This window comes from Hyperoodon ampullatus, assembly GCF_949752795.1.
Source record: "Hyperoodon ampullatus genome assembly, chromosome: 3".
Classification (NCBI taxonomy): Eukaryota; Metazoa; Chordata; class Mammalia; order Artiodactyla; family Ziphiidae; genus Hyperoodon; species Hyperoodon ampullatus.
The window spans coordinates 2,071,564-2,143,652 of record NC_136916.1 but is presented as its reverse complement, the minus strand read 5'-3'; the positions used below and the strand labels follow the sequence as shown (position 1 = coordinate 2,143,652).

The 72,089-nt window shown below is 41.6% G+C and overlaps 2 protein-coding genes across 2 annotated transcripts in view; one reads left to right on the top strand and one right to left on the bottom strand.

Moving 5' to 3' along the window:
* Positions 1 to 11,933: 11,933 nt before the first annotated feature.
* Positions 11,934 to 44,351, bottom strand: MTPAP (mitochondrial poly(A) polymerase; the record flags this gene model as incomplete). The annotated part of the gene is made up of 9 exons (XM_079699270.1): positions 11,934 to 12,788; positions 14,714 to 14,787; positions 14,868 to 14,960; positions 26,539 to 26,765; positions 29,991 to 30,202; positions 36,235 to 36,459; positions 37,756 to 37,989; positions 38,514 to 38,686; positions 44,198 to 44,351. 9 exons carry the CDS (start codon positions 44,349 to 44,351, stop codon positions 12,441 to 12,443), a joined length of 1,740 nt encoding a protein of 579 aa, XP_079555396.1. The 3' UTR covers positions 11,934 to 12,440.
* A 27,699-nt stretch (positions 44,352 to 72,050) lies between these two features.
* MAP3K8 (mitogen-activated protein kinase kinase kinase 8) overlaps positions 72,051 to 72,089 on the top strand; it is a gene marked incomplete at its 3' end in the record, with an annotated part of 19,289 nt that continues 19,250 nt past the window's right edge. Inside the window, exon 1 of the mRNA XM_079699395.1 lies at positions 72,051 to 72,089. This exon is cut by the window's right edge and continues 318 nt beyond it. Within this exon, the coding sequence (XP_079555521.1) occupies positions 72,069 to 72,089 (21 nt within the window). The 5' untranslated portion in view covers positions 72,051 to 72,068.

Below are 72,089 nucleotides of genomic sequence, written 5' to 3'. Positions count from 1 at the left end.
AGCTTGTAGCACTTCAACCTCCGCTCTCTAATGAGTTCAAGAAAGTTGTGAACTTGAGGTTTGCTCAAGTTTCTTCTTCTTGTGGTTGTAATGGTGAGAGTGATGATCATTCCAGCTCACTGCATCCTCAGTGGAAGCTGGTCCTAGATTAAGCATGTTTAGCCTTAGTAAATACTAACTAGATTCCCAAAATGGCTACAGTATATCATTTTACATCCAAACCAACAAAGTATGAGAATTTTAGTTGCTCTACCTCCTTGTAAACACATGGTAATATCAATCATTTTTAGGCAGCATCTGATAACCTCTTTCTGATTTCTGTCTCTATAAATTTGCCTATTTTAGCTACCTCATATACGTGGAACCATACAATATTTGATTTTTTGTGTCTGGTCTATATCACTTAGCATGTTTTTTAAGACTCATCCACATTGTAGCATGGATCAGAATTTCCTTCCTTTTTAAGGCTGAATAATACTTCATTTTATTTATAAACCATATCTGGCTTATTCATTTAGCTATTCACCTGGATCATTTCCACCTTTGTACTATTGTGAATAATGCTTCTATGAACATTGGTATACAAGTATCTGTTTGAGTCTCTGCTTTCAATTCTTTTGTGTATTTCCCAAAGAATGGAATTGCTGATCATATGGTGTGATCATTCTATGTTTACTTTTTGAGGGACCACTAAATGTTTTCCACAGTGTTGATCCTTTTTACATTCCCACCAACACTGTATCAGGGTTCCCATTTCTCCACATTTTTGCCAATGTGTGTTATTTTCCATTGTTTTAAGATAATAGCCATCTTAATGAGGATTTGATGTGGGTATCTTACTGTGGTTTTGATTTGCATTTCCCTAATGACTAATGATGTTGAGCATCTTTTTAGGTACCTACTGGCCACTTGTATAGCTTCTTTGGAGGAATGTCTATTCAAATCTTTTGCCTATTATATTAACTGGGTTGTCTTTTTGTTGTTGAGCTGTAGGAGTTCTTTACACATTCTACATATTAATTCTTTATGGGATATATGGTTGGCAAATATTTTCTCCCGTTTTGTGAGTTGCCTTTTTACTCTACTGATACTGTCCTATGATGCATAAAAGTTTTTTTAAATTTTTATAAAGTCCAATTTATCTATTGTTTCTTTTTTTGCCTATTCTTTTGGTGTTTTCCCTGAGATCATTAGTAAATCTAGAGTTATGAAGTTTTCACCTATGTTTTCTTCTCAGATTTATAATTGTGGTCTTACATTTAGGTCTTTATTCATTTTGAGTTAATGTTTATTGTTAAGGGTTCAACTTCATTCTTTTGCATGAAAAGACTGTCCTTTTATTGTTGACTAGTCTTGGCACTCTTGTCAAAAATAGACAATATTTATGTAAGGATTTATTTTCAGATTCTTTATTTTATTCCATTGCTGTATATGTCTGTCTTTATGCCACTGTTTTGAGTACTGTAGCTTTGTAATAAGTTTTTGAAATCAGAAGGTGTGAATTCCCCAGTTTTATTCTTCTTTTTAAAGATGTTTTGTCTACTCCGGGTCACTTGAGATTTCCTATGATATTGAAGACCTAACCCTCAGGGTGACAATATTTGGAGATAGGGTCTTTAGGCAGGTAACTAAGGTTAAATGATGGCATAAGGGTGGGACCCTAATCTGAAAGGATTGTTTTGGTTTTTTGTTTGCTTGTTTTTTTGGCCATGCTGCACAGCTTGCAGAATCTTAGTTTCCTGACCAGAGATTGAACCTGGGCCCCCTGCAGTGGAACTGCCGAGTCCTAACCATTGGACTGCCAGGGAATTCCCAGTACTGTTGTTCTTAAAAGAAGAGGAAGAAACACCAGCGATCCCTCTCTTCACAATGTGAGGACCCAGTGAGAAAGCAGCCTTCTACAAGCTAGGAAGTGAACTCTCACCAGAGACCAGCCCTGGTGGCAACTTGATCTTGGACTTCAGAACTGTGAGAAAATAGACTTCTGTTGTCTAAGCCACTTGGTATGTGGTATTTTGTTATGGCAGCCCTCGCACACCACTACCCAACTAGTGTGTGTAAATGGAGGGGGGGAATCAATACTGGAAGTGAGAACAGTTAGAAGTGACAGCAGCTTGAGCTAGGGCGTTTATAGTGGAGATGGTGGAAAGCAGACACAGCTGGGCTATGCTCTGGAGAGTAGCCCACAGGACATGCCAATGGACTGGAACCTGAGGATGTGGGAAACAAAGGTATCAAATTCCAGATATATAGGGAGGTAAATAAATCAGGCCAACTTTCCATTTTTAGTTTGGACTTTAAGAAGAACCATTTAGCTAAAAATGAGAAATAAGCTTGAAGATGAATCAGAAGATATTTTCAGACAGAAAGAACAGTGAAGATGTATAGGTACTAATTATCATTTTATACTATGGTGCAATGTATGTTTTTTCCACATAACAGCCTCCTGCAATCTGAGCAAATGGAGGCAACAGCATCTGAAAGAGACATAAGCCACTTCCCCCAACTCATCTACATTTCTTCCACACAGTAACGAATGGCTCCTTCCCTCAGTGGAGGAAGAATGTACATTATGACAAAGGTCTATATTGCTCCCAAATCATTTAGGCACATATGAGAATAAATATCTTTTTTTTTTTTTTTTTTTTTTGCGGTATGCGGGCCTCTTACTGTTGTGGCCTCTCCTGTTGCGGAGCACAGGCTCCGGACGCACAGGCTCAGCGGCCATGGCTCACGGGCCCAGCCGCTCCGCGGCATGTGGGATCTTCCCAGACCGGGGCACGAACCCGTGTCCCCTGCATCGGCAGGCAGACTCTCAACCACTGCGCCACCAGGGAAGCCCTCTTAGGGCTTTTAAGTACAGATAAGAAAATCAGACAATCATAACAAATGCCATTAAATTGATAGGCTAAAACTAGTATTTCAAAATTTTCCTAAATATGTGACCGGGTATGCTTTTGATGGTCTTGGATAACAAATACTCCGCATTTTCCAGTGCAATGAACTTTTTATTTTTAAAGCAAAACAGATTTCATTGCACAGAATTTAAAACATACTGTAGCTTATGTAACTAAATTTAATGGCCTAAAATATTTTCTCCTAAATCACGCTGCACATATTTTATTAATCTATGAATAAAATTTATTCCAGGATGGTACTGTACATATTTAATCATAGTCAAATCTTTCTTCATCTAGAAGATCAAATATAGCTAATATTGCTTAGAAAACGGAAACTACAGAGGGCTTTAGAATTAAGAAACATTTTAAACCACATTTAAATTCAAATACTACTTAACACAATTTTCACCCTGAAGCGTCGAGAAGGTTGAAGTACTGCCTTTGTTCAGAGCAACCAAGATAAAAACACCAAATAATTTCAGTTTTCAAAATGATTTTATTAAATATTTAGAGACTTGAATTAAGGTTTCTGGCAATATGGCAATGCTAGGATACATGTAGCAAATTATAAGTTGAAAACTAATTCAAAATTATGATAGCTATTTTTAATTGTTACCTCTCTGTTACCTAAACAAATATAGGCTGATAATATAGCTGAAAAACTACAAATATGAAATAGTTAAATATTAGAAAAATAACTTATAGAAAAAAAAACACGAGTTATTTCACTGATGTAAAAATGCACTAAAATCCTGCATTCATAAATAAGATACTCTAACAACATATGCCTAAAATTCAAAAGGGAACTCTATTATAAATCATAAAATTTCCAAGGAGCTTTTTGGCCTAAAATGCTTTCATTCTTGGTCTCAGCCCAGATAAATATTTTGGAAAACTGGAAGAAAAATTGTATTTCACAGTTGTTTGAGGTGTCTGAACATGGTTGGAAAAAGAAGATATTTTTCCCATTCTTATTTGGGCGCTTTGCCACTCATTCACACATGGCATAAATTTAAACTTTCAATTGGCATGGACAAAATCCTCTATGAGGAAATCACAATCCAGAAATAAAAGCTAGAAATTTCTGATTTCTGAAGCCGAGCACAGAACACCACCTGCAGAACCTTGTTTCCTCAAGGGTGAACTAGGCTTTCACTCCAGCCAGGTGTCCGCACTGCTAGGTAAAGCCCAACTCAAGGCTTCTCGGCAACTGAGACATCATGTGAAAGCCCCTTAGAAGGAAGTAAACTAAATGAACAGTATACATCATTCCTATAAAATTAAAAAAATATATATATATATATACACACACACATATGGGATCAGAAGCTGGAATCAAAAAGAACTCAGTGGCTTCCAGTAATGGCAGTCTAGGCAGTACATACCAACTCTCTCTCTCTCTCTCTCTCTCTCTCTCTCTCTCTCTCAGCTATCTTTGCAGCTGGGCAAGACAAAAAGCAGTTGCTTGAAAGCATCCAAACGCTATCAAGGCAGTGAAAACCTACAGGACTGCAGAGACGCAGACCTACACTAGGTGAGCCTAGCACGTGGGACTGCTTTCCCCACAGGGACGCCTGCGGATGAGGCAATCGGAGCTGAGCAGGGCTTTCAGAAGGATCGCAGGGAAAGGGAGCTCAGGACCTAACGAGAAGAAGGGGCCCCGCTGAGCCCTCCTGGCTTTGGGCGAGGCTAGAATCTGGAACTGACTCCAATTTCAAAATCTCAAGCCCCTTCTGGACCACAGTGATCCAGGATCATAAGTGCTCCCACCCATCTTCCAGAAGCAAAAATAAATCCATTCTGAAGGGAAATCAACATCACCCTCCCTCAAGTAATCTATTTTCCACATACAATGTCAACACACAAAACACCACCAGTCAGGCATCCTAGAGTGAAGTCAGCATCACAAAACACAGAAGCAGACCAGATAATCAATCAACTTATCAGACAGACTTTATAAGAAAATCAAAGATGAGACTCAGAATTCTGTCAGAAAATTAGAAAAAATAATTTCAAATACCAGATAGAAATCCTAGAACTGAAAAAAAAAACCTTACCAAAATTGAGTGAATGGGTTTAAAAAATTAGACACCTCTAAAGAAAAAAATTGATAAGCTGTAATATAGATTAGAAATACCCAAAATGAAGAGACAAAGAGAAAAAACCAGGAAAGAACATGATTGAAAGTTTTCTAAAACTGATAAATATTTTTATGTCATTAATGTTGAACAACTCCACAGCACAGAATCATATGCACCAACAAAATCAGCACCATCCATGTTGTGGGAAACTCCCTAAGACAGATAACCCCATATCTTCAATAAATCGCAAAAGAAAAAAAGAGATGAAGTGTAAACCTAAGAATTCAAGAGACTTCAGAAACAGGTCAACCAGTCACAACTTGGGGACCGTAACTGGATCATGATTCAAACAAACAGTCTTGGGAAAAAACAACTGTGACATCCATAAGACAATTGGAAACTTGAACTCTAAGTAGATATGAAGATACTAGAGAATTATTGTTTTGTTTGTTCTTCTTAGGTTTAATAATAATTTGTGATTATGTTAGAAAAAAGCTCTTATCTTTTGGCAGTAACTGACATATTTACAGATAAAATGATAGAATGACCGAAATATGCTTAAAATAATACAGATTGGGTAAGTAAATGGGTTATATATTAAAGCAAATTTGCCATGAGTTAATTATTGAAACAGGTGATGGATTTATGCAAGTTCATTATACATTTCAGTTTACTTTTGCCTGGGTTCAAAATTCTCCATAATAATAATGCTTTATATAATTATCTGTAAGCTTGACCATCTTTATTGTTTACTTGTCCATTTTAATTGCTTCTATAATATAGCTTTGTTCTGCCTATTACTTATACATTTGTGGAGCTCATTATTAGAAAAATTGGCCCTTTTTCCATTAGTATCAGAATTTTGTTTATGGCTGTTTTGTGGCATAGCTTTCCATTTTAAAGTAGTCAAATTTATCAATATATTCTTTTATAAATGCATGTCATACTTGAAAAGGCACCCTTCCCTATCCCAAGTTCATAATATTCACCCAGGATTTCTTTAGTACTTTATGATTTCACTTTCTCCCCCTCCACATTTAAATTCCAACCCACCTGGAATTTATTTGGTATTAGAGTGAGACTAGGATCAAACTATTTTTTTCCCAATAGCTACCAGTTGTCCCAACACTATTTACTGAATAATCCATCTTTCTATTGATTTGAAATGTTGCCCTTTATCATATCACTGTAAATTCCCTTATATATCTTGAGTATATTTCTGTTACTGTTCCATTGCTTTGTCTATCTCAAACCAGTAGTATTGTTTTAATTACCGTGCCTTATATTTTAATGTTATTTGTTGAATTTAAAAAAATTTTTTCTCCTATTTTTGTATGTTTATTCTTCCTCATACACTTCCAATGACTTTCAAGTTTTCTTTAAAAAATTCTTATAGAATTTTAATTGACTGCATCATCATTAATTGATACGTAGGCAAAACTGTTGCCCTTACACTAAGCCTTTCTATCCAAGAACAAAAATCATTTTTCTGGCAATTCAAACCTTCCGTCTCTTGGTATGTCTCAATTTAGAGGGTCTGGTACATAGCAATCATGGGTAAATGTTTACTGAATGAATGACTCTGTTGTACCAGTATTTGGGGGATTAAGTGTCATTAGTAGAGAAGTTTGAAAACTTTCAGAAGTCAGTGGAGTTTATAAACAGAAGACATTTTTATGTTACAGAAAAAATCCAGTGCTTTTTACTAATTAGAACCTTCAACTGGTATCTGTTTTGTACACCTGATATTTAGAATGACCTTAAAGCTCTGTACAGTTCCAAGGTATCTTTAGAATTGCAATAAATAAACACATATAATTTAATATTAATTTACCATAAAAGGTACTTTGACTCCTATTCCTTTGAAAATTGATGGTTTACATGGGTACACAGAAGAGGGAAAACAGTGGGTTGGGAAACTAGCTAATACATTATTGTATTAAATTAGAAGAGAGGTAGTGACATAAACTAAGCCAATGGCAACAGAAATAGAGAGATTAATTAAACAAGGTGAAAAAAAAAGGAGTCTAAAAGGATCCCAGAGTCTGAACTATGGTGGCAGAGAATTATGATACCAAAAACAGAAATGAGCCAATTATGAGGTCAGCCAGTTCTGAGGAAGAAAATAATTTTAATTTAAAACAGGTTGAGGGACTTTCCAGGTGGTCCAGTGGTTAAGAATCCGCCTTCCAATGCAGGGGACGTGGGTTCGATCCCTGGTTGGGGAACTAAGATCCCACATGCTGTGGAGCAACTAAGCCTGCGCACTCTGGAGCCTGCACATCTCAACTACTGAGCCCGTGCACCACAACTAGAGAGAATCCTGCAACGAACAGCCCGCGTGCTGCAGTGAAGACCCAGCGCAGCCAAAATAAATAAATAAATAAATAAATAAAAATAAATAAATAAAACAGGTTGAATTGGAAGTAAAGCACAAAGTCCAGTGCACAATGATGAAGTTCTAGCGGTGGGACTAAAATAATCATTTGACAGTCCTATGTCCAGAGATGAGGATGAAGCTCTGGAAATCAGTGTTATATGAAAAATGTGTTCATTTGAACACATCTTACCACTTAACAACAGATAAGTGAAGTGCCACTGCTCACTGTTATTCTAGTCATCACTTTTTTAAAAAAGAAATCAAAATATAAAAATATTTTGATCAAATAAAAAAATATATGAAAAATGCTGTAATCCTCTTTTCTAAAAACTCAATTATATAAAGCTGAAGAAGACCACTCAGTCCTGGTAACTAAGCTTTACAACCAGTGATGCCATGAATCAAGCAGGGAAATGCCAAAGATACTTACTTTAGGTTTGATTAGAGAACTGGGGGAAAAGGGGACATTATCACATAAATCATAAACAAACAGTCCTTCTAAAATCACCAAAATTAATTGCTAAAGAAGAAAAACAAGGTGAAGCGTGTGCTAGTTTTATACTGACAGGCATATCTATAGAATTATAATAAACATCTCACATGAAGTAAAAAAAAAAAAAAAAAATCAGGCTTTGAGTTTCAAATTCCACTGCAAGACATCAGCCAGCTTCATAATCCACCTTTTACTCAGTTTTTGAGACAAAGATATGTTAATGTTATTTCACACCACTCTCCGAGCCCATGTGAAGTTTAGCAAAGATTAATTAAAACTCTAATCATTAGGCTCCATTAATCTAAGCCAAGTACCAGTAACTCTGTAATAGGAAGCTTCAAAATGTATGACTTCCACTGTACCTGACACGTTAATGAATTTTGGTGACACAGAATATAACACAAACCTAATTTGTAATCTTTCATTAACTTGCTCCATTTTATTTGACGGCATCCATTATAGCAAGTTTTCAATGTGTCATACTTCAAAATAAACCCAGAAAATATCATTTATAATTTATATTTTTCATTAAGTTGGACTTGCTCTATTCCAAATTAGGTATTTTATCATACTATGTATTCTACACAGTGTAACATTTACTGTTTCAAATCCCATCTTTCCAATACTCTCTTTAAAACATCTCAGCGCCCCATCCTAAAAGATCAGAAACTTTGCCGTGACAAAAAAAAAAAAAGTTTAAATGTATTCATCTGTAAGTAGACAGAAAAAGTGAATCTAGTTTAATCTAGTTTTGAGTCCACTGAGCACTTAAAGCTGGGTGGATACACATATACACAGATAACATAAGGGATCACATTTGAAATATAAATAGTGTATTTTTAAAATAGTTTGTGGTGATTTATATATCCTGTATCATAGATATTTCTGATTAAAGATTCCATCTAAAATAGACATTTTCTGGGAGTTGCTCCATGGGAATTCCAGAGGAACATTGTAATGTTTATATTCGTTGGAGTATGTATCCACAAGAAATTGAACTCAGCATGGAAACTAAAATAAGCCTTTCAAGTATTTAAAATAAATTTTCCAACATCATCCCAAGGTGAAAAGTGACTTCTGATCATGTTTCATTCCTTTCCAAGTATATACTGCAAAGAATTTCTCATTAGGAAGGCTTTACATAAAATTACATACCATGACCTGATGATATTTCCTGATGATGGCTTTAAGCCACTTAAACTTTGCCTTCTTGTTAAATACTCTTGTGAGGTATATGAGAGTCAGCTTCTGGACCTGTGTGGAAAATTTAACAGCCAAATTTTATCTAACTCAACGATGGAACCTAAGGTACTCAAATTTGCTAAGAAAAAAGGAGCAGCGCTTGATAACTACTTGGTATCAACAGATCAATCATCTAAAGTACTGCTTTAATTTTTATTACTCTCGTACACAAAAACCTTCAATGCTTTACCGCTGAAAATATACTCAACCTCCTTAACTCGCTGTCCTTCACCATCACGCTCAACCTCGACTCTCTGTTGAGTATCACAGCAAAAACCCCACCCTAGCCGGTCAGACGGCCCGCACTCCGAACACCCTTCATCTTCCTGACTCCCATTTACACTGCCTTCTGCTCCCAGAACGATAATCCCTATGGCCCCTCCTTTGGTCTACAGGGATTACAGTTCCTTCAAGGCCTACCCTATCCTATTTGATGAACATCAGCCTCTTCTGACTATCTCCGGTAGAAACGGTTTCTTCCTTGCTACAGCGTTTTGAATGTTCCCCTCCCACAACGGTTCCTGAAGGGGCTGAACCGAGATACTAGGACAGCTACTCACCAACTGAATACCAAACTCTGGAGAATGGACAAGAGAGCTGCTACCCGGACGTGCTGCGACTGCTTGGTGGCTCTTTCTGCTGGTTTTCCTGCAGATGCTCTCTGTGCAGGTTTACATTATACATGTAAATGTGGCGTTTGCCTACTATGGCAGCAGCAGGCTGTAAGGAATTGAATAGAGCTGTATGTCTAAGGCCAAGTGATTTCTAGGAACATGAAGTGACTTGAAACAGTCTAATTCTGGTCTCACCCTAGAGCAAAACAAAGAGCTAAGTAGTGAATGATAGCAGGAAGAAAGTCCAGCAGCAACTCTTTTTATCCTCTTCTTCTCTACGATGACTGAAGGTTTGTGAATGAGACAGATTATACGTTGTTTTCCTAGAATGTCTGGACAATTCTCTGATTTCCTAAAAACGGATAATAATTCCAGGAATTAGACTAGTGGGCTATAAAATCAGGAATGATGTATACTGAAATCAATCTGATCCAGGTAGGCTCACATCAAAATTACTTTCACACAGAGAATAAAACTCATTGTTCATGAGAGTTAGTGGATGAAAGCCTCATAATAGCTAAAAAAGAAAAACCTTGAAAAATTTTCCTTACCTTCACTGCTGCAATTAGTTTTAACTAAAAAATGGCAATGACAAATAACTGCTGATTATCCCCTAAGATGTAATAAAAACTCTCTTTTAAAAATTTGCTAAGTGATACAATGAACTTATGAACAAACATAATAAATGTGTTTGTAGTCATATGCAGTTTACTGGAATGAAAACTTCATGTTAAAAGATTAGTGTAGGGACTTCCCTGGTGGCACAGTGGTTAAGAATCCGCCTGCCAATGCAGGTGACATGGGTTCGTGCCCCGGTCCGGGAAGATCCCACATGCCGCGGAGTGGTTAGGCCCATGAGCCATGGCCGCTGAGCCTGCACGTCCGGAGCCTGTGCTCCGCAACGGGAGAGGCCACAACAGTGAGAGGCCCGCGTACCGCAAAAAAAAAAAAAAAAAAGATTAGTGTAGGGACTTCCCTGGTGGCACAGTGGTTAAGAATCCGCCTGCCAATGCAGGTGACACAGGTTCAATCCCTGGTCCAGGAAGATCCCACGTGCCGCGGAGCAACTAAGCCCATGCCCTTCAACTACTGAGCCTGCGCTTTAGAGCCTGTGCTCCGCAACAAGAGAAGCCACCGCAATGAGAAGCCCACACACTGCAACGAAGAGTAGCCTCCGCCTGCCGCAAAAAGATCAGTGTAGATTAAAACACATCCCATAATTAAATCTCATTCTGAAAAGTAAAACAGACCTGGAGTGTCAAAGTTATTCTATAAATTACAAAAAAGAAAAGAAGTGCTAACACATATACATACTTTATGTGCTTAAATGACCATTTTAGACTTAACACCAATCAAAAAATGAAAATGTCCAATCAAATATCTGTGAACAGAAAAAAAAATCATTTCATTTAGAAACTTAAATATTTATGCTTTTTAAACCTCTTTTTAACTCTCAATACAGATTTCCGGCCCAACAGAATTAACCTCATCAAAAAACAAATGAAAAACGGCTTTTAATTTAAGGACACCGCCTGTATAGAAGAACACTGATGCCTGTTTGTTGGTTTCAGATGTGAAATCAAATAGCACGGCACATGGGCACAGAACTTACTTGTTTCATGACAATTCTATTAACGAGTTTCCCATAATGCCCCAAGCAGAGCTCATTATCATTTCTGACCTAAAATTTAGATGGGAAACTATTTTGAAAACCAGTACAAATGCTACATCTGTATTCTGAGTAGCAACAATAATAATTATATACCACAAACATTACAAACATGTGCTAGGTGCCAGGCCCATGACCTTGCACTTTCCTATGGGCCTCACCTAACCTTCACAGCCATCTGGTGAAGGAAGCACTATTATCATCCCCATTTAACAGAAGAGAAAACTGGGGCCCAAAGCAGCTGAGTAATTCACCGTGAAGTCAGCTGGCTCAAGTGTGTATTTTCCAACACTATATTTGCTGCATAAACTAAAAGTTACTCTACAGAGAATGTAATGGAAATAATATTTCAATACATACCTATTCCCCACAGGGAGAAAGGAATTCTTAAAAGAGAAGTGAAGGAATATTGGCAATACCACATACTAGTAGAAAAAGGATTTTATTTTTGAAAACAGAAAAATTAACTAAGTAATATATTTAAATACAGTGTACTAGTATTTTCATATATTTGGCTTAGAATACCTAGAATGTAGTAACTGAAGTGTCTGCATTCATCTGTTTTAAAAACATGAACATTTTTGGAAATCAGTACCAATCTGTTTTTATTTATATGTGAATAAGAATACTTTGAAGAATACAAAAATAAAGAGTACTATCAAATTCTGCAGCTTTATTGTATTCAGTGCCTACGTATGTACATACCTAGAAGTCCTTCTAAATGATTTACACCCAGAGACTGATGCAGATTTCAACAATGGTTTGATTGTAAAACTGATTTTTCCCACTTGCTTTGTATATTTTATCTGAAGTATATTCCAATCTTCTTTCACCTGTTCCCATGGCTGGCGTTTTAATACAGTGCCACTGGCTTTCAGACTGAAAACATCGCAGAATGTCAGACCAGTTTAAGGGGCCCAATGAGAAGATCATGAAAAGAGAGACATCGGATGAAAGTGTGATCTGCCAGAATTTCACACCATTCTTCCAGGTAGTCCAGTGATCACCTTATAGGATAAAACCAGTTCTGAAAGCAAAGGAGCAGCCATTATGCCTGAGTACTAACTGCTCTTTACCCCATTAGTGGCTGTGGAATTTTCTGTACTGCTACTTTTTATGGATTCCAACAAGTTTTTAATTCTTTCACTTGCAGGCTTCTTTTTCTTCTTGGCAAGAGACATACTATTTGCTACAGAAGGTAGCAGCAGGGCTGCCAGCCCCCAGGGCTGATTATTTGATGGCGAAAGGCGATCTTTATCTTCCTGATGTAAAATCCAGGCACTTTCTCTAGCCAGATCTATAAATTTTTGCAGCTGACTTTGACTTACATTTTTGCTAATGTTGAGAGAAGTTTCAAAAGGATTCTGAATGTGCAGTGGAGAAGATTCAGGTTTGTTTTGTTCCCTTCCCTACAGATAATTACAAGGAAGAAAAAGATGTATAAATATATGAAGGGCTCAGATATAAAAACTGTTTGGTTTAATAAAATGTCAAAAATGCATAAAATACCAGCATTAACTTTACAGAGTAAAGAATTTCTTCCCCAAGGGGAGTGGGTATATATGCATGTTATGAGTTAGTGTATATGTGTGTGTGTACTTCTGACTGATTTTTTCCACTGTAGTTTTATGAATATTCTTTAGAGAAAAATAAATTAGGTTTATGAGCTACGGATGATGTTGTCACTGCTCCGATGAGAGGTATCTGGGCTGAGTCAACCAATAAAAGTATTTTTAAAATAACATAACATTTACCTAACAGAATAGAGCTGGGAAAGAAAAAAATATGAAAAAGAAAAATGGCAGAAAATAAGATACAGTTATGTTTGAAACTTGCTAAAAACATACTTATTACAGTGGGAATAGAAGCACACAAAATCAGAAGCCTTAAATTAAATATAGTAATTAATGTTGCACAAGTATGAAATGAGAAAGGAAGAGAAGGAACAAAGGATTATTCATTTAAAAACACTAGACGTAGGGCCTCCCTGGTGGCGCAGTGGTTGAGAGTCCGCCTGCTGATGCAGGGGATACGGGTTCGTGCCCCGGTCTGGGAGGATCCCATATGCCACGGAGCGGCTGGGCCCGTGAGCCATGGCTGCTGAGCCTGTGCATCCGGAGCCTGTGCTCCGCAACGGGAGAGGCCACAACAGTGAGAGGCCCGCGTACCACAAAAAAAAAAAAAAAAAAAAAAAAAAAAACTAGACGTTTCCCATCTACATTCCTAAAGATCCAACTTAAATAAGGCTCTGCCAGGTAAGATACAGAAATAAAAAGAAAAGCTAGAGCTACGAGTCACACAAACATCAGTGATCCACTAGCCTATATAATCTTTTCCTCTTCCAAATAATACCACATATATGACTCAGACACTGCAAAACCAGCAGTCAGGTCTCCAATGCGAGCAGCCCCTGTTAATCCCCTAACTCCTCTCAAGCCACTGCCCAGCAGGGTCCTGCCTGACCATCGCCTCTGAACCTTAAGGGGTAAGGGTACAGAGGGGTGAAGAACTGCCTATGCTCCGTGCCCTTTTCCTTCTAGACTACAGTCCAGAGCTCTGTGCCTCTACCCTCTCCCAACCCCACACTTTCTTTCTTTTTTATTTGTTAAAAACAAGATCTCCATGAGCAGGATAAGGGTTAGGGAAGAATGAAAAAAGGAGAGGTGAAGAAACAAAAACAGAATATCTGAGTATGTGTTTTACGAAGCCAGTCTTCTAAGGGCTGTAACCAGATACCCACATGCTGAGCAGAACAGACCCGGAGCGCCATCTCAAGTATTTCCCACGTGCAAACAAGTTTTGCTCAGGGTTTACTCTGATAGATTCTCTTTAGGGAAAATGTCTGTCATTCCAGCTACTCAGATGAACCCAAATCATTATTCACTTGCCTAAGTAATTTAAACCCTAAGGGCTCAAATGGAGGGAATCATTCAAATCTACCTTTGGGACTAGGTATTCTGTTTCTTTCATAGAAACCCAAATCCAGTTTAAAGAGAACTATATGTAAAATCATGCTTTCTAAAAAACGTTCAGAATATATTCCACATTCTGAAGGACACACACACACTATTAGTAGTAAGTGACACAAAGTTACTTGGCAAAGTGACAAAGGCAGATGTTGAAAAGAGCTGGTCTCTGCTCCTCCAGACACTAGATGACTGATCTTAGCCAAGTCATGTAGCTCCACGCGGGCACCAGTTTTCTTATTACTGTCTATCACCATAGAGGTGACATGCAATGACATTTGTGACAGTGCTTTGAAAACTAAACTCGTTAAATATTAGTGCAGTAGAAGACCATGTGCCTAATAACCAAACATTGAAACAGTATTTACCTGTCGAATATTAATGGAATTTTTATTGAATGCGAAATTTCCAAAATATTCAAAAAATTCTTTCAGTAGTAATTCTGTAAGAAAATAAAACAAGGAAAATAATAAGAAAGTCTGTTTCAGTCCAAAAAGGAACAAAGAAAAAGAAAACACCTACCTAGTGTTTCTGCGTTTCCTGAAGGTTTAATTCTATTGAAGTTGCGAACAAATGTACAGTTGTGGCCTTCTATTATACACTTATCTTCTGCATCTTAAATAAACAGAAATGAAAAATATTTAAATTCTATTTCAAAGATATTCCCTACTTCAGAAATCTATAATCACATAAATCAAAGTTATAGATAAATGTGTCCTATTATTAGTCACTGTTTTTTATATATAGTATAGACGGTTAGGAGGATTAAAACTCGATTAAAGAAGATTTGAGAGCAATTTTACTTCGGTAAAATTAACTTCACATGTACTTTAGCAAACTAGAATTGTCTATCAACACTCGATGATTCCTAATATATCTTTTGAGGTCATCAGTTTTCTAGCTGAAAATGTAGACAGTTCCCATATTTCACCAACTTAAATCCTGGCACTATCTTTGATCAATAATATTTAATTTAGATTTCTAATTTCATTCTTATCACCCTTTTGTGCGTTTACTTTCAACAATTCATCCACGATACATACAAATTGAATGTTCTAAGAATTTTGAAAACCTTCCAGTAATTTCTAAGATGCAGGCCTCCAGAGTGACTGGGATTCAGTACCACACATTTAACAGCACAGTGGACTTAAACATTCACCTTTCCTAACAGTATTTACATCTTCAGAGGTAATCATTTCCCTAGTTATCAATAAATGTATAGCTACCACGAAATCCTGCAACCATTTTAACCTACCTTCTACTGTACGACATGCAGGCAAACTCTCATTCTGAAAAGTCTAATCAATGGACACCTAAAAACGGCTTTCGCCTTCCCTAACTCCAAGCTGGCGCTCCAGCCTTTCTGTTCCGTGCTCCATCGGCACTTGCTCGACTGCGCTACGACTGCATGCATGCTGTCTGCTCCCTTACCCCAGTCTGGGGCTACAGAGGCCACTGTCCAATCAAGGCAGTGATGACCTTCCCCCCCATCCAGTCCACAACATCAGAGTCCAGTGTACAGCGGGCACATAACCAAGAATCTGAATGATCGCTGATATTTGACTTTGAGTGCTTATCTATAACAGCCAGAAAGAAATTTAGAGAAAGATAAACAAGATTCCTTCAAACTTCTGTCTCCCCTTTTTTATGATTTTGGTTATTTTTTGGTTAAGACCTGAGTTACTGACTTAAGTATTCAAAAAGCATTCCAGATTCTACCATTAATTCTAGATTCTAAAATTAATTGCTATTAATTTTAGTGGCAAATTTTATGTACTCTACTATACAACTGAAGAACTTATATACAGTTCCACTTAGATCTACTTTTTATGGGACCTGGGCATATGTTTTATTATTTCAAATTATCAACAGTTTATATTTTTTGTGACACAGGCCAGTCACATATATTGATGCTCTTTTAGCTGCTATGTCCTTTTTTTCCCCCAGAAATATAATTCTAATAGAAAAATGAGATCCACATTAAAGTATTTCTACATTAAAGTATTTCTAGGAATGTGCAGTGATGAAAAACAGACTGTGTCTATGACTGCTGGTCTTCACTAAAAGAGTTTTTAACGAAGTAGTAAAACTTAAAGGACAAAAATTATCCTCTGATTTAAGATAGGGCCATTTTTGTTTTTTTCAAAATCCCCAAGGCATTCAAACCTAAGAAACAACTCAGCTGTTAAAGTCTTCCCCTTTTTTCTCTCGCCCCTGTTTTTCTGCTATTAAACTATCACCCAAACAACAGCTACACAGTCCAATATAACAGCCACTAGACACATGCGGCCATTAAAATAAAAAATTCAGTTCCTCAGTCACACTAACCATATTTCAAGTGCCTGATGGCCACAGATAACAAGTGGCTGCCCTAATGTACAACATGATCACAGAAAGTTCTACTGGACAGTGCTGCCATACAGAAAAGATTCCCAACCTACTCAGACATAAGATACGCTATTACTCTTCATTAATTCCCGTGGCAATGACTTTCTTCTTAAATGTACTGTATGAAAAACTGGCAAAAATTCTTAACTAAATACAAACTTTCTCAGCTGTGGAAAAAATAGCCATGTAAGCACCTTAATTAACTCATAATAGAGTCCTTCCCCTTAAGTGAACTTAAAAACTATATGAAAAAAATTAAGGTTATATATTTACTAAATTTGATTTTCTTGCTTCCTTTGGAAAATCTTTAGATTCTCAATGATTGGTACAGCAATTACTGTTTTTCAACATGATACATATGACAAATGAAATTCACTGAATAACATTCTCACAGACATATCCAGATTGATAAACGTACCCACATTTTTCAGGGAACTAATATTGAACTACCATAACTCATAATCTGCCAGAGAGATCACAACTGGCAAGAGTTGGTATATATTGATAGATTACTAGGGGCTGCAGTAGAGATCATCATATCTATGGGGCTATATAATTATTTAGGTTAATCTTTCTGTTCGAAAGAGCCAAAATCAACAGTGCACCAGCCACATGCATTTCTAACAAACCACCTGAAGTGGACAGGCATCTAAATAAGGGACATAACAACAGGCATCAAGTTTATATGAAAGCTGATTAATTTTTCTTTGGTAACAAATCCTTTATAATGTCCTACTTTTATAAGAAGAGTTTACTGGAATTAAACTTGAATAGCTACAATTATATAACTAACTACATTCAGCTTCGATTATAACTATTAACAACGCCAAGCCTTCTGGTACGCCACGCGTCAGTAGTAACTGAGTGAGAGAAGCCAACGGGTGACAGGTGCCTCTGCCTCACTCACTTGTGAGGCTAACTCTGTAACATTTGGGGGTGGGGTGGGGCTAACTCTTTAACATTTGGGGGTGGGGCGGGGCTAACTCTTTAACATTTGGGGGTGGGGCGGGGGTAACTCTGTAACATTTGGGGGTGGGGCTAACTCTAACATTTGGGGTGGGGTGGGGCTAACTCTAACATTTGGGGTGGGGCGGGGGTAACTCTGTAACATTTGGGGTGGGGCGGGGGTAACTCTTTAACATTTGGGGTGGGGCGGGGCTAACTCTTTAACATTTGGGGTGGGGCGGGGCTAACTGTAACATTTGGGGTGGGGTGGGGCTAACTCTTTAACATTTGGGGTGGGGCGGGGCTAACTCTGTAACATTTGGGGTGGGGCGGGGCTAACTCTGTAACATTTGGGGTGGGGTGGGGCTAACTGTAACATTTGGGGGTGGGGCGGGGCTAACTCTTTAACATTTGGGGTGGGGCGGGGCTAACTCTTTAACATTTGGGGTGGGGCGGGGCTAACTCTGTAACATTTGGGGGCGGGGCTAACTCTGTAACATTTGGGGGTGGGGCGGGGCTAACTCTGTAACATTTGGGGTGGGGCGGGGCTAACTCTGTAACATTTGGGGTGGGGTGGGGCTAACTCTAACATTTGGGGGTGGGGCGGGGCTAACTCTGTAACATTTGGGGTGGGGCGGGGCTAACTCTGTAACATTTGGGGTGGGGCGGGGCTAACTCTGTAACATTTGGGGTGGGGCGGGGCTAACTGTAACATTTGGGGTGGGGCGGGGCTAACTCTGTAACATTTGGGGGTGGGGCGGGGCTAACTGTAACATTTGGGGGTGGGGCGGGGCTAACTCTGTAACATTTGGGGTGGGGTGGGGCTAACTCTTTAACATTTGGGGTGGGGCGGGGCTAACTCTGTAACATTTGGGGTGGGGTGGGGCTAACTCTTTAACATTTGGGGTGGGGCGGGGCTAACTCTGTAACATTTGGGGTGGGGCGGGGCTAACTCTGTAACATTTGGGGTGGGGTGGGGCTAACTGTAACATTTGGGGGTGGGGTGGGGCTAACTCTTTAACATTTGGGGTGGGGCGGGGCTAACTCTGTAACATTTGGGGTGGGGTGGGGCTAACTCTGTAACATTTGGGGTGGGGTGGGGCTAACTCTTTAACATTTGGGGTGGGGCGGGGCTAACTCTGTAACATTTGGGGTGGGGCGGGGGTAACTGTAACATTTGGGGTGGGGCGGGGCTAACTCTTTAACATTTGGGGTGGGGCGGGGCTAACTCTGTAACATTTGGGGTGGGGCGGGGCTAACTCTTTAACATTTGGGGTGGGGCGGGGGTAACTCTGTAACATTTGGGGTGGGGCGGGGCTAACTCTGTAACATTTGGGGTGGGGCGGGGCTAACTCTTTAACGTTTGGGGTGGGGCGGGGGTAACTCTGTAACATTTGGGGGTGGGGCGGGGCTAACTCTTTAACATTTGGGGGCGGGGCTAACTCTGTAACATTTGGGGTGGGGCGGGGGTAACTCTGTAACATTTGGGGGTGGGGCGGGGCTAACTCTTTAACATTTGGGGGTGGGGCGGGGCTAACTCTAACATTTGGGGGTGGGGCGGGGCTAACTCTTTAACATTTGGGGTGGGGCGGGGCTAACTCTGTAACATTTGGGGGTGGGGCGGGGGTAACTCTGTAACATTTGGGGGTGGGGCGGGGGTAACTCTGTAACATTTGGGGGTGGGGCGGGGCTAACTCTTTAACGTTTGGGGTGGGGCGGGGGTAACTCTGTAACATTTGGGGGTGGGGCGGGGCTAACTCTTTAACATTTGGGGGCGGGGCTAACTCTGTAACATTTGGGGTGGGGCGGGGGTAACTCTGTAACATTTGGGGGTGGGGCGGGGCTAACTCTTTAACATTTGGGGGTGGGGCGGGGCTAACTCTAACATTTGGGGGTGGGGCGGGGCTAACTCTTTAACATTTGGGGTGGGGCGGGGCTAACTCTGTAACATTTGGGGGTGGGGCGGGGGTAACTCTGTAACATTTGGGGGTGGGGCGGGGGTAACTCTGTAACATTTGGGGGTGGGGCGGGGGTAACTCTGTAACATTTGGGGGTGGGGCGGGGGTAACTCTGTAACATTTGGGGTGGGGCGGGGCTAACTCTGTAACATTTGGGGTGGGGCGGGGCTAACTCTGTAACATTTGGGGGTGGGGCGGGGGTAACTCTGTAACATTTGGGGGTGGGGCGGGGCTAACTCTTTAACATTTGGGGTGGGGCGGGGCTAACTCTGTAACATTTGGGGGTGGGACGGGCATAACTCTAATATTTGGGGGTGGGGGGGGTAACACACTCGGGCAGTTGCCGTTTTGCTTCCTTCTAGTCCACCCAGCCAGAGTGATTTTTGAAAATGCACATCCAAGGGATTGCCTCTCAAGTACTTGGATCCAACTGTGTGAAGACTCTGATGTCATGGTTGTATCCCCCCTTGAGAGCAGCTTTAACACCTCGTAGCTCACCCGACTCCAGAATAATTCATACTTAGACGCTGTTCCTCACACATGTGCATCTGTCACGCAGACTACTTACTGTTAATCACCGTGCTCATCTACAGACGAGGCCCCCCCATCCCGCAGCGGGCTCCGGTGACACTCAGCCCCCTGGGCGGCAGCCTACATGCTGGCTCAGAGCACGCGCTCTGGGGTAAAGATGGCAAAATAAACTCGGGCGTCTACCTTTACCCTCTCCCAAAGCACCACTGAAACGACAGTAAAATGACATAAAATCTTAAAGGTGGAGAAAAGAAGAGCCAAGAGCAACCAAAATTTTTAAGATGAAGAACAGATCGACAAGCAGCAATGACTCAGGCAATCTGGAAACACTGGGTCCTAAACCAGCAGTAAAGAAAGCCAAGAAGAAACCAGATGTCCAGGCAGAGCTCCCAATGGCTCAGCAGCTGAAGCACCAGGTCCAGCCTAGACGCCTGACGATGACAGAAGCACTGAGACCCTCCCCCGACCCCAGGTCTCTTCCTGATGGAAAATGTCGCATTTACCCTGGAGACAGCAGAAGAAAGAACCTCTAGACTGGGAGATGCAAGACACAGCTGAGGGTGGGAAAATTGTTCTAAATGCAATAAATGGCATAATAAATGCCAAAGTTTCAGCATGCCAGTAGCCAGGCCTTTTTTGCCAGAAGAAAAGATCGAAAGAGTCCTTTCTGGGGAGCCTGAAGCCCCAAAGGAATGACCTGGAGATGGGGACTCTAAAGCCCCAGCGAACAGCCCGGCCGGGCCCTATATTGTGTGTCACAGCCAACAAGCTCCACTTGGGCTCAGAGACTCAGATTAGCTTTTTAGTTTCTAATTCAAACATGAGCAGAAATTCAAAGATTACCAGACACCTGAGGAAGGCCTCTAACATGAGACTAAATAAAATAAAATGAAAAACTATTTTTAAAAAACAGAGGCTAGGTAAAGAAGAATTAATTAACAGAATATTTGATGCTTCTATTTTGAGAAAAGATTTACTGAGATAACTCGTGGCAAGTTTGAGATTCAATTAATGTTAAGTACATGAAAAACTAAGCAAACAAAAATAAATAAGGACTATTAAAAACTATTAACTCCAAAAAATGTAAAAAGTTGGGCAGGAAAGGAAATTAATTTTAGTTTACTCCATGGATCAGATACGAACAGTGCTTCCATAGTCACAGTAGTGTCAAGGGTGCACAGCAAGATCACGCTAGAGCTCCAGTCACAATACGGGGACAGAAAGCGCGCGCGTGCGTGTGTGTGTGTGTGTGTGTGTGTGTGTGTGTGTGTGTGTGAGGCCCCACGGGAGGAGGAGCTACTCCTCCTCCTCTTCCATAAAGGGACGTCACAGACGGTGCTGAGCGCTGAAAAAAAAAGGAAAATCAAGAAACAGCAATCCAGGATTTTATTTTGGAAATATGGTTTAAAATATTAAACAGATCAGGTAAAAGAGTTAAAAGTGGCTGCCTACAGTGAGCGACTAAAGGAGTAGAAGGCACAGGCCCAGAGCGCAAGTTACAGTCACAAAGTCTGCAATAACCATGCACAGCTGTAACTCTGAGAGAACTGAACTTTAAAAGCCACAGTCCTTTTCATCAGACACTATCAAGGGAGTGACGGGAACCAGTGTGCACATATTTGAGATACACAGATAAGCATATACATACAGAACACATGACCAAGGACCCACATGCAGAATATGTAAAGAATTCCAGTGAATGAATTAGAAAATGACAGATAATCCAACAGAAAAATAAGCGAAAGACTTACAGAAACTTCACAAGAGATACCCAAATGGCTAATACATATATGAAAAGGTGCTCAATGTTATTAGTCACCGGGGAAAAGAAAATCAAAACAAACCGTGATGCCACGACACGTGCAATTAGAAGAACTACCGTAAAAAAAAGATAATCCCAGGTGTTGGCAAAGACCAACAGCATTTACAACTTGTATATTGGGCCTGCGGGGGTTCACACTTTGGAAAACTGTTTGGCAGTGTCTCTACCAAAGCTCAATATACCTGAAGCCTGAGACTCAGAAACTCTATTCCTCAGATACACTGGACAGAAATGAGTACCTGTGTTCAGTTCTCACCAAAAGAAATGTGCCAGAACAGTCACACTAGCACTACAGTTCCAGACTACAAATTACCCAAATGTCCACCAAAAACAGAATTTAAAAAAACTTTTGGAATATTCATATAACAGAATACTACATAGCAATGGAAATGAATGGTCCACAAATGCACTAATAAGATGAATGAATCTCCTAAACACAATGTTGAGGGGAAAAGCCAGACACAGAAGAATACGTACTCTGTGACAGCTTTTACATAAGAGACACGAACAGGTAAGATTCATCTACGCCGCCAGAAGAGACTGGGCTGGGGGAAGGTGTACAGTGACCAGAAAGGAGCGCAGCTGGTACTTCTAGGTGCTTTATCCAATCTGGGTGGCGGTTACAGAGGTGTGCTCAGTTTGCGAAAATCTATACACACACATACACACACACACACACACACACACACATATATATATATGCACTTTGATGTGTATAATATTTCAGTTGAAAAACAAAAGTATAAGCTCTGAAAAGTGCTTGCATTTGAATTCTGGCTCTAGCATGTTCTAACTATGTGAACTTAGGAAACTGAGATGATGCATAAAATTTTTTAGCCAAGTGCCTGGCACTCAGTAAATTGTTACTGGGTCACAGAAAGCTAGCAAATAAAGCTCTCTTCTGGGGCTTCCCTGGTGGCACAGTGGTTGAGAGTCCGCCTGCCGATGCAGGGGACACAGGTTCATACCCTGGTCTGGGAAGATCCCACATGCCGCGGAGTGGCTGGGCCCGTGAGCCACGGCTGCTGAGCCTGCGCGTCCGGAGCCTGTGCTCCGCAACGGGAGAGGCCACAATAGTGAGAGGCCCGCGTACCAGCCATCCATCCACCCATCAATCAATCAATCAATCAATCAATAAAATCTCTCTTCTGTGCTGGGGTCTCCGCATCAAATTTGCTGAAAACACTACCCAGTCGTTTCTTCCTCAAACCTTTAATTCGTCACAGGAAAGAAAAGCAGGAATCCTAAACAAATGAACTCTAATCAAACAACTGATTATAAGAGTAAGATGCTATATTAAAAGCATTAAACACAGAAGTAAATATAACAAAGGTAGCAAAGGCAAAAAAAGGGCAGAAAACGCAAGAAAATAAGACACATGGGGGAAAGTAGTAGCGACTAAGAAAAGATAAAGAAACAAAAATTCAAGAATAACCAAAATACGCAAGTTGCCATCATGCTCAGTACAAAACAACCTTTAACTTTAAAATGTTCATCCAACCATTTCAATCTATTTACTGAACTTCTCTAAGCCAGGAGCAGAAAATGCAGAGACGAATCAGACAGCCTGTCCTAGAAAAGCTTGGCCAAGGCAGGCAGGTAAAAGAACGACAACAATCTACCCGCTGTTACCATCCAGGTGCGCTCCAGGTGCTTGGGAGCCGACAAGGCACTGCCTCCTGGGAGGGAGGGGGGGAGAGAGAAGCCAGGAAAGAGCTAACAAGCGAATCTTTGGACCGGGCATGTCCTCTCTGCCTTGATGATGAGGAGGTCCTCCAGGCAAGAAGAGAAGGCAGGAGGAAAAGGCCGCCTCAGGCGAAGGCACAGAGATGTGCAGAAGTACAGAAGGGCTGCAGCTCCCGATCTGCACACAAGAGGGAAGGTACAAGAAGAGGAGGAAAACGAAGACCACGAAGGACCCGAAACATAAGGATAAGAAGTTTGGACTTCAACTTCTGGATTTCAAACAGCGGTTGACAAAGTCCTAGAAGTGCTAACAGGCGTTCCAGAAATTGACGCTGCCTTCTACTAACAAACAAACAAGCAGACAGGCAAGCAGGCAGGCAAGCAGGCAGGCAATCGAGTAAACGGGGTCTTACTGTCTTCTTTGTGAAACAACACAAATGACAGGCTCTACCTGAATATCAAATGAGAGGTGCAGTTTAGAAGAAAAGGACTGTAACAGGACACAAGTCCCTCAGCTGCATAATTATGGAGTGCCCAAGATGGCTTTGATTATTTCACGATTTAACATTGTTTTTATTCTTAGCCATATACTGTTGAATGTACATCAGTATGGGACCACTGGTTAAAATCAGAAAGTATAAAAAACATGGATTCTGAAAAATACTTAAATGAGTAGGAAAAAAATATTTTGACAAATTCTCCTCAAAATCATCTTCACCACATCCTTCATATGCATTCATCCATAAAAAATTCTTTTACAAGTTCAAGATTTCACTAGAACTTTAAAAACCAAAGATAAAAAAGTACCAACAATTATATCAAATTCGCTTTACATTTATTGGCAATTCACACCTATAATGTGCTATGTGGAAAGAAGCAACTGAAATGGCCCCAAAATTTCTCTGACCATGTTTAAAAACTAACATGAAGAATTTTCAACAACTAATTTGGTATTTTTAAGTAGAAAATGAAGGAATTCCCAAGCTAGTTTTGTCCGTTTTGATGCCGTAAGATGTGCATAAATTTAAATTTGGTTTAAAATAGATTTGGAATAAAAACTCAACATGTCATTTTTAATTCGTTCACAAATCATATTCTTTTCCTGAAACAATTAGTGGAAATTAAAAAAAAGATACTAGGAAATTACTGAAGGATTTGAAGAGAGAGAATACTACAAGTAGACATGAATTTCCAAAAATCACTGTTAAGAATGGAGCAGTGGGAAGGAGAGAAGCAGTATAAACCTCCCGGGGCAGGGGTGCGAGGGGCCTGAGCGTGGCAGGGTGGCAGCACTTGTTAGACTGGAAGAGAACAATCACGATGTTAGCAGCAGTCAGCCCCCAACATAAACCTGCCTCAATTCCTCCTTTTTTTCAGCTTCTACTCTTTCTTATCTTAGCTTCTGAACTCCAAAATTCCATATTTCCCCAAAATGGTTTCTAGGAGAGCAGTCATAAGCATCAGGGCACACAGCACGGATTGAACAGGAAGTGCTATTTCCCGGTTGCTTAGTGGTGAGATCTACCCATGTTTTCTGTTTGTTTCTTACCTCTTTACTAGATTGAGTTACCTGAGAACATCGTCTGTGCCAAAAATCTCACCTGACACATAGTAAGTGACCAACAGATCTTTAGTGAATGAATGACACCAAACGATAAGATGAGCACCGGCACGGACGATGCCCTTTATTCCAACCTCAAAGATGAGACACAGGCTCACAACTCCACCTCCCTGAAAACTTGCTACTTTCCATTAACCTGCCACATGGAGCTTTTTTTAAAGCTTACTTTCAAGCTGTACCATCACTTACAGTGTACACAGGAAAGAAGAGATTACTTCTAATTTGAATAATAAGGAAAAGTGGCATGGAAGAGAACTTAAAAGAATTTAGAGAAGAAAAGGCACATTCTAGGAAGAAAAACACACAGCATAAATGAAAGAGCTAAGAGGAAATGTTATGAAATGTTACGTTATGTTCCCTTCATGGAAGGGAACACATGAAGAGAAATGGTAGGAGAAGAGGTTGGAAAAATTGGATATGGCTACAGGTGAAAATCTTAAACACCAAGCTAAGTCAGCTGCTTGAGGTTTATTCTATAGGGAATAAAATTCCTTTAAGGTGATTTTAAACAGGGACGATGCAGGGATGTCCTTTAAAATAATTATTTGGCAGCAATATATAGGAGGGGAAGAAGATGGGAGTGCATATACACTTTGAGTAAATCCCTGAATTATCTTCCTTTTAGAATTTAGGACTGTAATACTTTAGTATCTTATCCAGCAGTCTATCAAAATTTCAATTTATTTAAAATATAAATTAAATAGTATACTAATTTTAAAACCATTTACCTATGATTCCTTATAAGCTTTAACCAAAAAAAAAAAAGTTAGGATCTCTCTAAAGCAATTATGATCCAATAAAGATGCTAAAACAAAAAAACCAAAACAACATCATGAAACAGTTTTTAGCATCTCTAAGAGAAATCTGGAAATAGCTTCAGACTTGGAAAGCCATCTCTGAAGCTGGGATCCTATCAGAAGCTGCATCTGGGATATATTTTTTTCCAAGGTCATTCCAAGCTTGGTAAACCAAGGGAGAGGTTCCAACTGGCTCAGGAGGCTGTAAACAACATTGCCAACTGACACAAGACAGAACTCTCAAAAAATTCTAAAGGCCTCAGCTTCACAAATCATCTGCTCTCATGACCCCTGGTGGACATTAAGAAAATTAAAAGCTCTTAAATTTTAGAATCATAAGGCTTTGAAAATACATGACCACCAAACACACACACATGGTTTTGATAACACATGGTAATTCTATCCATTCAAACGTCAGAGAGAAAATAGATGCTTCTAGTCTCACCTGCAAGGGTTTTTAGGTAGTCTAGTGTTGGAAGAATAGGGGGTGATCTCCTCTGGAGAAAAAAGATGACCATCACAGTAAGGGAGAAATTTGTAATCCAAGCACCAGGAATACTACTCGTTAACGAATGTGCTCGAGCCCAGCATCGGATACTGAACACCAAGGCTCTCACTCGGGAGTCCAGGGCACCATATATATAAAGGAGTTCAGAACTCTTCAAGGCAATCCTTCAAAAGAGAAAAATAACAGGAATTTTCAAACCCCCAAATTATGATCCTAGAGTAGAATAAAACACATACCTGGGGACATATCTAAATATCTTACTCTATCTGAACATATTCAGAATAACAAGAGCAGATCATCAAAAGCATTATGTATTTGCAATATAAAATTTAACATGAATGGTTATACTTTCATTACCCTTAAAACATTCTTTTAACTGCTGACAACCACGATGCAGTTCTAAAAGCTTTAAATTTTTAAATCAAAGTTCCTAAACATGACCTAATAAGTGAAATACTATCTAAGCACCCTTTATTAACTATCAGTAAAGACACCAGCACATCTGTAAATAAGACACTTCACACTTCAGTTGCACACCTGGATTATCTAGTCCTTTTTTTTTTTTGAGCTATCAGTTCATGTGTTTATTTGTTGCACCCATTGCTTTTCCAGTGTTTTTAGGGGGCATTTAAGAACCCCTATAGTAAATTGTCCAGGTATGAGTCTAGAAATTTAGATCAGAGAAGATATAGACAAAATGAACAAAGTCAGCACCAGAACGTATTCGGGCTGTAGGCATTCCAGCCCGATGGTTCTGCAGATTAATTAAAATTTGAGCTGCAAGTTTATTTCTGATCTTCCTATCAGAAGTAGCTAGAAACGAAATGCGGTCATTTGTAGGATTTACACAGGCCACAAGGAGAAACATGATAATTCTTCCAGGGTAAAGATTTCCTGATAACTGAATTTCAAAAACAATTTGATCTCATTGTAGATTATAGGTGAAACAACCTTATACTTTATCATCGACATCAGGACGCTTTAGAATGGGAAATGGGGGTTATCTAGTCCTTTGACAGACAAGGAAAACATTCTACTTATTGTATCAAGCAAGTATAAATGTCTTAAAATCCAGCCAAAATCACTTAAGTTTAATATTTATAAAAACCACAATCCATGAAGATAAAACGTCTATTAAGAAATCCATCTTCAGAGCCTGTTTTCAGTAAGTTTTCTAGTCATAATGTTACAGTGCAAAGAATTATAAAAATTATTTTAAAATTTATCGCCTACTGATCAAGACATGTTTTTTAATTACTCAAAGAGCTGAGAGAGGGCACAGCATCATTTCACAGTATCAACTCCAAACTGTCTACTAAGTACCACCATGGATGGCATTTACTTCCTGAGTTTAAGGAAAAGAGGAGAAATGTCAAATTAGAAATTCATGGTGATTAAATGTCTTATCCATGTAAATGAAGGTAAATTAAGCTGAAAAATAAATATCAAATAGTGCAAGGTATCTGATATAATAAAACAATGAGAGTATAAAAACCTGAAGCATATTAAAACAAAATTTTTAAAACTATACCAACAAGACCATGAAAATAACACTATTACAAAGATAAATGTCCTTTTAGAGACACAGATGTAGAGAACAAACATATGGACACCAAGGGGGGAAAACCGTGGGGGGGTGGGGATGGTGGTGGGATGAATTGTGCGACTGGGATTGACATGTATACACTGATGTGTATAAAATTGATGACTAATAAGAACCTGCTGTATAAACAAACAAACAAACAAAAAACAACTAATACTAAACTTTCTATGGGTTATTTGTATGGAAATATGTTAATATAAATGTTTCAGACATTACATGAAATTTCTAACAATCTTATATGTTCTGGTATAATGTTATGTCATAATTCTAGTTATTACTTTAAAATGTATATCTCAGAAATAACTAAATTTCCTTGTCAATTGCATTATTATGAACTTTCATCAAATCTTTAACTGTGGTCATTTTTAAGTCTTTTGTCATTTACGGACAGTTCTGGGTGTACTCTGATGCTTTTGCAAATATGTTCCCATAAAAGGGTTTCATCTTTAAGGAATTCATGGAAAAGACTCTGACAAGTACAGGTTTCTGATAACTGACTATACTGCTGAACTGAATGAATAAGCATTTTCAGAACTCTAATGGAAAACTGATGAATTCATAAAAGTGCTAACAAAAGATCAAGATAAAAAAAATTAATTACATGGGACTGAGTGAACTGATGAGGATGATTATAATTTTTGTGACTTTCTGTTTGAATAAAAAAAAAACAATCCCACAAGGACTCAAAGGCAAAAAATATACCAATCAATTTTCACTGCAAAGTAAAGGAGCTGTTACAGTGGAGGATTACTGGACTGAATGTCAATATTATGACACAGTATGAGTGTGTTTCGTGTGTGGTAATTGCAATCATTGTTGCTTTTGTTGGGGTCATCCATTTACAATGCTTGGTGTCAGTCTATGTATCTCTTGTAAAAATAAAATACAGTGTGTATGTGTGAAAAAAAATTTCAATAGTTTAAAAACTATTCTGATTGTGTGGATTTATATAAAGGTGTTTCTCGCTAAAAAAAAAAAAAAATTAATGATGTAATCTTTCACCTCTAAAAAAAGGTCATTTTATTCTATTTACATACTATAAAGAAAATATAGTAATGATAGAAATACAGTATATATTTTTATTATTCAAAAGTACTTAGCACTGACTTGTTAGTGAACACTTGAGTTTAATCAAAACTGCTCTAGATTGGATTTTCTGAATCTATTTTTGTAGTTCTGATTATGTATCTAGCAGATAGTACAGTGAAACCAAACGCATGCAATGAGCATACTAGAGTATAAAGAAACAAACTCCTCAGCTGAGACGTCTTCCCTACTGAGAACCAAAGAAAAGTCGTCAGAGTATAAAAGAACTTGTCATTCTCATCCCATGTGTTTTAAAGCAAACAGGTTGATAATAAAATGAAAACATGCTGAAGAAAAACTACGCAGTCTCATTAGGCTGCTCAGACCACCGTCTGACTTAAGCAAATGCTACCTTTGTTTGGACACACAGTCGACTGCATCTGGAAGCAGCTGAGAGCACAAACCCAAGGTACTGCTTTATTTTCCAAGTGCGCTAGAAGGCTATATACTTCGGAATTTCTGAGTTGTTATCAGGCTACGTAAGTACGAACAATGAAACACAAGTCTTCTCAGAAGATGTTAGTTAGGCATGTTAACATTTTAATAATTGAAAACTCTACTTTTCAATTCAAGTGTTCAAATTTAAAAAAATATATTATTAAAGCATATAAAAGAGTCGAAAGCCATTGTTTCTGTACAAGAAAAACTATGCTAATACCTTATAACATTCACATTTAAGGTAATAAATAAGAGACCATACCTATTGTTAGTAGTCAAATCACACTGAAATCCAGAGGCCTGGTGTGAGAACCTGACAAGGGGACACCGAGCATTTAGTATTTTCTGTACTCCCACACAGCCCGGGCCAAAGTGGTCAAGGCATTCTCCTATCACAGACAGGATCTTCTGTGTTGCAATTCTTTCTGAAGGGACATTTTTCACTTGAAATTCCATCAGAAAATTTCCTGAGGCCTGAATAATAAAAACATTTGTAAATAGGAGCTTTTCATAAAAAAGGAATTTCTTAAAAAAACTTTTCTAAAAGGATGCTCTAAGTCATTTCTGGCCAAAACACACACACACACACACACACACACACACACACACACCAACAAAAGCCAAAACAAACAAACAAAATCAATAACCACACAAACACATACACAAAAAATTCTTCATGCAATCACAGCCAAAAGCAGACCAAAAATCTTCAGCTGTCAAAATAGACAACCTACAGACTAGGAGAAAATATTTGCAAACGATGTGACCGACAAGGGCTTAATTTCCAATATATACAAACAGCTCATACAACTCAATAACAAAAAAGCAAACAACCCAATCAAAAAATGGGCAGAAGACCTAAATAGACGTTTCTCCAAAGACATACAGATGGCCAAGAAGCACATGAAAAGATGCTCAACATCCCTAATCATTAGAGAAATGCAAATCAAAACTACAATGAGGTATCACCTCACCCCCATCAGAATGGCCATCATTAAAAAGTCGACAAATAATAAATGCTGGAGAGGGTGTGTAGAAAAGGGAACCATCCTACTCTGTTGGTGGGAATGGAAACTGATACAGCCACTATGGAGAACAGTATGGAGGTTCCTTAAAAAACTAAAAATAGAACTACTATACAACCCAGCAATCCCACTACTGGGCATATACCCTGAGAAAACCATAATTCAAAAAGAGTCATGTACCACAATGTTCACTGCAGCACTATTTACAATAGCCAGGACATGGAAGCAACCTAAGTGTCCATCGACAGATGAATGGATAAAGACAATGTGACACACCCACACACACACACAATGGAATACTACTCAGCCATTAAAAAGAACAAAATAATGCTATCTGCAGCAACACGGATGGACCCAGAGATTATCATACTAAGTGAAGTCAGAAAGAGAAAGACAAATAGGTGAAACCTCTTGTGTGTGGAATCTAAAATATGATACAAATGAACTTATTTATAAAACAGAAACAGACTCAGAAGACATAGAAGACCAACTTATGGTTACCCAAGGGGGTGGGGGAGGGATAAATTAGGAGTTTACGATTAGCAGATACAAACTATTGTTACTATATATAAAATAAACAACAAGGTCCTACTGTATAGCACAGGGAACTGTATTAAATATCCTGTGACAAACCATAATGGAAAAGAATATGAAAAAGAATATATGTATGTATAACTGAATCACTTTGCTGGACACCAGAAATCAATACAACATTGTAAACCAACTATACTTCAATGAAAATACTTTCAAAAAATCTTCAGTTTTCTTTTGCTTCTCTATAGAGTATAAAATACTAACCTGCAAAATCATTGGCTTTTTATAATTAACTTACATACCACAGTATATATCATAAAGTAATACTATAGTAGAACCATAGATTCTATAAATTCTGTGAACATACATGTGCCCTTTCCAAGTTAGCCTTTCCATTTTAATAAGATCTGTAAACCCACAGTAGTTATAACAGGAAATATATGCACGAGGACAGTAGATCAATAGAAGGAAACAGTACAAGCAGACCTAACTACATAAATTTAATAGTTAATAAAATGAACTCTGCAAATTACTGCGGGAAAATTGCTATTGAAACAATGAGCCAAGTGGCCATTAAAACAGTAAACTAGACTCGAGTCCAAAACCAAAGTGAATTCAACACAGACCAAAGACTTAAACATAAAAGGTTTTCATCTATAAAGTACCAGAACACAATGGGTGAAAGTTTCTACAGTCTTAGAGTGAAGGATTCTCTAAGCATGACACAAAATTCCAGAACACACAAAAGGATACGGATGAATAAAAATTAAAACCATCTTCAGGCCAAGCATATATTCATTACTAGATAAAAGACAAATGAAGACAATAATACATGTCATATAAAGGGCTAACTTCCCTAATTTATGAAGGGTTTGTACAAATGGAAGGGAGGAAAGCCCACCCAATTCTAAAAATGGCCAAAAACACTTGAATAAGAAACTAACATAAGAAATAAAAATGAGTAAGAAACATAGAAAGAGATGTTCTTGTTGTCCAGAAACTAAGAGGAAATTAAAACAGCAATGAGATTTTTCATTTATCAGTCTGGCAAAGACAAAAAGGGTGACAGGACCAGCGCTGGTGGGTGCGGGGAAACACATACATCCCGTCAGCGGGAGTGTACACCGGGACATACTTTTGGGACAACTTTAGTATTGAAAGAGCAAAATTTTAAATACATATCAATAAGATTTTGATTAGCTATTAAAATCCTAGGAAATAACCCCAAAGGAATGCTCATACAGATGAGCTGACTTGGAAAGCTGTTCCCTCATTGCAGCGTTATTTGTGTGGCAGATACTTTTTAAGAGCTCTGTCTAGGGCTTCCCTGGTGGCGCAGTGGTTGAGAGTCCGCCTGCTGATGCAGGGGACACGGGTTCGTGCCCTGGTCTGGGAAGATCCCACATGCCGCGGAGCGGCTGGGCCCGTGAGCCATGGCCGCTGGGCCTGCACGTCCGGAGCCTGTGTTCTGCAACGGGAGAGGCCACAACAGTGAGAGGCCCGCATAATGAAAAAAAAAAAAAAAAAAAAAAGAGCTCTGTCTAGCTTAATAAAGCCTCCTAGCCCTCTTTGAGAACTCAGTCCCCCTGAAAGGATCAAGGCCCTGACAACACATGTGGACCTGGCAGGGCGGCTGATGTGAGCACTGTAGGGGCACACCCTCATCCAGCCAGCCGTCTCCACCAGGAACTGAGGCTGAGGCTCTGAGGCAACCACGTGGTTGAAATATAACTCAGAAGCTTTGGGGCAGGCACAGTCTACACCACGAGGATGAAAATGTAAAGAAAATCGAAGCAGGTGGGGAGAGGGCAGTGAAGGGAAGGAAGATATTAAGTAAAGCAAATACGTGGAGAAGAAACAGAACCCTTCGTGGACTCTTGATTGGTTATACTTCCTAGTGCTGTCCTTTCCTAAGACTCACCCACATTCCTGACCCTGGGTTCTGGGATGCTCCCTCTACTTCTTTTGTTTGCTTGTTTAAGCTGCTTTGGGTTGGTTTCTGTTATGCACAACCTAAGAATATTACCTAATGTAGTTGGCAATAAAGTGGGGAAAAAAAGACACCATCCCCTAACTGTCTAACAAATAAAGCACTGGTTAAGTAAATCATGGTACATTCGTTCAACAGAACATTCTGCATCCATTGAAAAGGATGCAGTAGACTGAACTGCTGAGACACTATTAAGTGGGGGAAAAAAATCACGTTAAAATCTGTATAGGTTATATTATAACCTCTTCCTAACTGCCCTCAACTCAGGCTGAAGAATACAACAAGCCCAGAGAACCACAAACCAAGGGGGAGTGCTGGGACACACAGAGCACCAAGAGGTAAGAGGGAGAGGCTCACACCTGCAGACAGTGGTCAGGAAGCTGCTTTATGGAGGGTGAGTTCAAAAGTGCTCCTGGTTTTTTAAAATCTATTCTTATTTATTTAAAAATAAAAAAGAAATAAAAGTGCTCCTGTTTTTCATGTTTCATTTTTAAATGTTTCTATTAGCAAAGCTATTATAATCTTAAACAAGCATATATTTCAGAGTATATGTTTATAACAACACTGCATAAGTTAAACCTACATACGAAATAATGTTAAATTGTTTAGTGAGACTGGAGCACTGTCTTTTAAAATATCTTTTCCTAACAGCTCTCTATTTCAGAAATCTAAGATCCAACTAAGTTTCCAACTCCTTCCTCTGCTTCCAACAGAAAAAAATGTATTTCTTACTGTCTAGCAATCCTCTCAAACACTCCATGAGCTGGCATTATAGCACTATCCCAATTTTATGGCTAGGAAAATCGAGGCAGAGAGAAGGTAAATAACTTTCCCAGGGTCACACAGCTGGTAAGTAAAAGAACTACTATTCTGCACTCCCGAGCCCAAGCTTTCACCATTACAACACATTATAATGCACTTTAATTATTCGGCAAGGTCTTTTATTTAATATAAAAATAGCCTAACATAATTTAAGTGTCCCTGCCAGGAATTTAATACAATTTCAAGTACATGTTAGTCTTAATCAGACTGATCCGTTTCACTTTCATGTGTTTCGTATTTCTTGGCCAGTTTCAACTACGTAATTACATGCTGAGCAGATAAAGTATGGCGGGCACTGTGTGGGATGACAAAATGAACAGACACGGATCCTGCCCTGCCCACGCTTAGGATACAGTGAGAGACACAGATCAACCACGAACTAAATGTTAACACAGAAGGGATCTGGAGACAGAAATATGAGTTACACTACAAAAAAGGAGTGATTAATTTTGACTGGAGCAGAGGGAAAAATCAAGTATGGTTTAAGAAGGTGGAGTCAGAACGAGGCCTTGAAACCCGTGTAGGGATGGTAGTCAGGAGTGGAAGGGCAGCGCACTCCTCAGGGAAGACACAGAACTACGGTTCAGTCGCCATTCATATCCTAAAAGTGCCCCACAACTGGTAATTAAATGATGTGATTGGAAAACCGGGTGTGTGAAGATAGAGAAAGACAAACGATTACTAAAATGAATTATGAGACAGATCATTTCAATTCTGTGTTAAAACGAAGAACTGTTCTAAGCTTGTGGATGATCCAATCTGTGTTTTAAGATAACTCCAGCAGAGACTGAGGGCTGGAATACCAAGGCATGACACGAGAAGCACGTGGAAAGCAGGATGTTGCTACAATCATCTAAGTGAGAATTTATAAGGGACCGTGTCACTATAGCTTTGAGTATGTAAATGAAGAGGTAGACCTGAAAGATTAGCTTAGATATCTTCGCTTAGACGACAGCAAATGTCAGGAAAGCTAAAATGCCACTGATTACTATGTGACACATAACTAAGAACTTTTATAAAAACTTATAAAGAATATTTACAAGGAGATGAAGATAAAGTTTTGTTTTCAAGATGTTAAGTTTGAAGTTTCAACTGGACATCTACACAGAGATGATTACTAGTTTGAAATACATAAGAAAGAACAGTCCTAAAAACCTGAGGTTTTACAAAAACACAGAAGCCTTTTCAAATCAAAGTTGTAATGAAATTAAAGCACCTCATATTGTTTGGGATGATGACAGACACACTGATTAAGTTTACTCTGTCAGACATGCATGTTAATAAGAACATAAATGGGATATACAATTTCTAAACTGTAACAGGAAAGACAGGAAGGGAGGAAAGGGCAGAATAAAGAAAGAATCCAACAGGAGGAGGAAAGGAAAGGAATGAAAAGCAAAGAAAAAGCATGGAAAATAGGAAATAAAAAATAAGACAGTAGAAATAAATCCAAAAATTACCAGTAATAATAAATAAAAAGACTCACAGGTTGGAGTAAAAGCATAAAATTCAGTGATCTGCTATTTATACTCAAAATGTAACAACATATGTGAAGGCTGGAAATACTGATGTAGGAAGAGAAGGTATGTGAGACAAGTAACAAGCAGCCATCTTAGCAAACAAAAAAGAATTTAAAGAAAAGGCATTTAGAAATGATGGACAAAATTTAATGATAAATGAACAACCCAATAAAAAGGTATAATAATCATATACCTATATGTAGCTAACATAGTCTTTGAATAAAACAAAAATCAAAAGAATTCTGAGAAATGAAGAGAAACAAAAATAATGAGATGTAAAAAGCATTTCACTAACTAGATCCTGCAGATGAAAAAATTAGTTAATACACACATAATCTGAATAACACAGTAAGTAACCTTGGCCTACCCCAAAAAATTCTCAACCCTCAAAAAGAACAACCATTTTATTACATGTTTAAGATATTCACAAAAGAATGATAACATATTAGACCAATACAAAGAAAGACTTTACAATTCCAAAGAATCAGTATCAAATAGACCCTATTCCTTAACCATATTGTTTCTTAAGCTTAGAAATCAAGTTGTAATTTTATTAAATCCAAAGATTTCCTTTATTTTTTCTGACAACTTTGTGATTTAAAGAAATGTAATTACCTTGTGAGTACTAAATTTTTCAATTTCATCTAGATCCAAAAACATGTCCAAATCGCATCCTAATTTTCCAAAACTGTTCACTGAAGAGCCAAAGGGTCTAACAGTGCAGTCCGGAAAATACGCAGCTGCTACATCTTCAATAAGAGAGCAGGTGAGATATCGGAGCTTGGTGTTCTCCTCTGTTAGCTGGAATTCCCTCAAGAGAGTGTTGAGCTGATCATCTACCTAGCTGGCCAAAACAAAAACAAGAGAATATAGAAAATGTTAAGGTCATGTAAAATAATTGTCATTTTACTTCTAGAAATTTGATGGCTTAGGAGACCTACCTTAAAAATATGCAATCTTTTTACATGTAGCCTTAAAAGTGGATTTTACAAATGCCCTTTAAAAAGCACTAAGGAATGAGGACACCGGCAAAAAAAAAAAAAAAAGCTGGCTGGAATTAAAACTAATATTTTTCTTAGGCCCTGAGTATAAAGTATTGTTTTAGAAAATGAAAACAGTAAAATGCCCCAGTAGAGGAGGTCAAAGCAACCACAAAGCTGGACATTTAAATGAAGTTGGGGGGAGAGAAGAACCAATGTTAAAGGCAAGTAACACCAGAAATAAGCAAGCTTTCGAGAAATGAAGGCCCAAGGTCCCCCAGTTCCTCAGAATACCAGTCCTGTTCGTTCCCTAGAAGGCTGGTGATAAAACGATCACACTGTGAAGGGGCATGCTGGGGCTGAATATTTAAAATAAAATCCACAGCTTTGGGCTTCCCTGGTGGCGCAGTGGTTGGGAGTCCGCCTGCCGGTGCAGGGGACGCGGGTTCGTGCCCCGGTCTGGGAGGATCCCGCGTGCCGCGGAGCGGCTGGGCCCGTGGGCCGTGGCCGCTGGGCCTGCGCGCCCGGAGCCTGTGCTCCGCAACGGGAGAGGCCACAACAGTGAGAGGCCCGCGTACTGCAAAAAAAAAACAAAAAAAACAAAAAAAACCACAGCCTTAAATGACCATTTGAAAATAAAATTGAAAATAACCAAACTAAACACTTAACTCAAGAAAAATAAATAACAGAAAGTAGAGGAAATACAAAAAGGTTAGAAGTAAAGTTTTAAAAATTAGAAAATCAACCCCCAAAATAGTATTTTGATAACTAAAACCATGAACATATTCTTGGAAAGGACTAGCTAAACCTTTGACAAGTCTGAGTAAGAAAAACCAAAACTACTATAAACATTACTAGAGCAGAAAAAAAGAGATAAAACCAGAAATAAGATATTTTAAAATTTATAAAAGAATGCCATGTACAATTATATGTCATGCTGACAAGAGAAAGAAAGCCAGAATAATCCGAAGGCCCCAAACTTTGGAAGAATGTGGTTCCTTCTGAGGATTACAAATGGGATATGGTGGCAGGGAGTAGGGAAGGATTACTTTTACTTTTCACTCAGTATGAATATTTAATAATAAAAACTTACAATATACAAAACAAGTCAAACACACACACATATCAAGTCGGGGAAGTATACCTATAAACTTACACTTTCTGCACAACAAAGTAATTCAAAAAGCTTCTTGCTTGAAGGAGAAGACTGATTCCTACATTGAACACTTGACTGTTCAGAAGTCTGGCTTAATGGAGTTTTCAACTTTAAATTGAAGTAACGTGATCTGAATGGAATTGCAGCCTCTTTGCCCAGGCTTGGAGTACGAGTTACATTCTGCAGTGAAGCTACACTTTCCTTCTGACTAAATTCTACAACAGCGTAAAGACCCTATACCAAAAACATAAGAACAGAACACATTTCAAAACACTATTTTTAACATAGTATTTTAGTTCATATTTTGAAGCAATTATTGTAACAGGCAAAATACTAATTTTTAAAATTTACAATGACACACTTCTAACACGAGCAATGGTTTTAACCATTGTAAGTAGATTAAGAAAAGGAACATTATAAAGTGATATTAGTTAAGAGAAGCTGAAAATAATGCTGAAATAGAAAATTAAAAGGCAAAACAAAGATCTCCCACTGGCTTCTACACCTAAGATAATGGAACGATTTGAAGTATTCAAATTATGAAATGATTCAGGTATAATTATGCTTATAATTCTGTGATACTCCTATAAGGATTTCTATTTTCATATCAAAAAAAAACTCATTGAAGAAATTTAGACAAAGATAGATGTAGGATATCAAAAAAGAATCTAACTTTACCATATTGCAGAGGCAACAGAGCAAAAAATAACTTAAAAAAAAGTATTAATGTTAAGTTAGATTGTTTTTCAAATACTTACAAAGCTCTCATAGAAAAAGTGGTTGTTAACAGATCCATGTTGGGATAAGTACTTGAGAAACTTCTTCTCGCTGATTTTATTTGGGCAGTGGATTAACACAGTCCGCTGGGCCTGTTCTCGTCTCTCTTTTTGCACCTCAGAGAATGTCTTTTTTGGAGTCCTGTCTTCAGAGCCTATGAATGAGACAAAGACATTCCCAACACACACACGTAAAATTCAAAGCATCTCTCGGTATGGTATATAAAGATTTTACACCTGACCACAACCAACTTTATCCTCAGTTCGTCTGCTTTCCTCTCCTTTATAAGGATGGAGCTATACTATTTCCAGTCTTCCTATTACCATTCTCTTGTGATTACCATTAAATTGTCCATTCTGTTTTGACTGACTATACTCAATGCATAGCGCTAAAAAGGGAGAACTCCACAAAATTTTAAAAGTAAAGCCACTTCCACAAATACACACATACAAAGTGTGTATAAGCTATAATATTCCAAAGCCTAAAAAAAATGATTACAAGCCTGAGCGCAACGAGACAATGAGTTTAGAAGTTTAATGTATTAAAGTAAGTTATTAGTTTTTGGGACTTCCCTGGTGGTCCAGTGGGTAAGACTCTGCGCTCGCGATGCAGGGGGTCCGGGGTTCGATTCTTCACTGGGGAACTAGATCCCACATGCCGCAGCTAAGAAGTCTGCATGCTGCAACTAAAAGATTCCACACACCGCAATGAAGATCCACACACTGTAACTAAGACCCGGCACAGCCAAAATTAATTAATTAATTAATATTTAAAAAATAAAATAAGTTATTAGTTTTTCTCTGTAAAGGGTCTTGATCTGGCTCAAACAATTAACAATGAGTTACCAACTATCACTGGTACACATTCCCTGTGTGCTCTGCATCACAGGGAAATCTGAGAGCCCGAACCGTAGTTGCTGCCCATAAAGAGCTCATGATACTTTTTACTAAAGAAACACACGGGTTTTTTTTCCCCATTAAAAACCACCCAGGGGTTAGGGAGTTTACAATCACAGGAAATGAAGGCAAGAGCTGTGATAGGCAAGAAGTAAATAATCCACTGATCACAAAGATCAACAAGTGAACTAAACACAAGGAAAAAGAAAATCATTCAAGTTCTAATTCCAAAGAGATTAAATGTAACCGATGCACAGAAATCAGCAAAAGCTTTCAGCCTCATCTTCTTTCAAAAGGTCACAAAACTAATGGATAAAGGAAATACTGCACACACTGAACCTTCATTTCAGCAAACCCCAAGACATCCTCACGGACAAGACAGAGGAAGGCAGGCAGTAAGGGCCGGTGGGACCCTCCGGCCTGCGGGGCCGCCCCCGCTAGAGGCAGGCCTCACTCAGCAGCACTCTTGGCCCCGCCTTACTCCACGTTTCTAACAACTGATCAAAGGTACTGCGCGTCTTCCCTCCACTCACTGTAGAGATGCTAAACATGCATCTCTTAAATACGCGTCCTCTTCTCTACTCCGGATGCCAATTCTTCAACATCATCTCTCATTTCAGCCTGGAACACAGCAGCCTGATGGCTAAACTGGTCTCATTCGCTCCAGTCTTGTCCTTCTCAAGCCACTCTCCACACTGCTGCCAAAGGCATCTTTCTAAGGTAATCGTTTTTAGAAAGTCTTCTTCTCTGACTTCCCTGCCGCATCCGTGAGGAGGTCTGAGCCCCACAGCCCGGCTATAAAGCTGCCGGCACCTCGGCCCCCTCCTCAGCCGCGTCAACCTCAGCCCCACCTCCTCCACGCTGCTCGCGCGCGGCGCTCTTCACACGGCACCGCCACACACACTCTGAACTCTTCACGTCTTCCCCTCTCTGGCTGGAACGCCCACCTTCTCATTTTCTGCCCTGCAAACTCCCATTCATCCTCCAAACCGTGCTCAGCTCTGGGAAGAGCTGACTCTCCTCGGCAGAACTGCTTCCACCTCGGCACTACCTCACTTCAACACCTATGGAAGAAGGTCACTCACGGTGCTGTGCTTCCTTAACAGCGTGGAAGGATATCTGTCTTCCATGCTGAGGGCAGGGACTACTCTTACTCACTTTGACCTCAGTCTACTGACAGCCCTTCCAACTGGTCCTTCTTTCTTTATGGTCCAGGCTTTTCTCACCCACTTTTCCAGCTGTCATCACCACCTCTATCTTCTTGTCTCTGATGTTTACTGAGTCTACACTGATGTCTAATTGCTTACTGTAAAAGTAAAGTCAAGATGTAAAATTTCATAGAGTAAAAGTATAAATCCTCCCCTAGTTCTCTCCAATACCCACTTATCAGGTCTGATATTTACCTTTCCAGACATTTTCAAGGCATATATAAACATATACATTTGTATCTCTCCGGAGATAAACATTTTTCACACAATTACTGAAAATGTACTATACATTCTCTTCTGTAATAGGCTTTTAAAATTTTAATACATTGTTGATATCTTTTTGTCAGTAGATATATATTTACCTCATTTTTAAAATAACTGCATAAACATTCTTAGGTGTTTACGATAATTTAATCAGTCTTCTGATAAATGCTGAGATGGTTTACCTTTTTTGCTATCACAAGCAATACTGCAGTATCACTGGTATACAACGTTTTGCACTATTATGCAGGTACCCCTGCAGCTGGATCACTGGGGAAGAGCAGGGACGGGTGCGAGAGGGAGACAGAGAAGTCAGATGACAGATGGGGCTTGGACAGGACCGACGGCGCTAACCCTGAACAGCAGGAGGCACGACGGGGTAGACGGGACAAAGGCTCGAAGGGGACAGAAAGTTCAGGTAGCGTAAGTACATGACCTTGCAAAAGGCTTGTCAAACCTACAAACAACACAAGGTTGGGAGGAAAAACTAGTAAGTGTTAGTATTTTAAGACAGACTCAAATTTGCAACTGTCTTGATAACATAATTTGATAAGCGTAAGCACAAAACATATTGTCCTGCGTTTAGAATTAAAAAAAACATAAAGACACAAGCACATAATGGGGGGGAGGGATTCAGCCAGCAGTAAATGAACAAAAGAAGACCAAAAGTCTGATTTGATGAAAGCTCAAAATGAGCCAAGGGAATGTCTTAACTTCTGGGGCGAGGAAAGGGAGAAGACAGATATAGATATAAAATCCGAATCCAAGGGGGTAAGAGCACTTCTTTCCTATTTACTGGTCAGGCCACACACGGAGCACATGCTCCGTTCCAGACGTAACGGACATGAAGGGTTCTGAGGAACCAGAGAGCGCCTGGAGAGGAGAATGAAGGTCTAGAAACTGACAGAGAATTACTGTAGATAAAGCGGGGATGTACAACCTGGAAACAAACTCATGAGAAGTGACAGCTGTCCTTCCACCGCTGCAGCACTTGCCAGTGTTCACAGAAACACTCTTCTGAGTCTCACAATAACCTTTCGAGATAAACAGGGCAGGCAGCGTTACTGGTGAAAAAGCATCACAAAGGCAAACATCTAACAAGCTGCGTAGCCTTCCGTAGAGTTTAGCTGCTGTTTGGTGGCCCGGCATCTGTCCTCCTTGTTCTGCTAACAGCACAAGGCTGCTTGTGTGGCTGGCGGACAGGGGCGGTGTCAGCAGTTATCCAGTATCACACCCCACTAGGCGGGCCAGGGCTGTCAGAGGATTTTAAACAACTCCTCTTGGTCCAGGAGGTGCGGCTGTGATGATCAACAGCTCTTTCTTAAAATCTTTCAAATCTTTCAAATTTAGGCAAAAGACCATTTTATTCTTCTCTTTGGAGAAAGCTGCAAGCTGCTAGTGGCCATCGCCATCAAGAACCCACTGGAGAAGAAGAACCCGAGATAGGAGGCCACCAAACAATAGGTGAGGAAACAATACTTCCCTCTGACCGCATCCATCCAGGTGACTTTATTAAAGCAGTCACGTCTCTTTCTGGAGACTGGTTACATGGTTGGTATGTCCTCCCTTTTCTACTTAAGCAAGTTTGAGTTCGTTTCTGTCCCATGCACCCAAAGAGTCCTGCACAACACACTGCATATTCTTGTTCTTAAATCAGGGTTCTTTCCACTACTCACGTGAAAGCTACGTCAAAACTAAGACCAACGGGGAAATGGGAAGTTAGCAGATTTAGCTCATTATAAATATTTCTCAGCCATTACAGCCCGATCAAAATGGAACTGACTGATGTATGAAACAGCGTGTTCCTTGCTACTATAAAATATAACTAGCAAACTTTTGGCAATGAGTTCTCACACAGTGAAAAACTGAACTGGAGATTTCTCAATTTCCTTCTAATTATAAAAGTATATGCTTCTAAGTGAGTTATATAATCACCTTCTTCTCTTTAAAAATGGAAAAGAAATTCAAATGAGGATTTTGTTACTTGTTATGCCTCACAAGAGTCCCTGGATATTTAGCCAGTCATATTATCCTAATGATACAAAATGAAACACATTTCCTGAGAAAAACAACAAAGTTCTACTAAGTGAAGCCTTGGAATCAGAAGGGTTTATTCTCACCTTTGCTATGGAATAGCTAAGCATTATCCATTTACCAGCCACCTGTACCAGCCTGTTTCCACATGTATAAAATGGAGTAATAATACTTCCTTCCAAACCTAGTTCACAGAGTTTTATATCTCAAAGAGCATATGAAAATACTCTAAAATTTAAACCACTATACACATGTTAAATCACAATAGCTCCTTTGGCAAAAGCCTTACTCACATTTTCAGTCACTTAAGAGTTTTTAACAGAAACAGCTTCTACTAAATACAGTCCAATCAGCATTTCAATGAACTGTCATAGTAAGTGATATTTCCAACTCTCTGTCAATATGAGTCTCTCATACAGTCTGATGAGGACAGCAACCCTATCATTTATTTTAGGGGAAAATACCGTACTTGTTTAGCCTTCTTTAGAACTGTTCCCACAAATAATTTCATACCTTAAAACTACAGCTCCAAGAAATGGTAGAAATCAACACCCTTTATTTACCAGCGGGGCTCGAGCTCTAAATTAACTCAGCGGCAAGTCCCTTAGCTCTCTGCGCCTCTGTCTCCATCTCTAAAATGGAGACCGTGGTACAACCCTGCCAGCCTGTTTTAAGAACTGTAAATAACATAAACACAGCTCTTAGATCATAAGAGGGGGGACTGGACTTCTCAACACACCAGCCTATAAACTTGGAACGCCTGCCTGTTCCAGCCCAGGCCAATCTGTTACCAAGCTGATTCTGCTCAAAACGGCCAGAAGAACAAAGCAAACGTCAGTAATTGCTGAGGTAGAGCCTCCACTAGAGGACCAGGGGTCCTGGTTATTCATCAAGGCTTCACGTCGCTCGGCCTCCATCGACAACTTGCGAGCATCAACCTCAGTTACATCTGTGAACGAAGAAGCGACTGGCTCAACTGTGGCATCACTACCGTAACTGGCAACAACGTTTTGCCCAACTGTCAGACACTAGCCAACTCTGCTCCTGGCTTGCACTGCGGAGCTCTGAACGACTTCATCACTGGGCACGCAGTTTCTGAAGGAAGGAACGTCCCACACCGCGCCGCCGCCGCCGCGCCGTCGCCACCACCACGAGCCACGGCGGCGGCCCTAGATCCCCCGAGCGAGGCCGGGACACTGCCGTGCGGTCCCCACGCCGCTCCCACTGGCCCTGCGCCCGCCCGCGGCCCCAGCCCCGGCGCCACACCTGTCTCCGCGCTCCCCGAGGACTGCTCTTCCCTCCCGAGGGCTGCGGCCACCGTTCCTGGGCAACTGAGAAGCCTGCGGAGAGGACGCTGGACTTGACTTCTCTGAGCACGGAGGGGCAAACGGGTCAACAGCCCCAAACCACGAGCCGCCATCATCAAACCTGCAGGAGCGCGGACGAAAGGGCGCCGGGCTTCCGCGCATGCGCGCGGAGGAGATGGGGAAAGGATGGGAAGCCTAGAGGGTCAAACTAGGCGAAAGACGTTCGCTTATACAAGAAAGCGAGTTGCTGCTTGAATGAGGCTTTCGCACGTGTCTGATTTCCCCTCTCCCACGGTTCTCTAAAAGAAGGCTCCCAGGAGAACGAGCACCCCACCTACTCTTTTCAAATTGAGTCACGAAAATAGAACCAGAGAGCAAGGGCATGAGGAAGGAGCACTGACTTGCGAATCTAAGAAGATGATAAACGATAACACTTTTTCTTTACCAAACACTGTTCTAAGTGCTCTACGTGGGTTGACTTTTTTAATCCTTACAACAGGCCTGTGACGTAGGAACTCTTATCTCCATTTATTTATGGGGAGGTTAAGGCATAGAGACGTTGAGTAACATTCCTAAAGTTCTACAGCCAGGCAGGGGCAGAAATGGAAGTTAAACCTAGGTTTCCTTATACAGGGTTTTTTTCTTTCCCTCCTTTCCTCCCCTTTCTTCCTTCCTCCCTCTCCCCCTCGCTCCCTCTTTCACTCTTTCTGTAACAGTTTGACTGAGATTTAAGTCATATACTACACAATTCACCCCTTTAGGTGTACCATTCAATGGTTTTTAGTATATTCACAGAGATGGGCAGTAATCACAATCATGCTTATAACACCTCATCACCTCCAAAAGAAACCTTGTGCCGGCTAGCTACCACCCCTAATCACCACACTCCCCCCAGCCCTAAATAACCACGTACCTACTGTGTGTCTCCTCGGAACTGCCTTTCTGGACACTTCATACAAGTGGAATCATACAATGTGTGTTTTTTTGTGACTGGCTTCTTTCACTTGGTATATGGTTTTACGGTTCGTCCATGTTGTAGCATCTATCAGTACCTTATTCCTTTCTATGGCTGAATAATACTCCATTGTATGGATATGCCACAGGTGGTTACCCTGTCATCACTTAAGGGGCATTTGGGCTGTTTGTTTTGGGTTGTTTCCACCTTTTTGTGCTGCTCTGAACTTTCATGTACAAGTTTTTGTGTGAACATATGTTTTCACTTCTCTTGGGTGTATACCTAGGAGTAGAATTGCTGGGTCATATGTTTTAACTTTTTGAGGAACTGCAGGCTATTTTCCAAAGCAGCTGCATCATTTTCGTTCTCATCACTAGTGTATGAGTGTTCCAATTTCTGCACATTCTTGTCCAATACTTCTCAAATTTCTGCACATTCTTGTCCAATACTTCTCATTTTCCATTGTGTTTTCTTATTCCATTCTATTTTTGCTCAGTAGAATTCTAATTATAAAAAGTTTTTATAATAAGCATGTGTCAACATATTAATTTAGCCATTAAAAATTAAATATAGGGTTCTTGAAGGATAAAGGTAGTGTTTTATTCTTTAAACTGTGTGGTGGGGCTACCGTGGCTCATTGTATTCGAATTCTTCTTACCGCACACATGTTTATGAATGTTATTTTGTATCTACTCAATGTTTAATAAAAAGTTACACTCATCTGATTCTTTTCTTGTTAATGACTGCTCTTTTGGAAAGGCCAGTGCAAATACATTCTGGTCAATAAGTTGGAGGTTCTGGTTAGCTGAGGTCAGTTCATTCAGGTTTCTCTACGTCCATCAGTAATTATCAGCATATTGCCAAGGAGGAGGGTGGATGGGGGAGAGATGGAATGGGAGGTTGGGACTGACAGATGCAAACTATTATGTATAGAATGGATAAGCAACAAGGTCCTACTGTATAGCACAGGGAACTATATTCAATATCCTGTGATAAACTATAGTGGAAAAGAATATGAAAAAGAACATATATATATATATATATATCACTTTGCTGCACGGCAAAAATTAACACAACATTGTAAATCAACTCTACTTCAATAAAAAAAAAAAATTACCCCCATAGATTCTCTCAAACATGGGGAAAAAAACCAAACTTCGAGGTATTACTGAATATTTGTTACAAATGGCAGCCTTAATTTATTGACTTATGATTTTACCTTCTATTATGGATTGAATCATGCCCCCACCAAAAAAAAGATATGTTGAAGTCCTAACCCCCAGGACCTCAGAATGTGACCTTATTTTGAGATAGGGTTATTACAGATGTAATCAGTTAAGATGATGTCTACTGGGGTAGGGGAGGTGTAACTGGTGTCCTTATAAGACAGCCACGTAAAGTCAGACACACAGGGAGAATACCAGGCAATAACAAGGCGGAGATTGGAGGGATGTAGCCAAAAAACAAAGAACACCAAAGACGGCCAGCAAACCACAGAATCTGGGAACAGACAAGAAAGAATTCTTCTGTAGGTTTCAGAGGGAACATAACCCTGCTAACACCTTCATTTTGTATTTCTATCTTTCAGAACGGTGAGACAATAAATGGGAAAGTAGGGGCTGAGGGGCATAGAAATGAGAGACTTTTAGCATCTTGGTATTTTTTTAAAAAACAAACAGGTATTATTTTTATCATTAAAAAGAAAAAGGAATCCTATGCAAGCCAATAGAAAAAGAATTAGCAAATTCTTAAATTGTGTCTACATTTCACTAAAATACTTTTTACACGGTAAGCTAGTCTTTGATAAAATGTGAACGTGTGTGATATAAGGCTCCAGAAACCATATATTCAGGTTGTGCCCATGTAATTATTAACTCCACACTCTTTCACTCTCAAAAGTGTTCCCATTCGGATGATAAATTGTCCGGCTACCTTACTAATGCCCTTTCAGATCCTGGTTTCCTGTTCAAGTCACCAAGAAGGATTTTCACATTCAAAGCTGAATATATCGACTGAGAACAACTCAGCAAGCAGAGGTGCCAGGGAAAGCTTTACTAGCAAAGAAAACCAAACTTATAGTCACTGGCGGAATGAGCTATCACAATCTTGCAATTTCTGTGAAATTATGTTTTTTATCTATAAAATCATGAAAATTTTGCATTCTCTACAACATTTATATTTTTGCTGCAATAGAAAAATAACACTTTTCCTCACTATAGAATTAAATTAGTCAGCCCTCTCTATCCACCGTTTCCACATCTGCAGGTTCAACCAATCACAGATGGAAAACATTTGAAAAATAAAATTCCAGAAAGTTCTAAAAAGCCAAACTTGAATTCTCCCCATGAAGGCAACTGTTTACATAGCATTTACAGTGTATTAGGTATTATAAGTCATCTAGAGATGATTTAAAGTACAGTTGGCTCTCGAACAACATGGCTTTGAACTGCATGAGTCTACTTAACATGTGAATTTTTTTCAATAAATATATCGGAAAGTTTTCTGGACATTTGTGACAATTTGAAAAAACTTACAGGTGAAACTCATAGCCTAGAAATATCAAGAAAAATAAGAAAAAGTTTACGTTATGAATTCATAAACTATATGTAGATACTAGTATATCCTTACATAGGCATAAGGTGAGTGATATTTAATATGAAATTAATAATGAGTTAGTTTCCTTACTCTTTTATAGCTTCGCTTTCAAAGAATTACATTACCGTACAGTATGCCTCCTCCGTCTCGTAGTTGGAGAAGTGTATCAGCCTATCATCCTAGGTAAGTGGTTTTTAAAAAAATGTAACAATGTTTCCAGTACTGTATTATGACTATGACTGTAATACTGTATGCCATAAAGTTTTATGATTCATTCATTAGTGCATGTGAACTGTGAAGCAATCTTATCCATGACACTAGGCGACCATAAAGTAATCATATTGCTGCTTCCTCGTTATCAATGCAGAATTTTTCTACCTGTAAATAAATACAAATTTCCTTTTCACATTTTCTTTTCATATTTGATGGCTAGCGTTAGAATATGTATGACACCTACAGTGTTTTTTATCATATAAAACAATATTGATGTAGGAACCGACAGACAATTCATCTTATAAACAGATGACATAAACTTACAATATCGATAAATCCGATACCGTAAATGTATTTTCTCTTCCTTATGACTTCCTTAATAACATTTTCTTTTCTCTAGCTTACTTTATTGTAAGAATACAGTATATAATATATAAAACATACAAAATATGTGTTAACTGACTGTTTATGTTATTGGTAAGGCTTCCAGTCAATAATAGGCTGTTAGTAGTTAAGTTTTGGAGGAGTTCAAAGCTATATGTGGGGACTTCCCTGGTGGCCCAGTGGTTAAAGAATCCGCCTGCCAATGCAGGGGACACGGGTTTGAGCCCTGGTCCGGGAAGATCCCACACACCGTGGAGCAACTAAGCCCGTGCGCCACAACTACTGAGCCCGGGTGCCACAACTACTGAAACCCACGTGCCTAGAGCTCATGCTCTGCAACTAGAGAAGCCACCGCATTGAGAAGCCCCCCTCTCGACTCAACTAGAGAAAGCCCATGCGCAGCAACAGAGACCCAACGCAACCAAAAATAAATAAATTTTAAAAAATAAAACTAAAATTAAAAAAAAAAAGCTATCTGTGGATTTTGCACTTTCCAGGGGTCAGCACCCCAACCTCCTTATTGTTCAAGGGCGGACTGCATACAGGAGGATGCGTGTAGGTTGTACGCAAATACTATGCCACTTTATATAAGGACTTGAGCATCCGTGGAGTTTGGAATCTGCAGGGGTCCTGGAACGAATCCCCTGAGGATACTGAAGGATGCCGGACTTTACTTTTCCCTTCAAATCATCTTGGAGTAAAATCCACGGTTCTCATGCACAAATGTCTGAGATTCCTGCCCTCCCATTGCTGTCGAAACTCGCCCTCTGTTCACCGGTGCCGAATAGAAACACAGAGACAGTTTTGGGTGAAGTGGAAATAGTAGTTTTTACTGTTTTGCCAGGCAAAGGGGGCCACAGTGGGCTCATGCCCTCAAGACTGTGTGACCCACCCTCGAGGGGGTAGGGAGGAGTCTTAGAGCGGTCAAGGAACAGGGCGTGCTCAACTTGTGGACACTCTTCTGATTGGCTGGTGGTGAGGTAATTGCGAGTCAGCATCATCAGCCTTCTGGTTCCAACCGGTCTGGGGTCTGCGTGCTTGTGGGCAGCATACAGTTATCTTCTTCCACCTGGAGGGGGTTTCAGCAGCTGCAAAACAGCCCAAAGGACATGGCTCAGAAGAGTATCTATAGTCTTTGAGGAGGAACTAAATGTCCTTGACTTTGTTTAATGGCTAAAGTATTATTATTTTGTTTGCTTGACTGTTTTCCTTTCTTTCTGCATTTTCTCACTTCTCTGATTAAATTTATTTTTCGACTGAAGTTCTTCTACAGACAAAAGGCAGACAGAAGACACGGGTGGTGGTCTATTCTGGGAAGGCATCATAGGGTCCTGCTTGGTTACACCATGTGCAACCACAGAGCTGATGCTAGAGACTTAATCTCCTTTATCAAATGCCTGAGTGTTCAGTCAAAGGTGGAACTGCAGGCTTCTGCTGCCTTCTCTGCATCACATCCTCTAATCAGGAAATGGCCCTAGGGCACGAGATGGTCTACCTGGCCCAGGTTTTCATCTCTCAGCAGCAAGGAAAGCTCACAAACCCCTTTCACTAGCTTTTGACCAACACATGCAGAAAAACTTGCTTATATGTTGGTAAACAGAAATATATATTTATCTTAATCCCACCCATCCATTCATGCATTGCTTAAGCCCAGAGAACCAGTCTCATAGCTGTTCTTCAAAGCTCAGCCTAGCACCTTGGATGAGGGCAACCCCGGCAACCCCGAAGATCAGGCAAAAGCCTCGGGAAGTGGGAACAAGAGCACTGGCCTGGGAGTCAGGAGGCTGCATTCTGGTCCTGCCTCGACCCGAATCTGCTATGTGTGTCCTTAGGAAGGAAACTCAAATTCTTGCTTTTGTCATTTTCGTCTGGTAAACTGCAGTAAGATCTCTTTCCTCACAGCACCAAGACTTAGAATTCAATTAAAACATATTCCCTGAACATTCTGTGCCAGTACTATAAGGTGTTGTAAGGTTTATATCAAGAGAAAACCATGTTGACTGTCATACAGCGTGGAGTAAGTCAGAAAGAGAAAAACAAATATCGTATATTAACGCATGTATGTGGAACCTAGAAAAATGGTACAGGTGATCTTATCTGCAAAGCAGAAATAGAGACTCAGACGTAGAGAACAAACATAGGGATACCAAGGGGGGAAGGGGGGAGAGATGAACTGGGAGATGGGGATTGACACAAATACACTACTGATACTATGTATAGAACAGATCACTAATGAGAACCTACCGCGTAGCACAGGGACCTCGACTCAACACTCTGAGGTGACTTAAATGGGAAGGAAATCCAGAAAAGACAGGATATATGTATACATAGAGCTGATTCACTTTGCTGTACAGCAGAAACTAACACCACATTGTAAAGCACCTCCACTCCAATAAAAATTAATTATTAAAAAAGTGAAAAAAGAAGAGTAAACCGCGTTTCTGCCCTCAGGGAGTCCACCTTCTGCTGAGGCGAATAGCCTGAGCCATAGGTAAGTTGTGTCTAGTGGTAAATGCTAGACGGGAAGGGAAGCCTGAAGCAGACGTTCCCAAAAAGCTTTGGTGTGTTGTGAGGGAGGGGTGGGCCGCTGGAACAGACAAGAGCGGTCCTCTCTCTCTCTCTGTCTCTCTCTCTCTGTGTCTGTCTGTCTGTCTCTCTCAAGATTGTGAGCAGGTTGATGTTATAGGGCTTCTGACTCACTCATCCCTGATCCTCTGGCAGTAAGAACATAATAGGTTCACAATTCATTGAATTATGAACTACATTTTAAAATACTTGTGCTGATGCAGGGCATCTATTCATAAGCTGACCCGTTAGTTTTCATTTCCACTTGGTTTGATAGCCGTTTTCTTCCATTTGCTCCCTATATAGTAAACAGACTTTTTATTATAATTTTACATGTTTGAAGACAAAGAATTTATTAATCTTCTACCAGTTTGGAACTAAGATAATTTGGAGAGAGAAGAGACTAAAGTTACCTTTCCATTGTTTATGAAACCGGGCTTTGGAATGAAAATTAAAATGTCAACTATGTGTGACTTTCTTTGAACCAGTCGAACCTTTTCGAAATTTCCTTCAGAAAGCTTGGCAATACTTTTCAGAATTACAAATGCATATAACCTTTGCGATTCTATTTCTAGAAATTTATTGTAGAGACATACTTGCTCTTAGAGGGAGAGATAATAAATAACCTAAATGAAAGAGGAGGCTATTTATCTGCTGAACTGGGACAATCTTCAAGATACATTGTTAATTCAATATCTTGTAATAAACCATAATGGAAAAGAATATGAAAAAGAATATGTATGTGTATAACTGAGTCACTTTGCTGTACAGCAGAAACTAACACAATATTGTAAATCAATTATACTTCAATTAAAACAATTTTTTATTTAAAAAAGATATATTGGGGCTTCCCTGGTGGCGCAGTGGTTGAGAATCTGCCTGCTAATGCAGGGGACACGGGTTCGAGCCCTGGTCTGGGAGGATCCCACATACCACGGAGCAACTGGGCCCGTGAGCCACAACTACTGAGCCTGCGCGTCTGGAGCCTAAGCTCTGCAACAAGAAAGGCCGCGATAGTGAGAGGCCTGCGCACCGCAGTGAAGAGTGACCCCCCACTTGCCACAACTAGAGAAAGCCCTCGCACAGAAACGGAGACCCAACACAGCAAAAATAAATAAATTAATTAATAAACCCCTACCCCCAACATCTTCTTAAAAAAAAAAAAAGAAAGAAAAAAGAAAAAAAAAGATATATTGTTAAAATTGCTAAGTAAAGCAAACAGGGGGTAGGACACAACACACACACACACACATTTGCTTGTTTGTGTACAGACTATCTCTGGAAGGACACACAAAAAATCTGGAAGCCTTTGTTGACTTTGAAGATGGGATTGAAAGGCTGGAAGAAAAGTGTGGGAGGGGATTGTTTATACCTTGTGCAGCTTTTGAACTTTTAAATATTTTGAAACATTATAACTCTAAATTTGATTTTAAAGATTTAAAATACTCCTTCATTAAAAAATGTAAAATGTCTCAAATCTACAGCTTGCCTCCAAGGAGATGAATTGAGGCTCTAATGACCAGGGGCAGGCAGGGAGACTTACTTTCTTTGTCTGCATTTCACACCTTTAAACTTTATTTATCATGTATATATGGGCAGAAAAGGAAGTATGTACCTTGAAGCATCTTAGATTTTCCAAATAACTTGGTTTTTGAAGTTATTATATACATTCTTCATGCTATATGGTCAAACTACATTGAAAAATCATGTAAAGTTTTATGATTACGCATTCTAAATTTATTATAATTCAAACTGACCATTCACATCCATATCTTTGGGTTTTATGGTTTATAGCCATTTCTCAGCTGTTACTTGCAGTTCTGTAGTTCTAGAAGCTATCTACTTAAGAAACTAAAATCTTCTTTTAAAATCATATTCTCTTTTAGTAAATCTTTATGAGTAGGTTGTAGAAACCAGGGAATTAAGGTTGGCATGATGTTCTGTGACCTACAATCGATGAAAATATGAAAATTGATCATCTGACAAGCCAGTTGTTAAATATATTCAATGTGCTTATTATATAAGCTCCTGGCTGCTCCAGAAGTTCAAGCCAGGAGGCCTTTGGTGAATTATAGCCTGGGTATCAGCTGCCCATCCCAAACACTCACTAAAATTCAGTCTTAGAATTCATTGGGATTTATAATGGACAAATACGACTGCCAAAGTGATGTCTCATGGTTATAATATGCAGGGAGGTCAACTGTTCCTATGCAGTTTCCATAGAAATGATGATAAACTGTTTCCCCAGTTCATTGCTATCTAGGAGGTCATCCCCTGTCAACACTTAAAGCAATAGCTCAGGCCGTTCTGTTCAGATCGACGGAGCCCCTCACCCCTTCCCTGAGTGTGTCTATCTCAGGTTGTTCAAGAATCCCAGGCACAGGCTTCTGCCAGCGGACGGTCTGGTCAACCAATACCGGGAGAAAGAACTGAGGGAATCTCATCAATTCTGACGACACAGGCCTCTTTTCCGCGGATGCTGTTTCTATTATGGCCACACGGGGTCACTGTTGGAAACTGGTGATTTCAAGCAGTACAGCGCAGACCCCTCCAAAGCTGGCGTGAAGCCCTGCTTACTGTTGGGGTCTCAACGTCCCAGCAAAATAGCTTACACTCATTTTTAACTTACTCTGGGTCAGTATTGTATGCTGTCTAATTGCATCATTTTATTTAAACCTCACAATATGCCTGTGTTAAAAAAACAAAATTCCACCGAGTATATTTGAAGCTCAGATTAGTTTCATTCAAGGGTTCCTGAACAGGGCAGCACCCAACCTTGCAACTAAAAGGCACCCCAGGGGGTTATACAAAATGGAGGGTTATTATAGAGAGACGGGCGGGACAAGGGAGCTATTAGCAAAAGAAAGGAAAGGATTATTTTCAGGCCAGGACACTTTTTGGGGGGGATGGGGTGGGAAGGGAATAGCAAGGATTTTACCAAACAGCTGGCCTCTTCCTCTGGGGGGCCGCGGGGGGAATGGACAGGGCCCACGTGATAGAGGATGTCACTGGTGCTGACCAGAAAATTCCAGACTGGTTGATTAAGATTACATTTCCAGGGGAGGTTGAAACTGCAAATAGGTGAGGTATTAAGTCGAGGCTTGATATCTTGGGCTTGAGCCCAAATGATGCCATTCTGGGCCTGTAGTTTTTCTCTGTAACACCCGTGGGTTTTATTATTATCCCCATTTGATACATGTAAAAATTGAGATGTAGAAAGATTACTTAAAATGACTAAGATCCTTTGGTGATCCTAACCCAGGTTTGACTGACTTTAAGTCCGTCCTTTCAATATGTCCTTGCTTTCTGACCTGGTAATTCCATTTCTAGGAATCTGTCCTAATTAGAGGTGCACTTAAAGGTTTACGTACAAAGATATTTGATGCAGAATATAATGGTAGGAATAGTGGAGACAATCTAAAGGGCCACCAAGGAGGGACTAGTTAATTTATAATCCATCCATGGGTGAGAATATTAAGATTATATTTATCAAGTGATTAATTACTAGCGAGTCACAGTTCTAAGCATTTTGTTTTTTGACTCAGTTAACCCTACAAAGCCTTAGGATATCCATATTATTATCATATTTCATCTAACCTAAGACATCCTCATTATAAGACACTCCATTATTTTATGCACCTCTAAGAAAAATCTACCAATTAATCTAGGACACAATGCTTTTTAAAAAATTGTCAATGGAGAGGTGCACTCTGATTTCAGCAATATCAAAATATGGGAGAAATGTTCATCTTAGAATTGATAAAATTAACTATTATCATCCTCATTTTATGGGTGAGGAAGCTGAAGCATAGATTAAATAATTTGCCCAAGGTTAAAAAAAAAAAAAAAAGGCTGTGAGTAAAGGTAGAATAGTAATTAGGGTAACCAACAGTCCCAGCTCGGTCAATATCTTTCTTTCTCAAGAAAAAGTATGATATTTTAACAGAATGTTTTAAAAACAACAACAGAAGACCCTTAAAGAAAGAGTAGTTCAGGCACCTCCAGACACATAGAGGGCTTTTGTACAAACCTCAAATCATGGGAAATATTTCTATTAGGACCACAAGAATCTCTCCTATTAAGTGAACTAAACAGAGCTCTGAGCTACAAAGTTGCCTTAATTGAAAGTGTTTTGTATCTTCATTCCCCCTGAGATGCTTTATATAAAGTAGTGGCACTGACAGTTTTTCTCTTTCTCCTGTGACTTTTTTTTAAAGTGGTTGCTGCTGTTTGGGGAACATGAAGGTGAAACATTAGATTGAGAGTCCTGTACAAATGCTTGTAATCAAATGTTTTAAAATGTGAACATAGGCTTTGGAAATGTGATACCAATGTTCCTGCAGTTTTACTTCGTATATTTCACACTAAGTGTTCTTTCTCTTTGGGGATGCTAGGATTTCTGAAGTTGGTCCAGGGACCTGATTCTTGCATCAGAAGCATTTGGTGAGCTTGCTAAAATAGAGAGTTCTGGGCTGTACCCCCAGACTTACTTAATCAGACTATCTAGGGGTGGGATTCGGGAATCCGCATTTTTTTACGAGCTGTTAGTATTAGGTATGCTCAAGCTTGAGAATCACTGCTCTGTGTGTGTGTGTGTGTAGAATCCCATGGAATTCTACACTTTTCTGAAGAAGTTGTTTATCCCATGAAAAAACACCTCATCTAATCTCGTCATTGCTAGAGTTATTATGCACTTTTCTCCATGGAGATGCTTTTTTGCCATATTTGTAATGCAGGGGAGAAAAACTCTTCCTCTTTCCTTCTAAGTTCTCTGGCTGATCTAATCATTAAATTGACACAAGACACATTGAACAGAAGAAAAACAAATTGAATTTTTGTATGGAAGGGAGTCCATAAAAATATGAGACTCAAAGAAGTGACTAAAGCAAGCAGCTTTTACACCTTTTAGGCAGAGAAACAGTAAATTTGTGAAGAATACACAACACGAAGAAGTGTGGGCTTAGGGCAGTAAATTAGTGAGCAAATAACAAGGTTTGTTTACACAGGCTTCTCAGCCTTGAATTCCCTCTCTCTGGTGATAAGGATGTCTTTCTACCCTCCTGGTATAGGGAGGATCACTTCACATGGGACACTTATTTCCTGCTTTCGGGGGGGAAAAATGAGGGTCAGTGTGTCTTGTACCGGCTGTTTTTCAAGTGAACTTAATTCAGAATAATCAATACACTAACTGGTATATTTTGAGGTGGCATATTTTACTTCCTCTTACTAGTAATAATAATAATAGCTATATTTGCCTATACTTTTTTTTTTTCTGTGTTGGGTCTTCATTGCTGCGCACGAGCTTTCTCTAGTTGCAGCGAGCAGGGGCTACTCTTCGTTGCGGTGCGCGGGCTTCTCACTGCGGTGGCTTCTCTTATTGTGGAGCACGGGCTCTAGGCATGCGGGCACACAGGCTCAGTAGTTGTGGCTCATGGGATTAGTTGCTCTGTGGCATGTGGGATCTTCCCAGACCAGGGATGGAACCCGTGTCCCCTGTATTGGCAGGCAGATTCTTAACCACTGCACCACCAGGGAAGTCCATGCTTATGCTATTTTCTTTACTCAGATTACAAAGAGTTCTACTGATTCACTTATAGGTGAGTTTTCATTGTGATCCTGTCTTTAATGATGAGGTCCATGACCTTAGATGCCAACAAGCCCATGAATTCAGACACATAGTCACCAGCACAGAAATATTCATTTTTATTCTTGCCACATTTAATGCTAACTCATATCTTATTTTCTTAAAAAAAAAAAAAAAAAAAAAGGAAAGGAAAGAAAGAAGAAAGAAAATTTCTTTGAAGAGGCAAGAGGGAAGCGAGATTGTGGTACCAGGTTTCTTTCCTCTGCAGGCCGGTGTCCCTTCTCTGGGCCATCTGTCACTGGCTGCATTGCCCACACATCTGGAAATGTTCCTGCCAACAAGCCACAGTGAGAATGCCTTTTTCTGGGCAGAAATGCCTGCCAGGGGCTGCAAAGCAGAGGAAAGCAGCCTTGAGTTGGAGGGGACTGGAATTTGGGAAGAGTGTGATTCCCATCCTAGGGATGGAGCCACATCTTCTCCCTGGATCAGACCACTACTGCTTGGTCTGTGGGATATCCCCAGCTGGGATGGGAAAAGAGCAGCCTGCTTGAGGAGCCTCAGAGCTAAAGGCTCAAACACATTAAAATTAGGCTTCTTCCTGTCTGTTTCAGTGTTCTAAAAAAATGAGCATTCCATGGAGATCTCTGAGACCTAAACATAGACCTTTAAATTGACCTTTCTAAAGAGACTCTAAGATCTTCCTAACACCTCTGCCAACTCTGTAGAACAGTCAATGATTTCTTAGTTGGGTATTTCCTTCAAAATGTCCTGGCTGTGATCAATTTCAGATAGTTTTCCAAGAACCCCAGGGAGATTTCCTGGATAATCCAGTTCACTGGTAAAAATGATACCACTACCACACAGCTGATGATGCAATAAATAAAGCAAGTGTTAGAAAACAGGCACCAAAGAAAACCGGAAGATTTGGTTACTTAAAGAGAAAAACCACAGCGATACAGCTTCGAACTGCTGGATTGGTTACCAGGTTTCTCCACACACTGACCCAGGGTTTCTGTTACTAACCTGAGCCCTACTCAGTTGCAAGAAAAACCCAACCACTGGCAAAGCTTGACTCTATTTCCCCTGTGTAGAAGATGTTAACTTTTATCATTCTATGTATGCTATTTTTTCCCCTTATAACCTCTCACTATTTTCTCCATTTACACATTGGAATAAAAACCACATTTATGATGCATCCTGGTTCCATAAGTAAGGACACTAAAGCTCAGAAGTTTAAGTAGCTTTTCTAAATCACACAGCTAGGGAATGACAAGGAAGAAAAAAAAGAAAAGAAAGAAAGAGAGAGAGAAAGAAAGGAAGGAAGGAAGAAGGAAAGAAAGAAAGAAAGAGAGAGAGAGAGAAAGAAAGGAAGAAAAGAAAGAAAAAGAAAAGGCATCCGGATGTTATGTAACTGACACTAAAACACTTGTTCTTTCTTTCACCCCAGACTTTGCATCAGGAAAAAAAAAAAGATACCAGATACTATGTAATTGATTATATTTGATTACAGTGTATTTATGGGAACAATATAGAGCAACATTTCTTTATATTATGCTTCTCTAAAAGGAGATGCATGTTATAGTAATAACAGATGGGATATGTGGGTCACAAAAGTTAGCCTCTAGACATAGTTCTGCCTTTTGCTAGTAACATGATTTTGGCTAAGTCACCGCCCTGACATCATCTTCATCATTTATAAAATGAAGGTGTTAAATTAAATCGCCTCTAAGATCTTTGCTTACTTTGAGACTTGATCGACATCAGCTCATAACAAACTTGAAGCATGGATTTAAGTGATTAACAGCTATACCTACATGGTGACTTCTGACCTATATCGGGCTGCTCTCATCTACATCATTATCTTTATGTGAGGGGCACATTCTCAGAAAGGTCCTCTCTGAGCTTCGCAAGATCCAGTTCATAAGCATCTTTCACTTCCCTTTACTTCCTCCACCTTGTTCATTTCTGTCGTGGCACTTGTCAGAAGTTGACCTCTTCTATGTATTTGTTTCTTCAGTGTTCTGCTGTCCCCAGGCTATAGGTTCCCTGAAGGCCATTGAGTTTGTCCCCTGCTGTTTCCCAGCACCTGGAACTGCGCCTGCCATATAATACTCACTCAAGTGTTTGGTGAATAAACACATGAGTGAGCAAATTGCCTTCTAAATAGTGTGGGGGTTACTCTTTGCTTCTCACTTGAAAGCTAATTTTAGAAGCAGTCACCAGGGGTAAAGGCAACAAAATCTTAATTTCTGTGCATCACACACACACAAAAAAAATCAGAATGATGTTCCCTACAATGTTGACAGTAGTTATGGCTGACCTGAGTATTGGGGCAGGGGGTACATTTCATTATCTCTATTTACCAGAATGTCTTTACTGAACATAACTTGTTTTGCCATCAGATTTAAATTTTTACAAAGTACAGATTCGTGGTGTGATCTCTAATTTGGAGTTCTTTGGGGGGCAGTTAAAACTACAACTGAGCACCGGGAACAGGGGCGCATACATGTGGTGTGTCTGGAGCCTCTCCAACTTTAATTATCTACGGCTAAGAAGAGGCATCTTACTTTTCCAGCCCCTCTCGGAGGTCCGTGCCCTAGAATATGCTCATGAATCTTGGATCTGGTGGGTGAAGCCCAGGTTGTTGACTCTCCAGCAGTTCAGTTAGCTAGAACCACCCATAGTGGCAGGTTTCAAGCAACCAAGATGGGGTTTTGGGGAGGCTGGTGTGGCCTCTGAGAGCGGAGCTGCAGGAGGAAGTAGGGAGGACTGGCCAGCGGCTTCATGGACAATAGACAGCAGGAGATGGAGGGTGAGGGCTGTCCCTGGAGTCTATTGATCCCCATAAGTGGCTCTTGAATGAATGACTTAGCACCAACTATGTCAAAGAATATCACAAATCTAATGGCTGCATAGGTTTTTGGTTTTTCAGTTTGTTTATTTATTTACTTATGTAGTTTTAAAATTTATTTTTAAATTCTTATTTTATATTGGAGTATAGTTGATGCAGAGTTTTGAAAGTAGCAAGTGTAGGTTAGAATTTTGGCTCTGGGTATTATCTAAGTAATACGTTACTTACTGTAAATTTCAGATTCCTCAAATGTCAAACAGGCCTAATGACAGTCACTTTCAAGGTTATTGTATGAATGATAAGAACTGACAAATATATGAAAGTATTGTGTTTTTCGTAAGTATTTTAGTATAGTATAAAGACACATAATAATGGATTTCATTTTTCTCCTGGTGTCAAAGCTGTGAGTTGTTGATAGCACTTGATGTTATTAAAAAAAAAAAGGAAAGGAAAGTGTAAAAAGCAAAATGAAAACAAAGTAACTTTTATTGTTTCCCTTTCTATAAATAAAGAAACTAAAGCTCCATGAATTTATTGATTTGCCTACAGTCACATGGACAGAAAGTGGTAAAGCACAGGTGTCAATGCAAGACATGTTCTTTTTGCTTGCCCCATACTTCCATTCTCTTGGACCTTTCTGAAATTCATATCTCAGGGGCCCAAGCCCCTTTATACTGAACAAGAATTCCCCAGGGGATTGCTAAGAGGCAGTGGGCGACACTGATTGGAAACCCAGCCAGCATCAGCTTGGGAGGAGTTTAGATTATGAAGGAAAGTGTCCGCTGCCACTGCTCCGGAGGGGTCAGCCCAGGCTGCAGCCTCATTCTCAGGACAGACCCTCGATGCACTTCTCCCCTTCCCATGGCTTTACTGTTAGAACAGAGATGAAGCTCCAGGAATGACAGAGGGATGGGGGCCCACGATCACCCTTCATTGTTGGAGATTTTGCTACTTGGGTGGAAATAAAAGTTATTCTGATGTATTATTGAGTGTTAGAAAAGGGGGGTAGAGTACAAAAACAAATAACCTAAAGTGTGTCAGAAGTCCCTAAAAAGGGTGTCACAAGTTCCTGAATGCAGTTCTGTGCTGGTAAATATTTAACAACCAGCTTTGTGAAAGCCCTGCCCTGGTTTGTGGCATTTGCTGGTTTCTGTGGTGTAAATACTCCCACGATGGCCTATTTTCAGCTGCTAACTGGAGGCCACCAAGTGCAGAGTTGGAAAGAGACATACAGGAACCCCTCACGGTGTAGTATTTCCACCATGTGGATGTAATAGACATGAGTGAGAGCCTGGAAAGCAATAAAAGGCAACAAAATAATCGGGAAGTGGTAAGTTTTTCATATTTATTACATTGTCTTTAATATATATATTTCATTTACTTGTAATTTTATATAATTTTATTTTTAGTCATGACTGTATTTAACAGCCAGCTGTCACAGATCCCGAGGAGTTTATCACCGGCTCTGTGAGCTGATAGAAATAGGCTCCATCCATCCTCTGTAGGGCTTTGGGTGAGGACCCTTGTTTTGGAGAGAGCCTTGGCCTTGGGGGACTGTGCTCTGTGCCAGAGCTGGGTGGGTGAGTGGGAAAAACTGCCCGTCCATCCGCCCTCAGCATCCATGAGAACATCTCAGGATGCTCTTAAGCCCCAGCAGTGCCTCTAAGCACCCATCATCCCACCCAGAACCAGGCTTAGAGGGGGCAGGAAGTCTCTCTGGGCTCCCACAGACCCCAAGAGGCATTAAAGCTGGTTTCCCTTAAGCATAAGCAAAACTAGCGTTCCATTTCTGAGGTTTCCTGGGCTCAGCCCTCTTCCACATCTCTACCCCCTGGGAGACAGCTGAAATGCTTTCAGAACCTCTCCTCCCATGGTTAGAGATAAAAGATTATCCAGCTGAAGACCCAGTAGAGGTATGTCTGAAATTTATTCACATCTGGCAGAAGGGAGCCAGAGGCTAGAGCCTGAAAAGGAAAACCAACCTCCTGCAAAGGAGAGGCCAGGATGGGAAAGCAGTGGGAGGCCTTTCACAACTGGCTGATGTTCAGTCCTGTTCTCCTCCGAGCGGCACCAGCAGACCCAGCCACGCACCCAGGCGCTTTTGCACCCATCTAACCCCGTGCTGGTAGATGCAAGACATTGCTTCTTTGGACTTGGGATCAGACATGGATTAGCATCTGGTTTCCTCGGACACATTAGTTAGCCTCTTTAAAGTCATGTAAATCCTACTGGCAAAAAAGAGAGACTAGTGCCCGTCTCAGGATGGCAATGAGCAGAGTGCTCGGACATAGTTAGTGCTCAAAATACGACAGCTATTATCATTATTTTTAATATGGTCAGAATCTATCAGGATGCTTCATTATTATGAAATCCATCCATCGAAGCATCTTGATACTTAGAAAAATGTTCTCATGAACATTAATCCTGGGCTTTGATTAAGAAAGGGGAGAAGTCTCCCCAATACACACTGAGACGAATCTGTTGGCAATTGTTTTTAGTGCTGTAACTGCAACGGCAAACCCCAAAATGTGTTTAACTCACTTGGTTTAAACTAATCACGTGAGAATAAGCATGCAACACCTTTTCTTAAAGGCTGTTGAAATACTAATCCGGCCAATTTCCTAACATGTAATGTGTGAAGAACACCGTTTCAAAGGAGGTTAGTAATGATTGTTTTTGGAGAGGATGCTCTTCTGGTGATTTTTTTTTTTTTTCCTACCTCTACATTTACACTTGCAGATCAGCCTGTGCTTAATTTTTTTTTTTTTTTTTTTTTTTTTTTTTGCGGTACGCGGGCCTCTCACTGCTGTGGCCTCTCCCGTTGCAGAGCACAGGCTCCGGACGTGCAGCCTCAGCGGCCATGGCTCACGGGCCCAGCCACTCCGCAGCATGTGGGATCTTCCTGGACCGAGGCATGAACCCGTGTCCCCCGCATCGGCAGGTGGACTCTCAACCACTGCGCCACCAGGGAAGCCCTGTGCTTAATTTTTTAAAACAATTCCTTGCCTTGCCCAAGCAATAAGTTGCCGGTCCCTCACATCGTGTTTGCAGGTGATGTGTGGTCCCGGGATGAGGGGACTCTGGCTAATAAGGAGATGCTTAGGAGATAATTTCCGCAAATCCATCAGGGACTTCTCCAACATTGGGCCCCATGCAGTTTGGGGGAGCCTCACTGCTGAGCCCTTTTCCCCCCTCTAAAAATGGGGAAAATGAAAGCTATTGCATTGGCCGGAGGAGAGAGCCTTGAACAGTTCCTGGGGGCATCCCAACCCATGTGGTAATCTCGGAAGCCCGAGATTAAGAAATGCTGTACCAGGAGTTTCCATTTGGGAGGTGGAGAGAGAAGCACAGGGCAGTAGTTTCTGTTTTCAAAGTGTGGTTCATGGACCTCACATTTGGGGAAGTCACAGCACAAAGCAATGAACAAAAAAATAGTACATTTCATACAGAACGGCGCGTGATGTAGGTACTTTGAGAGACCCGAGTTTTAGCTTTCTGCACATGAGAACAAAAGGTCTCTAACTCACACCTAGGCCCAGTTTAAACACGGCCTTCAGAGATAAACAACGGCCACAGCTGAGAGCAGCTGGAAGCAGGGGATTTCTCACCCCATCTCCCCCACGTGAGGGCTCCATCTCTGCCCCGGGCCCCACTGCCCTCCTTCCTTGCTGTTCCCACGTTGCACAGTGATGGCAAAAGTTGTGAGGACAGAAGGTCAGGAGAGGCAAAGGAGGGATGAGGACACAGGAGACTGTCCCTTTCATCCTCGCCTGCCCTCTGGGTGGTCCGCAGGGGAAAGCCTTGCATGCTGATGTGGCAGGAATACAGATACCCCCGTATTCCTTAAGGCACTCAGGTGCCTCTGCAATCTTCTCTGGGATGCCGTAGGGTGGCCAGGGCGGCGGGGAGAGGAGAGCAGAACGTGATGGTGCACACGGGGTGGTCCCCACGGGTCTGACGGAATCCTAATCCACCTCAAGATGCCGAGCGAGGCCAGCAGGTTCCTCGCCAGCAGCTGCAGGGGACCCGGGCTGGGCGGGAGGAAGCAGTTTGTGTTTCGGGTACCAGAGGAGCAAGGCCAAAGTCCAAGGAGCATCAGCCTTGAGGGTGGGGGACAGGGTGGGCCTGGCGGTCCTGAATCTCCTCCCCCGGACGCTTCATCCTTCCATCTGCTGTGTCTTTTTAGTGGCATCCAAGCTAAATTCTCTGACAGTGCATGCAAGTTTTGCAAATCACAGCTTTGTAACTTAGAAAGACTTACTATGAAAAAGTTCAATTATCACTGAAAGCCACTCACATTATCATAAGAAACTTACCTATGTCAATGAAAAATATAAGACCTACTGGACTTCTAAAATACAATTTCAACTCTTCAAAAAATTTAAAGATTGTAGTAGTGGTTTTAAATTGATTACTCATGTGTCTGTACAGTTTCTCATCTGAAGGTTATTGTCAGAAGTTTAAAGAGGTCATTGTCTAAACCTCTTGATGGGTAAATAGGTATAGCTGCAACAAAAGCCAGACAGAAAAAAGTTATGCTCATGAAATCAGGCTCAAGTTCCTCTTAACTTTAAAAACATCTTGGGCTTCCCTGGTGGCGCAGTGGTTGAGAGTCCATCTGCCGACACAGGGGACACCGGCCCCGGTCCGGGAAGATCCCACGTGCCGCGGAGCAGCTGGGCCCGTGAGCCATGGCCGCTGAGCCTGCGCGTCTGGAGCCTGTGCTCCGCAACGGGAGAGGCCACAACAGTGAGAGGCCCGCGTACCGCAAAAAAAAAAAAAAAAAAAAAAAAAAAAACTTATTTAAAGCTTTACTGAAATTCAGTATTTAATGATCTTCCTCAAACCCTTTTGTATTTTACTGTTATTATAATTTAAGAAAATGAAATACATTTTTCACCAAGCCATATATAGGTATCCCCTTTTTTCCAGTTTATCCCAGTATTCTCTAAAAATATTATATTTTTTGAATATGAAGAAGACTGGAAAGCAGTGTCCTGTATTCTATTTATTAGTCTAGAGCCCATTAAGCTTACATAGGCTGATGCACTGACTGGGTCACCTACCACTGTTCATCGATTTGGTTCTGTTGAGTAAATGAGCTCTGATTTCCAAACTACAGACGACAAACCTATTATTGTTCCAACCCGCCAGTGGAGAAAGCCTCTTCAAGTACACTGCAACCTTGCAACTCAATTTTCAAGTGCATTTTGTTGGGTGCAAACAGCTTCCAGAGCTGTTTTGTAATGTGCTTTAATCAGCCACCTCTGGCTGTGCACACTCCCGCTGCGGTGGTTTCTCCTTGGCAAATTTAAACCTCACTGTTCTAGCACGCTGAGCAGTATTGCTTTTGCAAGCCTGTGTAACAAAGTCTTGATGGAGAAAAATGCAAGTAGTCTGCAAACTTTTTCTTTCTCTTCAATTGTCCTCTCTCTCCGGTAATCCGGGTCACCAGATCCAATCTTTGCTAGACTTTAAAAATGTATTTTAGTAAAAATCTCTTAATTCACCCCACCAGCTGAAATCTGCTACTGCATAAGCAATGAACAGCCAGCGAGAACCCCGCTGGAGCAGCCATTTCACCAGCTCCCTAAAATGCAACTATATTTGGAAGACCTCTATGTAGGAAGTAAGGCTAATACTTAGTTCCCAGAAGATTAGGTGTGGTTTTCATTAGCTCATCAAGGGGGTGGTTCCATGTTTCTATTTTTAAAATTGCTTATAAAGATCATCCTTCGTTGGTCAGAGACAACAGATAGAGGAGAGACGTCTCTCACGTTATGATTAGAGGCAACAGCCAGGCCAATCTGGTTCCCAGAGAAAAGGCGAAGGGAGCTGATGCTACAGTTTCAGCCGAGACTGGGATAATCTGCTTTTGAGTCCCGGCCAAATTCCACGGAGTCCGCGGCCAGGCCAGCCGGGCTTCTCCCCGCCTGGGCGCGGGCTGCGTCTACCGAGTCAGGGCGGCGGGGTCGGTCCAGGCAGCGCGCCCTCCTGCGAGAGCAGGAGAAGCCGGGTCCCCTGGACCAGGCTCGGGGGGTGGTCCAGCCCTGAGACCACTTGGAAATGGTACTCGCCCCGCGTCATTCATGCCGCTGCGCTCTAGTACTTAAAATAATTAGGGGGATGGCTCAGGGTCCCCCATCAGTCGTCACCGTTTAATTTGCTAGTTGGGCTCGCTTTTACTAAAGTCTCGGGCGTCTCTCAATCCCCTTGTTATCACCAACGCCGCGGGCCCAGAAGCACAAAGAAGTGATGGGCGTTAAGGTCCTACAGCGAGGGCCTTGCTTCTCATCTCAGCTAGCCTCTGTCCGCCGGCAATTCTCAGATGACTCCCTTGGGTGGGAATAACAATTCACTTTCCGTAGGAGAAACGTGGAGAGTCTTCGAGCGGATCCGCTGCAGTCTTGCCCTTGTGTGCGTGTGAGGGTGCGTGGGCCCGACACGAGCTTGGGGACAGGAAAGGGCCGGACGCGGGCTCAGCGAGGACTTGGAATCTGGGCTCCACCTGGCGCGTCCGACGTCCGGGTCGCCGAGATGGAGAGGGTCGGTGCCTTACAGCGTCTCTCCCTCTCGGGGCTGTCTTGCAAAATGTCCTGATACTCAGGAAGTACTGGCAGGGCCGCGGGGCTGGGGGGAGCGTGTGCCGCCTCTCAGTGGGTATCGGCAATGTCCTGGAGAGAGGATTTCGTGGAGGGAGGCGCTGTTTCCCTAAACTTCCTTCCGGCTTCGCCGAGAGAAAACGCTTTCCACTCGAGAAGGAAGATCACTCGAGACGCACGTGGACCTTCTTCCCCAGCGGGACAGAGAATCCCAGACTCGAAGCTGGGGGTTATAGGAGGAGACGGGGCAGATACACTTTGTAACCGGGCGGTGCCACCAATAACCAGTTCCCATAGAGGCTGCAAAGAGCGAAAGCAGCTTTTGCTGGAGGGGACCCCGGCCCTCGTCCGGCGCCCGTCACCTCCCACGGCAGCCTCTCCCAAGCCCTTAAACTGGGTCGGTGCCGGGGGCCACGCATCACCCCCCTGCGTGTGTGACCTGGACCGAAACCTGAGCGGGGCGGGCCGCGGTTCCGGGAAGCTCCCTGCGCCTCCTGCAGCGCGGGGGGGGGGGCAGCACGCGGCGCCCCTGTTCGCCCCCCACCCGAGCACACAGACACACCCTCCGGCATGGGGGCGCGGGAAAGGGCCGGGGACCCCGCAGCAGCGCCGAGGGCGCCGGCACCTTAGGAAAGACGAGCTTCCCTCGGCGGCCGGGGGCGGAGGCAGGGCCGCCCTTTCCAGCTCCGCGTCGGGGAGCCCTCTACCCCGCGGCTGCCGGGTCCCCAGGGCGGAGGGACCTCGGGGGTGTTTTTCCAGGCGGTGGGCCGGGGCCGCGCAGCCGGCAGGGGCCCCCGGGAGGCGTGGCGAGGCCGACCCGCTGCCGGCGCGCCCCACCCCCGTCCCTCCTCCAGCTCCGCCCAGCGCCCCGAGGGCCAGCGGGGGGAGGCCGGAATTTCCCCTCGCGGGGGCTCGGGCTGCCCCGCAAGCCGGCGGGCTCTTTCTGTTTACGGAGAGAAAGGGGAAATGGAAGAGGCGGGGAGGCGGCGGCTGGAGTCCGCTGCGCCGCCCCTCGGCCGGCCCAGAAGCTGTGAGTCAGGGGCCGACGAGGGCGGCCCGGGCGCGCGGGAGGCGCGGGGCTCACTCGACCGCTTGGGCCCGAACGGCGCGCCAACGCTCCGGGGCCGGTAGCCCTGGTTCCCGCTCCTGCCGACGCCGGACCTGGGGACCCCGGCGCGCCCGGCTCCCGGGGGCCGCCCGCCAGCTGCGCCGCGAGCCGTCGGGGGACGGCGGCGGGGGCGCGCGGAGGCCGCAGGTAAAAGTTCGGGGGCTCGGGGCTGTCGTTCGATCGCAGCCCTGCTGGGTGCCCCGGCGGTTCGCACCCTGAGGTCCGGGGCGCCCCGGCATCCGGGAGGGCTCCGGGGCCCTGGGGGGGGGGGGGGCGTGCCAGTCTCCGGCTGCGGCGCTTCTGGGCTGCACGCGGGTCGCGGCTGCAGCCGGCACAGCTGGAAAGCACCTTGCGCAAGGGTCCCACGGGGCGCCGCCCCGCGACTCCTCCCCTTTCCTCCTCCTTCCCGGATCCCTGGCGCGCGAGCAGGGCAGGTCCCGGCTTCCCGCCGCGGGCGCCACCCGCAAGGCTGCGCCCTCCCTGCTCAGACCCGGTGAGTGCGCCCCGGAGGCGCGGGGCCCGGCTGCCGCTGGCCCTGGCGATGGGTGCTCTTCTCATGTGCAAGCCCTTTAAGGCTCCCTTCGTCTTAAGGACCGGGAGGAAGGGAGGGGAGGGGGGTTAGCGGGGTCGAGAGCCTCCGAGCAGCTGAAACAACTTCACGCTTGCATCCCAGATCCCATTCTGCGACCAGTGGGGTGGTTATAGCAGAACACGAATGCTGGGCTTTTGGCCTGAGAAAGAATGTTAAGGGGGAAAATGTTATTTCACAGATGTTTCCCCGTGGAAATGCAGTATCAGGATTCCGAAGTTCTAGTTGTAGGCGGAGAACCACGTTGAAAAGGAAGCGCAGCGTCCAGATCGTCCCAAAATTTAACGGGGAAGGCCGCGAGCTGTCTTTAAGAAAACATTGCAATGTCAGTTTCACTTTTGGAAAGACGTATTTTGGCCCAGAATAAAAGACTGCTCCGGACAAAAACAGGGAAAGAAGCAGTAATACAGTTGCTTTGCGTATCTGTGGCCTGAGTTTTAGGTACTTGCCAAGTAGAAGGTAATTTGAATCGGCAGACGCCCCTAGATCTGATGGACTGAGGTTGGTGTGCGGTATTTCTGGCAGACGGCCAATAAGGAAAATTGGATGGTTGAGGCATCTAGAGGTTTTGAAGCGGCTGTGCTTCTAATACAGCTAGAATGGCTTCATTCTCGGTTTCTTTTAAAAAATAAATTTGTTTATTTATTTATTATTTATGTTTGGCTGTGTTGGGTCTTCGTTGCTGCGCGCGCTTTCTCTAGTTGCAGAGAGCAGGGGGTGCTGAGGTGCGCGGGCTTCTCCTTGCTGTGGCTTCTCTTGTGGCGGAGCACTCGCACTCTAGGTGCCTGGGCTTCAATAGTTGTGGCTCGCGGGCTCTAGAGCGCAGGCTCAGTAGTTGTGGCGCGCGGGGCTCTAGAGGGCAGGCTCAGTAGTTGTGGTGCGCGGGCTTAGTTGCTTCGCCGCATGTGGGATCTTCCCGGACCAGGGATTGAACCCGTGTGCCCTGCATTGGCAGGTGGATTCTTAACCACTGCACCACCAGGGAAGTCCCAATTCTCAGGCTTTTTGAGAAAAAAAATGTTATTAGAAGAAGTCTTATTGGAGGTGTGCCCTGAGGGGCAATGTACTATTTTGGCAGAAAAATCTTTTAAATGTGAAGTAACACGAGGTATAATCACCTCTGTACGGTAGGAGCTACGCCAGTAATCTTGGCCATTGTCATTCGCACTTGCCAGGAAACCCTCGACTTTTGTTTATGGAGATGGAAGTAGCTAAGAGTTTGCCATTATGTTAGGAGAGTATTTCCTCTTGGCTTTACTGCCAATTTCAGAAATTATTTGAAGCAGATAATTTTGACTGTATCTGCCCATTTGTCCATTTCTAAAATTGGTGTAGTCCCCTCCTGCGTTAACAAGTGGGGATTTAATGCAGATTTTTATTGAACACTGTGTGGGGAAGGGTGCTTGCTGTAAAGTGAAATACAGATCCCTTCATCATTCACTTTTCTAGACGTCTACTGATGGTGAATAACGCAGAAATCGTTAGCATCTTGTCTGCTTAATTAAGGTGTGAAAACGCTGAGGTTTTTGCCGGCGCCCTGAGCGGTCGGTCGTCAGGGTTTTCTGGGGCACACGCGGGTTTGCACGCGGGTTTGCGGGAGTGGAGGCTGGAGTTGCTAGGGGATTAGTGGCGCCGAAGACATACGCCTCCACCTCCCTGCCCTTCCCCAGCAATCAGATTACGGGCGTGTGTGTTTCCGCCTCTCAGGTTTTACATACAAATGTTCCAGGCTTTGTGCAGGATTTAAAAACCAAAACCCGCCTTTCCTCTCCAGATCAGCTAACCGACTTGTAAACTGTATGGACCTTTTCCTCTCTTTCTATAGCCCTGTTACTACTGGGCACTTTACTTTCTCTCTGGCCAGCCATTCGCTAAGTAAATCCAGCAGCTTTGGAACTTTTCAGCCAGTGGGGTCCTAAATTGAGCTGTTGTTGTTTCAATTCCATTTTTTTCCCTGTAAATTTTACAAGTAGAAACTGCAACTAAATGGCCCCATGACACCCAAGTCCAGTGTTCCTCCATTAACCTAAAAAATTCCTTTCATAACTCAACAGACTCCAAGAGCCTGAATCAGTCTTCCTCAAAGACCAGCCAGGTCTCAGAGAGGGCGCTTTCCTTTGCTCTCTAGATGTAACTGTAATGATAGCAGCCATCAAAACATTTCATTGGTTTCTGCCTTTTTTTTTTTTTCTTTCTTTCTTTGTCTCTTATTTTAGAAACAGTCTTTAAAACCTTACTGTGAAGGAGGGGGAGGATGGGGGGTTGGGGGGGAATAGGTAGCCGCAGCCCATCTGCAGTTAAGAGAGGCGGCCTAATGCAGTATCTGCAAAGCCAGGGATCCAACCCAGTCCTTCGATGTCACGCGCATCGTAGCAGCTGCAAAAGACATAGTTTACTTACTGTGTACCAGACTCTGCACCCAGCACCTTATGCTCCCGAACTCCTTTGACCCTCACCACCACCTACAAGGGACGTGCTGTTATCACTTGCATTTTGCAGGTGGGGGACGTCGACATGCAGTGAGGTTAAAGTACAAAACTTGCCCAAGATCATGCAAACGCTAAAGGAGGGGCTGAGATTGGTCCCCTGCGGTCTGAGTCTAGATGCCGTGTCATAACTGCGCAATCCTAGACTTCTTTCCCCATACACAATTTTTAGTGGCGCAGGGGTTAAGACTCCGCGCTCCTGATGCTGGGGGCCAGGGTCCGACCCCTGGTCAGGGAACTAGATCCCACAGTGCATGCCGCAACTAAGACTTCACATGCCACAACGAAGGAGCCTGTGAGCCGCAACTAAGGAGCCCACTGGCCACAACTAAGACCTGACCCAACCAAATAAAATAAATATTTTTTTAAAAGAGCATTAAAAGAAAGAAAGAAAGAAAGAAATGGATCGTCCAGTAACTTAATAACGACACTAAATTGCATGGTTCTTTTCCCAAGTGAAATTCACCAAGAGGCCAATGTCTGGGTCTTGTGGGCAGGTGGCCCCAAGGTGGAATATTTCCTGGAGTTTGGTGCTTGTGCTCCAGGTTGATGGGAGCCTGTGGCTTTTATTTAGCCCTGTATGTTGAACACATTGAAGGGTTGTGCTTTCAAGAACCTGAAACACTTGTCAGAGAGAGGCTGCTTCCAAGAGCACAGTAGTTTAAGTAGACATACATACCTTTTCATTTTCTTAGGTCTCTTAAGTCCTTTTATCTTTAATCCTTTGGAATGGTGTTGTTCCAAAATCGTGAGTAACAGGATCATTGTTTACCCTTGATTTACCTTCTTTTTCTCATTTACAGATCCCCAAGTGTGGCTCCTGATTTGTATATAAGAACTGAAATACGGTTTTGGCTAATCAGAGTTAGTTGACCTTGCCCATGTCTTGCTTATGATAGATTTGGCTTCCCTGACTTCTTTATAAAACCACAACTTCTAGAGAGTCATTGATCTAGATATTAAGTTAACCTTCTTGAGTCTTTGAGATGCATGCTTTGTACTGTTAAAGAATCCTGGTCACAGGAGGGGACAGCTGATTACAAGTTAAAGGAATCTTCTCCTTTCTCAAACCCATCCTCAGCAGAAAGAGGATTTGAGATTTGCCATCTCCCTTCTAAATGAGCTGTTATTTGTGTCATAATTATTCCTGAAACTTGACTTACCATCATCACATTTGCTTAGATTAAAATCCATTTGACATGCTTCTGGCTTCAGGGCCTGAATTTTATTTGCAAAGTTAGCTCCTGAATTTGGTAAAGGAGTTTTTTGTTTTTAAGTAAATTTCCATTTTAATTTTATTTATTTATTTATTTTGGGCTGCGCTGTGTGGCTTGCGGGATCTTAGTTCCCCAACCAGGGATTGAACCCGGGCCACCACAGTGAAAGTGCTGAGTCCTAACCACTGGACTGCCAGGGAAGTCCCAAGGAGTTTCTTTTTTTAAAAAAAGCCACCCACGGCCTAAAAGCCACAGAGATCATGCAGGGAAGATTGTCCCCTTGGGGGAGCAGCAGGGCTGGAAACGGTCAAGGACCAGGCGCCTCACCTCCTGCCGCCCTAATTCATACTTACATTTAGTGGACGTTTATTTTCAGTGGCTACAGCTTATGCCACCAACTCAGTGAGTAAGTGGGAAGCAAGTGAGCTCGCTGGATCTCAGGTTGCCTCTCTGTAAAATGAGCGCCGGACTAAAGGTTATCTAAGGTCCCTTTCTTCACTGTCTGCGCACTTGACCTCACACACACTGTGGCCAGAGCCCTTATTTTATAAACAAAGTCATATAGAAGCCTGTTCCCAATCCTTTCATGTCAGTTTCCCATTGATCTCAAATGCAAATACAAATACAGTAAACTAAGCAGTTGAGGTTTCTTTTGCAGACTCTCTGGAGAACCTGACAGTGATGGAGTTCATGAGCACTGGA